The following is a 72,089-nucleotide window of genomic DNA, read 5'->3' as shown; positions in this document are numbered from 1 at the left end:
TTTGCATTGGTTTGTATGCAAAACTAACGCAAAGTAGTGCGAAAGGCTGCTTTGCATTACTTTGAATCAAGGGGGCTTTAAATGGGTGGTACATGGGCGTACCCGTGCTCCCACCCATGATTTTTGATGCTAAACTGTATCCTCAAACACCCGTAGAAAAGGTTTAGCACCAACAATTAACGCCACTGAAAAGTAGGCATTAAACTGAGAAATGTTTTAATTTCTCAATGCTTTTCTGACTTTGCAGGTGTGCTGCACTGTGCAGCACACATACAAAGTAGGAAACACTTTTTCCATGTCTAAGCATAGTATTTTGTACAGCAAGGTTACCCTTTTTGTACAAAACCTATGTTAGACTCAAGCACATACCATAGCGCTATGGCACTGAGATGTGTGCATGGTGCTCAGCAGCTCAAATCAGCACCGGGTCTATGGAGTGGGGAGGAGAGAGCCATTTCTATGAAAATATGGCACCCTCCTGCTCCCTGTCTGTCACGCAATGCATCACAGCATCTTTAGGTGCAGTGCTGCGATGCCTGTCATCTTATCGAATCTGGGCCTGAGAGTCAGAAACTAAGTAGGTGCACCTAGACTTCTCGACATTCATATCAGTTCTCTATGATGGCGATACCAATACTCATTGTCGCCACATTGGCAAGCCATCAAATTAATCAAGAAGTTCTCCAACTTTGTGTCCTTCTCAGGAACTCTGTCAATGAATTCCCTCGCAGACAGATTTTTAAGATTAACTCCTTTCTAAGTATATGGTTAACAGGATATGCTACTCCAGATAAGTCGCTCTCAAAGAGAAGATGAAAAATGTCTGGAAGTTATTGGTGAGATCTTGGATCGTCTGAATATAATCTTGTTGACCTGTATTCAGCTGCTGGTATTTGTACAGTGGCTACCTGCTCCGGTGGGAAACAGCTGGGGAAAACAGCGAGCCTATAAGGTTTTTCCCACACACGCTTTTCCTGTTTCATGTGAAAGAGAACAGACGATTTCTTTAGAATGCAGGGGATAGATGCTATAGTGTTCATAAACTTCTGAACTCAATTGATCCACCTTTTCAATCTGACCACTTGATGGCAATATTTCTTTGTCCATGTGTGTTATATCTTGAACTTCAGCATTTGTATAATAAATATTATTTTCTAACTGATCTAATTTTGCTTTTTTTACTTTTCTAACAGCCACAAACTCTTGCCATATTTTTTTGCTCCTTAGTAGGGACACCATTTACCAGAATAATAAGTGGTTCATCAAAATTTCTCTGCACCCCTATAGTTTCAATATTTTTTTTGAATTCTAATGGCAAGTACACTACTCTAATTTTAAGACTTTTCAGAAGCTCTGTTAGAGCTAATCTCCCAGTTTTAGGTTTCATACCCAGTATAGTGTGGAAATGCATTATAGAAGAATTGCATTGTAGAAGAATTAATTTGTAAACATTCAAATCTCAAAGTTCTTATGGAAATGAAATCAATTCTAACTTTTTCATTTATTTTTTAAGTCATCATACTATCTCCAATCACAAGCAGCCGGCACCTTAGGTAGTGTGCTGTGGCTGTCGCTCATCAATCGAATTGGAATTTCTTCTTCTAGCAGATAAGTTCTTGGGCTATTTCGTATTCCTTTATCTTCCATGCCCACTGCTATAAGAAGATGTAATCATTGGACAGATCGGTACCGAAAAGAAACAAAGACTGGAGGGTTTGACCTTCTGAGAGTAAACCTGTGTATCTTATCGTTCAATCCCCCCTTATTTTTTGTCCTCTCGCCTGTCCATCTTCTCAAAATAGGCCACTGAGTTCTTCAAAAGCGTTCCATATGGGGGAAATACTTTGGGTCCACAATTTACATCTCTCCTTTCTTGCAATCAATATAAAATAGAACATCACAGTTCCGTGTTTATTGTTCAGATTTGAGCCCCACACATCTTGTTGCTTGATCCCAAACATAATCAGGATAGTGCTTACCTCCACCTCTATACCAAGTTCATCCGATATGGTCTTACCCACAGCTGACCAAAAGCCTTCCAAAATCGGGCAAGCGACGAACATGTGCACGTCGTTCGCATCGTTACTCCCACACCTTTTGCACTTAGAACTACCATCTCTCCTTATTTTCGCCAATCTTTTTGGGGTCCAGTGGACTCTGTACAGGGTGTAAAAGTGGCTCTTCTTTAGTGCAGCAGATTAAACTACAGAATATAATGTAGATAGAGATACTTGCCACAGCTCTTCCATTTCGCCGTCCGGCAAGTATCCATCCCATATGGCGAAGGGTACTCTCAGCTTCTCATTGGCCACTGTGAGGAGATGTTGATACCATATCGCTACCTCCTTGTTCCTGTGTTGTGGATCTTGGAGGTCAATCTACATTTGCTTGGATTTGATTTTTACCCTAGCCTGAGTTCTCAACCAAAAATGTACTTGGATTATTTTAAATCTGGGGATTTCCCCTCCAGTCCTCTGATTAAGAACATTCATGTCAAACATTGCCCACCATCCAGCAACTGCACCCATCTACTTATGTCTGTCTACCTTAGTGGGAGGGTAAGGGAATCAAGCATACATTCTGGAGTACCAGGTGCATACCATACAGGAGATAGCAAGCTGTGATATTTGATCCCCAGGAGTAATCTAACCTCAAACCACGTTCTAGCTGTGGCCTGTAAACACTTTAACCTGACCTTCTTAAAATATTTGGGGCCCCCAAATTTATACAAAAAACCCTCCTTAGAAACCCCCACAAACATTGCTCTATACATACTTCCCACTATGGACTCATTGGGGTTTAAAATTAACATTCTATGTTTTTTTAGCTGAAAAGACCAACAACAGCGCTGCAAGTTGGGAAGACCCAAACCCCCTGCTCTTCATTTCCTCCTCAGTTTCTTCCATGCTAAGCGCACACCTTTATTAGACCAAATAAAAGCTATGATTTTTCCTTGCAGCGCTAGAATGCTTTTTTTATCAAAACTCAAAGGTATGTTGTCGAACAAGAAAGTAACTTTTGGCAGAATGAACATTCTCACCAGATTCACCCGCCCATAGATAGTCAATGGCAGATTCTGCCAACTCTTCACCAATTTACCTACTTCACCACTGATTCAGGGCATCTACTATTCCTAGATATTTCGTTATTTTTATCCCTAGGTATTTAATTTCTGTTATGCTTTTTATTTCCCCCTCATCCTGATTCCAAATCATTATTTTGTTTTTTTCCTCAATAATCTTGTATCCTGACAAAAACCCAAATGTTCTTGCCTCTGCTACAAGCTGAGGAAAAGTGGAATGGACATCAGAGGTAAAAAGCATTAAGTTGTCTCTATACAACGCGACTTTCCTAGTGAATGTTCCTACTTTAAAATATTTTATCCTCTCGTTCAACCTGATACTTTGGACAAATGGCTCAATATATAGGTAAAATAAATGGGTGATAGGAGGCAGTCTTGCCTCGTCCCTCTACTAATCATATCTGGTTTTGATAAACTCTGATTTACCCGGATACATGCCCGGGGCTTTCTGTAGCTCTTCTCCAATATATCGATTAGGGGCCTACCCCTACCAAAATTATCTAAGACTGCCATAAGGTATCTCCAGTTGACACAGTCAAAGGCCTGGCCGCGTCTATCATTATTATTGCTAGGGGGACACCATTAGATGTGGCTAGATCAATAGTACCAATCAGGGCGTGATTTAACTCTCTTAGCTGCCTACCGGGAATGAAACCTCTTCAATCTTTATTAATCAAACTCCCTGCAATCTTTTTAATATGTGCCGCCAGGATACCAGTAAAGATCTTATAGTCACTATTGAGTAGGGAGATGGGACGGAAAGATTGACATTAGAAGGGATTTTTACCAGCCTTTGGAATTAATGATTTCACCGCCTCATTCCATGATTCTAGAATTGGATTACTATCCAACAAGATTTAATTAAAGAGCTTAGTCCAGACTGAGATTTTCTCCTGCGCGATGTTGTAATAAAACTCTCCGGGAATTGTATCTGGGTCGGCTGCTTTGCCCTTCTTTATTCTCTTTATTACAGTCAATATTTCCCCCGTTAGTTCCTCGCCGAGGAAATCCTGTGGCACCTGAGACAGCTTGGGAAGATGCTTATCAATGAGCCATGCTTATATACCAATTCTATTTACCACGCTTTCCTCCGTATACAGTTCTTGAAAAATATCTTTAAAAACCTCACTTATCTTACAGCAATCTTCTGTGATCTGGCCGGCGTTCCCCAGTGTGATCTTCCTTATATAATTCTGACTCCTTTCCAGCCTTGCTTTCCATGCAAGAAGTTTCCACAACATTCGCCCTGAACTATATCTCTTGCTTTACTGACTTCCCATGATTGCTGTATTTTTTCTTTAATTTTTGCTTTAAATTCTATGTGTAGATCTTCCAAGATTGCCGCTATTCTTTGCGTCTCTTCTTTGTCTAAGGATGTGCTTTTCAGCTCTATCTCAACCTTCTCAATCCCTTCGTCTAGCCTGGTAAATTCCAATTTCTCTCTCCTTGCCCAACTAAGCGTTATACTTTTTAGTGTCCCTCCTTAACCATGCCTTATAAGCATCCCATATCACATGTATGGATTTGATGTTAGATTCTAGATTAAGAAATCCTTTGAGTCATTCGCTAATTTGGCAACTATCTCCTCCGAGAGTAGAACCCTTCTATTTACAGTCCATCTACCCGGCTCCCGTGAGATCCTCAAATCAATTGTTAGAGACAGCGCTGCATGATCTGAGAGGTGCATAGGGAGATGTTTCATACCCACTACTCTCTCCACCTCTTTTCTATCCCTTAAAAAAAATTGTTCAACCTTGAAAAGTGGCTATTCTTTTTACTATGGAAGGTATAGTCCCTATTGAATCCATGTTATTCATATCCACCAGGTATGTGCTCATTTTAGGGGAGTTAATCTATATTCTTACAGAGGATATATCTAGATTATTATCTAGAAGAATATTAAAATCACTTCCGAAGATGACAGGGTCCTTGAAATCTGTTAAGGCAGAGAACAGATCCCCTAGATGTGAAACATCATCGATGTGTGGGCCGTAGTAGCTCACCAATGTACAGAAATTCAGATAAATAATTACTTCAGCTTTAATCCATCGCCCACCAACATCAGCCTTACATCAAACCAATTCAACCCCAACCCTTACTTTAAATATCATGGCTACACCCTTGGTGCAGTGTATTTGGTCTGTAGCTCCTACTCCCTCTACCCATCTTTGTTTTAGGAACAAGTCTCTGCATTCCTGTCTCCTCAAATGAGTTTCCTGTAACATGAACATTTGCACACTATGCTGCTTTAAATACTGCAGGATAGTTTGCCTTCTCTATTTGACCTTCAGCCCATTTACATTCCAGCATATTACCTCTAATAGCATTAGCCCGTCAGCCCCATACCCTTTTTTCTACATTTTCCATTTTTTTCCTACTTTTTCTTCCCCTTTTTTACTTTCCTTTTGTCCAAAACAACATTTCATTAGTGGTGCTCCTTCTACACCCTTTAGAGGATGTAACTTTTTTAGGGTTTATCCCCGCTGCGCCCCACCCTTAGTGCACCCCTCCCTTCCACTTCACTAGGCCTTTCCATAGCCTATTTGAGTTATCCCCTCGAGGGAGAAACTAACACCATATTTCCTTATTCTACTTCCAGGTTGCAGAACCCCCCCCCCCTTTGTTCATTTCCTCCATAAAATTGTCCACTAACCCAGGGTCTTGAAATGTATACATTATATTCTGCCACATCACTTTTAAAGTGGCGCAGAATCTGAGTTGGACTGTTGCCCGAGATCTTTCATACCTCAAATTCTATTTCCCAATTCCCACTGCATATCTGCAGTTTTCTTGGAGACATCAGATCTAATCTTGAAAGTGACACCTAAAGCTTGGAGCGATTTCTCTTTCAAACCCAGGCACAAAATCCGTTCTTTAATGGTATATGACAGAAAATTAACCAACATCTTACGGGGTTCTTTCTTCCGGGACGAGGCTTAAAAGAGTGCCTGTGTACCTGCTGCATCTCTACTTTCAGACTAGCAAGGCTTTCTTGCTGTGGGAAGACACTCCTCAGTACTTTGATAACAAAAGCTTTGACGTCTGTTCCTTCTGCCTCTTCCTCAATGCCCAAAATGTTTATGTTATTTCGCCTGGCATTGTTTTCCAGCCTCTCCAGCTTTTCTGACAGAGCCTTCTATTTTTGCTTCAAGCGTGACACTTCTTGACTGTTCTCTTGGACTACGGCTTGTAGTTCTTTAAATCTGGATTCCAAAACCAGTGTCCGTTGGGCCACGTTTTCTAGCTTTGATTCTAAGCTGGTACATGCAGTTTCGATCTCCTTTTGATTGGCCTCGGAAATTGCAAAGCGCTCCCTCACTTCTTGGACCAATTTGCCCAACAGGCCGGCACCGAGTCCACTTCCCCTGACACCCCTTTTTTGGGCCCTGGTACATCTGTATTGGGGCAGGGAGTGTCCCCTGCTGCCACCAGGTTGCACTCCCTTTCCACAGTTGACTCTCCTACCTCCGAACAGGCATATGCGTTTGTTGTGGGGACATCTGGATGCACTGATACAGGACTTCACCTCCCAGCGCCCCCCGTCAGCTTCCATGTGTTTTCGGTTTCTCTTATGTAGCTCTTAAAAGCTTTGCTATTTCTCCCCCTCTTTCCTTGCACAATTCTGCCTTGACTTTAAAATGAGATTTTAATGAGGGGGTGATTTTTGGGGGGTTAGGCCCTGTCTGGTCCTGTTGTTTCTTATTTTCCACAACAATATCTGCTCTGACAGAGTCCTTAATCGATCGCTTACTGGCCCCAGATTTTATGAACCTTACAGTCCCCTTTGCAGATGTGTGCGTGCCATTCTCTCCTAGCCCTGCTTTTTCCCAATTGTGCATCCACTTAGAGTTCCTCGACCTCAGAGCATACCTTTTCACATCTTCTTTCTGACTCCCCACCTGTACCCCACCAATTCCCTTCTCACTTTTTCTGACCACTTTCTCCTACCACAAAGTGGGGACTGATAGCGGATTACCTTCAATCCTTGGTACGATGTGCATTAAAGCATTCTCCACCATACAGTCTCTTTTGCTCCACGCCCTACTCCTTCCTAAATCTGTGCCCGAGATACACAAATGTCAGTGCTGACTCTGCCACTCGTACCCCCTACGCAGCGGCCGCCTCCTGGACATCCGCCCTAAGCAGCACGAACGCCCCTGAGTAGCCCGGCAGCCATAAAGCAGCGCGGGCTCCCGCTTTCCACAATCCAGCCCTCAACCATATGGGAGTTCAAAGCCCCGCAGAAAAATATCGGTAAGTGTTCGGGGGGTTGTCTAATACCTCAAAATAGCAGTCTTCAACAAAACATTGCAGCTCTCCCTCGAGGGAAGCTCCTGACCAGCCGTTTAGCCGGCCGCCATGTTCCCAGCATCGAACTTGTTATGTACTGCTCTAGCTGGCACTTTATTATTCTCTAACTTATCATAAAAGTACTTACATATAATATGCTGTATACTCAAATTAAACCGTTTTTCTAGAAATAGATATGCAGCAAACTCTTGCCACTTATCTCTGTTCTCCTGTTTAGTTTTTGAGTACACAACTACATTGCAAGTTTGGCTTTTGTAATGAGTGCACCGACAACACATACAAACACCGTTTGATTTTTCAGAACAAACTTTGTTAAACTTTGCGATCTCTTGTTCATAGTCTCCAGTACTAATGCCTGTATCCTGTTCCTTTACATCTCTAGGAATGAACACTTCGTTTTGCCTAGACTCCTCCTCAGAACTAAATATATTCACAAACGTTTTATCACTCTGCTACTGTACCATACAGTAGACTTCTATTCATTTTGTCTAAACATAAAGCAGGAGTTTTAACATAGCAAAGTCTCCTAACTAAATTTCGTATTGTGGAATGGTGAACAGCTTAAATCCTGAAATGAGGAAAGGTGCTTTGGCACATGGTAAACGACTATTAGTATGCATCCAATAATACGCACTGCCTTTACCAAGCAACTTTTACTTCGCTGGAGTTATTTCTGTACAAGCTTTTACAACGTATGCTTCTAGTACGCAAATACAGTTACAACGCAAGTACTGTAACAGTGAAAATAGTGTTTCATTGTAGGTTATTTGTAAATAAAAGTATTTATTGAGTATTAAATTGATTATCTAGAGTATTAATTGACTATTAACCTGCGTATTAAAAGTAGTAGAATGGGAGTGACGGCGCATTAACGGCGCATTAATGGTAGAAATGATTAATGGTTCCGTTCCACATGGCTCTCTTTGAGATTCACGCTGTGGTGATTAGTAACGGCCGTGTCACTTTAGATCCTCTTTCACTTGTTATGCTCCAAGCCGCTATCTACTTTTCCAGCTCGCTGGGCATTTAACTATCAATTTGGCGCCAGTGTTGGGGCGATGACAAGGGGGACATCCTCTGAAAGTGGGGAAAGAGATCTGGGGCCCGTCATAACGAGTTGGGATTATGACAGGACAGGTTCAAATTATAAATGACAGCTGTCTTAATGACACGACTGGATCGCTCCTTTATCAAAACAAGAGGAAAGTCTGAAGGCTTGATATTCAAATTCAAACTCAACATCCCATAATATATGTGGGGTTTTAATCGTGAAAGGGAAAAATGTGACGTAACACTACAACCCAAGGATAAGTACACTACAGATTGTGATAAAAAGCGAGGAAGAGATGGGGCAGTACCAATTTGTGCAACATAATACGGGACGGGGAAAAAAAAAAGAATACAAGAAATAATAATTATTAAAAAGTGTTGCAGATGCAATTTTTTTTTAGTTATAAACGGTTAAATATTAGTCTAAAGAAAAGATTTGTCCGTTCTTGATTTTTATGTAAAATGTAGTATGTAGACGTGTATGCGTAATTATGTCATATAGAAGATCGAGGTGGAAAGGAGGAAAAGCATGGAAGAATGGTGAACAGGTAAGACAAATTTAAAAGTAGAAAATAAATGTTTGCAGACGTATAGATAAATGGAAGTATGGTTGCGGGAGGATAGATGTACTCCCCCAACCTAAACCCCGATTTACCATGCAGCCCGTTACAGGGGTTAAGTTACATTTTTCAAAAAATATATAGTTATTTCGTTTAAAAATGCATTGTAAAAGTATGCATAGTATTTGATTTTGTAGTAAAAGTAATTTAAATGATTTTAAATGCATTTGCAAAGTAACAGTATGCTAAGTATAAATATGCGTTGTAATGATATTTGCGTAATCAAATCTTCGTTGTAAAAGCATACGAAGTATTGGTTTCCGTTGTATCGACATATGTATGGATCTAATCCTTGCAAAGTTTAAATTTTATGTTTCAGACTTCTACTTGGAATATCACGAAATCAATTGATTCCTGACAAACAATGCAAATACTACTACAGTTTATTTGTATACTGGGGCCTGTCTATACCTTTCTTGCACGTCTTCAGCTACCTCTTCCTCTACATTCCTAGGGAACCATCTCTTTGGCAGAAGGAGTAACACCCTCTAATTCATACCACAACCAGTTAAATCAACTGCACGCACTACTGTGTTCTTTTGGAAATAACTTTCCTCATTAAAATAAGGTTTTGTTCTCGAGATATGGTTCCATTCACCTTTATAAATCTTGCAAAAAGTACTTTTGTTAATTTTCTTCATACATAGGACTGTTTTGTCTAGTGTCCTCATTCTATTAAATATTATAAATAGTTTCCTTTTCAAAGCAAACCTTTCCTGAACAATGCACTCAATATGTTGCTTTTGCTTGAATTCAGCACTGTAGTCTGTAACCTTTTAGCTCGTAACTTCTAAAACTATTCCTGTCTCCTTGACAAACTCCTTGTTTTCTTACAACATTTCCTACTGTCAGAATCATGTACTCCCTGCATTTTTCCAGTTGAAGAAAACATTCCATTTCTATATAATAGTTCACACTCCTCCTATATTTTCCAGCATATTTTTTAGAACCTGCTTAGTACTGGCTTCTATATGAATGCCTGTATTAGGGTATGCATAAGAGTCTGCTTGGGTGTGTCAGTGTATATTTTAGTATATTTGGCTGTGTTAGTATATGCATCAATGTGTGTTTGGCTATGTGAGTGCATGCGTCAGTGTGTGCCTTGGTGTGTCAGTGTATACATCACTGTCTGCTTGGCTGTACCAGGTACCTAGTCTATGAGACAGGTACCTAGTCTATGTATGAGTATGCTAGTGAGTGTGTTAGTGTATGTATTAGTGTCTGTCTGGATGTGCCAGTGCATGTATAAGTGTATGCCTCGCGGTGTCACTGTATGCATGAGTATGTCATTAGCTGTGTAACTGTATAAATGAGTGTGTGACTGAGTGTGTCAGTGTACCCATTAGTGTCTCCTTGGGTTTATATTTGAGTGAATGCCTTGGTTTCCTACTGTATGCATCAGAGTGTATCTAGGTGTGTTAGTGTATGCATCACTGTCTTCCTGAGTATGCAAGTGTATGGATCACAGTGCACCTGTGTATTTTAGTATATGTGAATGTGTGCCTGTGTGGTGTAGTGTATGCATGAGTGTGTGACTGGGCGCATTAGTGTATGATTCAGTATGTGCCTTGTTGCCTCAGTGTATGTATTACTAAATCTGTGACTGTGTCACTATATACACCATTGTGTGCATGTTTGTGTTAGTGCATGTATGTATGTGCCTGGGTGTATCAATATTTTCATCAGTGTGTGCCTGACTGTGTTGGTGTATGTATAAGTGTGTACCTGAGTGTGTTAGTGTATGCATGAGTGCATGCGTGGGCGTGTCAGTGTATGTTTCAATCTGTGTCTAGCTGTGTTACTGTATGCATGGGTGTGCTCTTGACTATCTTACTGTATGCATCAGTGTGCTACTGCATACTTTCCAATGTGTCTGGGTGTTTGAGTGTATGCATCAGTGCATATCTCCCTATTGCTTACCCTAGGGTCACCTATATCTAGAAAAAGGAAATGTAATGTTTGACAAGGGATATTAAATGCCTCCTGAAACTTGCAGTAAAGCTGTACACACAGCCCCTGCAGTGGCAGACCTGAGACATGTTTAAAAAGCAACTTGTCTGGATAGCTACTTTTCTTGTCTCAGTATTTGAGTACATATCCAAGAGACTGCACACTCCCTTTTTGCATGTGTCAATTGATATATAATTTACTATTTTGATATGTTATTGCTCACTAGCTGCATTAGTGACTCTTGGAATGTGCACCTGTGTGTGTAAGTGGCTTTCCTATAGCTGGATATGTTAGTGATGTATCGATGAGTGAGTGAATGCATGTGTAATTGCATCTGTCTATTTCTGACTAGGTTTGTGAAAGCCTCTATGGTTTTGTAAAAAGGTCTATGAGTTTCAGGCAGGTGTAGACTGGATGTAACTGGGCATACAGGTTTGTAAGTGTGCATGTAACTCAGTGAAACTTTAAACTATATATCTAACCTTTTATGCATATAGATCCCTCCCTTGTGGCCTATCTACAGCCTACCATAGGAGTGCCCTATATGTAGATAAGGTAGATTGTAAGCGTTGACAAGGAGTTTTATATGCCAACTCGCCAGCGGATAAATATGCACATTCAGGTTTTGCAGTGGCAAGTCTAAAAGATGGTTAAAGGGCAACTTTTCTGGATGGTTAACTTTGTTGTGTCAAAATTAGAGTGCAAATCTGAGTGACTTTACCATTTCCTCCGTACATGTGCCCCCGGATATGCAAGTAACTATGCCATTATATGACTGGCTGTCCTAGAAACGGTATGAGTCACTGAATGTACATGTTGGCACATGTATGGATTGCTTACTAGATGCTTTAGTGACTCTTGGGGTGTGCAACTGTCTGTGCAAGTCACTCTGTTAGTGGTGGATACATGACTGCGGTATGGATGAGTGAGTGGGTGTGTAGGTGCCTCTGTCTCTGGATGAGTGGGTGTATGAGTAGATCTATGATTCTGTAAATAGGTATCTAACTTACAGTATGGGTGCTAGACTAGATTAATACCTGAGCATATAGGTGTGTAAGTGTGTGTCTAACTCACCAGAAGTTTAAAGTGCATATCTTCTCTCTTAAGCACATACATGTTAGCTTATGCATCAGTGTACATCTGTGTGTTCACTGTAAAAATAAGTGAGTACCTGGGTATCTCAGTGTATGCATCAGTGTATACTTGGGTGTGTCAGTGTAAACATGACAGAGTGCATGAGTGTATTATTGGATATATTGGTGTTTCAGTGGATGTGGCAGTATCTGCACTGGTGTATGCCTGGGTGTTGCTGCTCTTTAGAAAATTCTAATTCTCCTTAGCTGACCACTGTACCTTTACTTTGGTCCATCACATGACCTACACTAATATTCCCTTCCACATTCTTGTAAAATGCTTGAGTATCTCACTCCTTTCTTTAGTGTGTCACTGCTTGTGTCAGTGGGTACATAGGTGTATAACTGCGCTTTCTTACTCTTAACACATTTTTACTCTACTTTCCTAATAACTGCACTATTCTTTATTTGCAAAATAATCTTTCTTTTTATGTATCCTGTTAGTTTTTCAAAGCATTCTTCTCAGTTTTATCCACCTTACATGCTCTCATTCGTTCTCTAGCAATTATTTTTTTTGCTACACCTTAATTCACATATCTCTTATGTGTGATTGTTGATCTCTATTTTTCTTTCTCAGTATGACTTTGATTATTGCCTTTCATAAAGTACACAAAACCAAGCACAAGAATGGTGCACCACTCTCATACAAGGGACCTTTTCAACTTTGCTTTCAAGGTTACACATGCTGTGAAAAAATCACAACAGGGCTTTCATATTTTTCTAATTATACACCTCTTCTGAATGGTCTGAATTCTTAACCCTTTCTTATCCTCCTTTAAAGAAAGTCAAATTCGTTAGGTGTTTTGGGCAGCTTTGCGGATCCACTGCAGCGCACAGCATGGCTTCTTATGTAACTCCGCAGCGGATCCTCACAGGAACAAAAAACATTTTATTAAACTACTCCTAAAGACTATAACTTACAAAACACTCGGTATTAATGTCTGAATGTGGACCCAAGCACACCTCATTCACTATTTCTACCACTGCCTCTCTCTCTTTACCTATATATTGTAGGCTTTTATGACACTTCACCCATGGTCCAGTAGCCCTGCTGCTATGGTGACCAATATTGTAACATTCTCTGCTAACAGTAGGTCACACAAGTTGAAAACACTAACCAGATGAGCATGCTAACTCCTAAACCAACTGTGCGTGTGTGGTGTAAGAGCCATATATGATACTCCATTACATTTTCTTAATATCAGAAAAGTCAATCACACATATCTTACATTTTTCTCTATATTGCAACTTAGTTTTAACAACTGTCTTGTTTATACCAGCCAATCAAATGTCTTTTGTTACATTTTAGTGGCTAGGCATATTTTTAACAGATTTGTCTTTCAAATCTATCGCACTCTGTTGCAGCCTTCTCCTGTGTGCTACTTGTCCTACCTTTGGATATGGTTACAGAGTAGATTGTGGGCCATAGTTATGTTTATTGGGCCAGGAAGTCAGCTAGAAAGAGTAATATTGACAGGGTAGTGGGTTTGTCTAGTTTGGATATTACATGGGTTAGCCAGAGAGGTTTAAAGTGTTACCAGTTTTGTCCATTGGTTGAGAGCATTATAGATTACCAATATCCAGACCTCATGATTGTACACTGTGGTGTTTTCCAACAAATGCCAGCTGCAAAAATCAAAGTGTCATATGAATTCTGTCCACAGACAAAGCTATGAAACGTGAATGAAACTGTTTCTGCATTCCTCAGAGACCATAACAATGGCTCTATCTACAATAACAACCTACGCTTTGACGGGGATTTACAGACCCATAGGAGTTCACTTCACAGAGAAAGGCTACAGGGTGTTCCTAAATAACTTGAAAGACTGAATCTTGTTTTATGTGTACTGATTACATACACACAAAAAACATAATGGCTCTTATCATAGCCACTCTATTTCCCAAATACTTGTTCTTTTTAAATCCTTTTTTAATTACATTTTCTCGAATCCACAGGTCTGTCTTGGATCCGCAAACCAAAAGCACATTTTCAATAGAAAACAACCCCTTTTTGCATTCACTTGTAAAGACTTCTGACGGCATCTATTTGAATCAGTGTAAGAAGGTCTGTATGAGTGTGTGACTGTGTGTGAGAGTATCTATATAGGTACATGAGCGGGAATCACAGACACTGTATGGATGTGTGAGTGTATACCAGAATGTCTAGGTGAAAGTGTTGGTGTCAGAGTGTCTCTATGGGTATGTCATATGGTGTGAGACTGTATGTATAGGTGTTAGGTACATGCAAGAGTGTCTGTAAGGCTATGTAAATAGGTATGCAACTGCCTGAACAGTAATGTGAGCATGAGAGAACCTGTATGAGTAAGTGGGTAACAGTGTCTGTATGGGTATAGGTATGTGTGTAACAGTATCTGTATAGGTATGTGAGTGTGTTTGAGACTGCCTATATGGGTGTAACTATGGGTGAGAGAGTGTTTATATGGGTATGTGAATGGGTGTGATATTGTCTGTATAGGTGTAACTGTGGGTGTGACAGTGTCTGTATGTGCATGTGGTGTGAGAGTGGGTATGAGAGTATGTGGGTGTGAGAGTATGTGTGGGCCCGTGACTGGGTATATCTTTGTCTAAGTGAGTCTGTGACTGGGTTTGAGAGTGCCTGATTGGGTCTGTAAGTGGGTGCATGAGTATCTGGGTAGGTTTGTGAGTGGGTCTGTGATTGACTGTGTGGATCTGTCAGTGGGTGTGAGAGTGCCTGAGTGGGTCCTTGAGTGAGTGCATCATTGTCTGAGGAGGTACCTGACTGGGTCTGTGTGTGTCTGAATATGTCTGTGACTGGGTGCATCTGTGTCTCAGTAGGTCTGTGTGTGGGTATGCAAGTGAGTGGGTATGTGAGTTATGTTATGTTATCCGGATTTGTAGAGCGCACAGATGCCCCAGCAAAGGGGCGTCCTGGCGCTAACAGGACAGAAAACCGGACAAAAGCAATACCAGGGACATAAACACAACAGCACTAGGAATCCGAAGGAAAGAGGAAAGTTTTAACAGCCTTCCTGAAGGCTAAGAGTTTGTCAATCGCACGGATATGAACAAGAAAAGAGTTCCATAACCTAGCAGCAAGCACTCTAAAGGAGCGGCCGCCGGTTCTAGACCTCTTGAAACGCGGAACTGTAGCCAGGTGTAATCCTGAGGACCTCAGAGACCGCGTGGGCGCATATGGAGAGATGAGATGCTCCAGAATCTGAAGAGAAGAGTGTTTCAGGATTTTAAACGAGAGGCAGAGAGACTTAAACTTAATTCTCTGAGCAACAGGGAGCCAATGGAGCTTATGAATAGATTTTTTGGCCAAACAGAATCTTGGAAAGCCTACCAGGGCCCTGGCGGCAGCGTTCTGAATGCGTTGAAGTCTAGAAAGTTCAGCCTGATTAGCTCCAAGCAAAAGAGAGCTCGCGTAGTCCAACCTGGACAAAATCGTAGCTTGTACTATAAGCTGTCTAGTTGGAGCATGAAAGTGAGTAGATTCATGAGTATCTGGGTAGGTCTGTGAGTGGATGCTTACGGGTATGAGTGGGCATCTGAGTACATGAGTAAGTCTGTCAGTGAGTGTGAGAGTGTCTGAGTAGGTTTGTGAAAGGGTACATTGGTATCGGAGTGAGTCTGTGAGTGTATTTCTTTACATTTCGTGTGAGTAGATATGAGAGTAACTGTACAGGTGTAAGTGTGGGCATGATAGTGTCTGTATGAGTATCTCTGTGGGTGTGAGACTGTATATATGGGAGACAGTGTGGGTGTGAGAGTGAGAGTGACTGCATGTGTATTCGTGTGGGTGTGAGGGTGCCCGCTTAGGTGTGAGAGAGTTTGTATGGGTATAAGTGTGGAATGAGAGTGTCTGCATAGATGTATCAGAGGTTTTGAGAGTATCTCTATGAGTGTAAGAGAGGGGGTAAAAGTATATATATGTATTTTTTCTTGAGTTGAACTAGATCTGTGGATCCATTGTAGAGTTACAGGGTGGGCGCATGGAGCCCCACAGCGGGTCCGTGGATCGTGTGAGTGGGAAAACATTTTGTTTATGTCTTTCTGCCCCTTTAACACATGCTTGTCCCTCATTTGTAACATACACAAGGGGTCACGGAAGCTCTCAGCTGACCCCTTCAATTAGTATCTAAGTAATTTTTCACCTTGAGGATCAGTTTTCCAGATGTAAATGGTGGCACCAACCTTTCAATGAAGGTGCAGTCAGAAACCTGCTTTGACATTTGGACATGTGGATTCACCATAGTTGGATCCATGGAGGGTCCACCTCCCTAAATATATAAATGTGGATTTGGTTAATATCTCTAAAACTACTGAACAGATTTGCACCAAATCATGAAAAGGCCTCTTTCTGGACCAAGTCCTAGCTTTCTGACACATTTGGTGTAGTCGTGTTTCTAAAGACCCTATGAGAATTCAAATTGAGAAAATGCGTTTTGGAACCTTGGCTTTTTCTCTGCCCCCACTTGGCAGATAACCCCAGAAACTTTCAAGACAACAGCTGAAGTGACGGCTGGCAAATTGGTTGGGAAAATTTAGTGGAGATTCATCAAATGGTGTCAAAGTTATTAGAAAAACAAAAAGTACTTTTCCTATAAAAACTAGGTTCTAATAACTGCCTACTCGTGCCTGTCAGTGGATATATATATATATATATATATATATATATATTCACTAAAAAAACTATAGGTTTTATGGGTGTTATAGTTAGCTGGACTTTCACTCATACAAAACCATTAAAATTCCTCCGTTATAGTTAGTTGTACTAACTGTAACTCGCATGCACGCAATCCACTGCTGATGATGTCACATAATACATCATCCATGACATGGTCAGTGACATCACTGATGTCATTAGAGATGTCATTACTGATGTCAACAGTGATGTCACTGACCGTGTCATGAAGGATGTAATATGTGACATCATCAGCAGTGGATTGTCGGTGCACGAGTTATGGTTAGTACCACTAACTATAATGGAGGAATTTCAATGGTTTTATATGAGTGAAATGTCCATCTAACTATAACAACACTGAAACCTATGTTTTTTCAGTGAATTTCAAAGGTTTTTAAATGCTAATTACTAACTATAACGTCCCTGAAACCTATGTTTTTTTCTGTGAATTACAAAGGTTTTTTAAATGTTAATTTATAACTATAACATAGTAGTCACATTTGCAGAATGGTGCAGAAAAGGAGCTGGGCCTCCGACCAGCGCACAGGTATTCCGTTGCATAGAACTTACAGGAGGTACCATGAAGGCTACTTGGACCCCAAAGTCCCACATGAGTAAAGAGGACTTCATCCCCCAACCCTTAGTGTGCCAGGAGGTCGTTTCAGGCTGATGGAGAAAGGCAGGCATGGCCTCAGAAGACCTCTTAGCAATACCACTGTGTGGGACTTACTGGAGGTAACAGGAGAGGTAGTTGGCCCCCAAGGTGGTCCTTGGGGCTAACTACCCCTCCTATTACCTCCAGTAAGTCCCAAGCATCAGCATTGGTAAGTTCTCATAGCAGGCCACGCCCCCTTTGCCCACCATTCTGCAAATGTGCTCCCTGGCATGTTCTTGGATAGGGATTAAAGTCTTTTTCAATGCTGGGGGTCCATAGGGGCCAACTAGCCTACCTGACACCTCCAGTAAGCCCTAGATAGTGGTATTGCTGAGAGGTGGACACATGCCATGCCCCCTTTCTGCACCACTCTGCAAAATGCGCCTCCTGGCGTGCTCTTGTTTGGGAAGCCGGCATTGATTTTGGGCAAAGGGAGCACGCAGCCCCCACCCAAAATAACTGAATGCCCTAGGGAGGTGGTGGTCCCTGGGACAGCATGGTCAGAAGCCAGCCCACACAATTTATTGAAAAGCCCCGGGGATGTGGCAGTCCCCGTGGTTGGCTCCCTGGCCAAAGAGGGCTCCAGGAGGGGGGCTGCATGACCTCTCCCATCATGATTAAAGCCCCGGGACGTATTTGCATAAAGTATGCCCCACACTTAATATAAATTACTGTAGCCCTGGGGAGGTGGCGGTACCCAGGGCTTGGAGGGCCTGCCACCTTGCTGGGGCAATCTGGGAAGTATCCTTGAGACAGAGAAGCATTCATTATTGTTGTCCAAATGGGGTTAAGTCAGTTGATTGTTGTCACAAATTTTGAGGGTGTGTGATCATTGTAGTGTTTATTTGGTTTTATAGTCGATGTGGGTTTTGGGGATATATTTGTAGTCATATAACTTTAAGGTTGACCATTGAGCTTCGTCTTTGGGTAATGCCTGATAGTAGTGTAATGATTCATCGATTTGTGAGATCCCCTGGCTAGAGAGGTTAGCAGAGACTGTTCTGAGCTCCTTTTTCAAGGAAATAGCTTTTGCTGTAATGAGAATTTTTCACAGTTTATTTGCGATTTTGTTGCTTTTTTAGAGGATTTGGCCGTTTTGGGCAATTTTTGTTTTACCATTTTTAAAGCGTTTACGCAGTCTGTTTTTAGCGTTTTCCAGTGCCATTCTAGGAAATTTTTTTTTGCTTTGAGAATATTTTTGTTGTATGTATTTCTGGTCTTTCTTAGAAGTTTTAGTTGGGGGTATGACGGTGTTGTCTCCATTTCTGTTCTTTTAGACTCAAATTTCACCTTCCTTTGTTTAGTGATCCATTAAACTAAGGATTTTGATCTTTATCTGGGATTCTTTTCAGCTTTAACAGACCTATCAAATCGTTTATATCTGACATCATACAGTTGTAGTGATCCATAAGTTTGCTGACAATTGTCATATTCATAGGAGGAGAAGATCCTTCTCACAACATGCTGCTGGTTTCTCATTGTCTAAGCCATTTGTATCCTGTACCCCTTGTTTGGGTTTGACTGATTGCGCAGCTCTTATCTTTTTTACACCAGGAATTTGGAAGGTAATAATATGGTGATCTGGCCAATCACAAGGGACAATTGAGATTATATTCAAAGCCTTTTCTTTGGAGATGATCTGGTCTACAGTAGAGCCTTTTGTGTGAGTTGGGAGAGGGGACGTTTGGGCAAACATTTGATCTGCTAGGAAATCTATAAAGGTTTATTAAGATCATTCCAATGAAGATTGAAGATTGAAGTCCACTAGGAATCATTGGAGTGAGGAGAAGAGTTTGCTGTAATGATTTCCATTAGGTGGTCAAATAAGAGGGATGGTAGAATGAATGCACCTTGCATTGTTGATTCTCTGTATTACTTTTGGAAAGTGCAAGATATTTCCAGGAGTCTAATGGTTCTGAATGTAGTTGAGTAACAGAGAGATCTGAATGATGAATGCACAAAATATCTCCCCCTTTTGTTTTTAGTCTGTCTAGCCTTGCAATGTTGTAGTTTAGAGGAACTAATAACTACATACCTAACGAAGATGATTCGGTAAGCCATGATTCAGTTAGGATTGTCACATTTATTTCTTGGCTCAAGATGAGGTCAGCTATGTCTGAAGCATGCTTTACTGCTGAGCGGCAGTTGAGTAGTAATCCTAAGAGTGGTTTACTCGCATTACCCAGGTATCTATCTTGATTAATGGTGGTTAAAGCTACTCTCTTTAAATTATTCAGGTTTAGCTTTCTATTGTTGGAAATAGTTGCTCTATATGCATTGATTATAACTGGTCTTATTATGTTTTCATCTCCCTTCATGGGGAGACTGGATACGTTGGATGCAAATTATAGGATTCATAGCATTGTAGTAGGGTTTGCATTTCCTCCTGAGATTTTATTAAGACATGAGTGTAGTTTTTACCTTGCTTTGGAGAGTGAGTCCTGCCTCTTGAATATGCTTGATTTTTGCGAAGAGCTTTTTGTGATGAGTAAAATATTCTTCAAGTCGCGGATAGCATTTTTAATGTTCTGAGATACGCTGTCGGTTTGCAGTTTAACTGTTTCTAGTTACACTGGTGATGAAGGATACAGCTGAAAGGTTCCCGTGAGTCTTGAGCTGGGTTTGCTTGATATCTCAACATCCATGTAATTGGAGTTAATTTTAATTCCACCTATAGTTTTTTTTCTATTCAGTTGGGTGACAGAGGGATGTTTGATTGGAATTATGCGATCGGCTCCTGCTGTCCTGGGAACTAGATGCTGAAGATGAAGTATGTGAAATTTGTACAGTTGATGATGTAGTAGACGATAATTTCCGATGAGGTTAAAAGAGCGAGGTAATCATTTCTCGGCTTGCATCTTGGTGATTGTTACTATAGGCTCAGCACATAGAGGCAATCGTGTTTGGGAATACAAGGACATACATTTCATTGTGTGTTAGTAATAAGAGGCTTGATGACTGGTGATGATTTGTTTTCTGAATATGGGGAGCCGCTGTGCTGTATACTAAGTATGTTGAGTTAGGTTTAGTCTGCTGTGGTACTTGTGGTATCAATAGTTCTTCCCTAGGTGAAAGTCTGTGAAGTTGTGCTTTATTTTGCATGCTAGGACGTTGATGATGTCTTGTTGTAAACATGATCTTTAAGGGTGGCAAAATAGTCATCAAAGTTGTTTAGATCCTTGTTGGCAGCTTAAATATGTACAATGCCATTTTTATAGATTGTTATATTTAGAACAGCTCTTAGTCTTTGTGTGGAAGCGATCAATAACTTGGTGCCATACGGAATGATTCTTATTTCCTGTATGTTCAATTAGCTTGTGTCTCAGTGTCTCTGTGTATTTGAATGGCTTTGGTTGCATTCCTTGAGAGGTTAGGGGGGTAAACTATAGTGTAGGAGTTATTTCCTGCAGATTTCAAATTTCCAGCCATATTTGAAAATGGGCTTTTGTTGATATATAGACCGACTCTCATTACTTCCCCTCCCCTATGCAAAATGTGATGGCGGTGAACTCAATACGTGGGATCATTGGTGGGTCACCTAAATAGTTGTATTGGATATATAAAAAAAATTACTTAGGACAATGCAACAGTTCTCCAATATATAGGCTAAACTCATTGTATTGGAGAGCTTTCCAACATGGCCGCTATTTTGCAAGTTGTAATAATCTTAACCTGGTAGTCCTATATTTATTTCCAGGTTCAGGAGGTGTTGGTCCTCTTTCTCTTTTAATTGTCTGGGGAGCTTACTCGGGCATAGGCCATTTTGAGCACAGCCTAGTCAGTAGTGGAGGAGGTTTTTAGGTTTTTTAGGTTTACTTTATTGTACAGTTAATTAAAACTCACAATATAAAACGTACATCATTAAAATCGTTATAAGCTTAAAAACGCGTGTATTATTAAAGGAAAAAAAGGTATATAAAACCATATCGAGTTATCGTTCTCGATTACAGTGTCTCTAACCCACTTGTGAAAATTAAAAGTGTAAGTCAATGTTCTCAGCTTGCTTTGGCTTGGCAGGACCTTGGCAGACTATTTCTTGATTGGCGAGTTATTAGATGCTGTTGATCACTGTGCCGTGTAGTTGAGCAAGTCTTGTAGATACAATGTCAAAAAACTTCGTCAGTCTGCAATTTAATTGGACCTCTTCTGGGTTGAAGCATATCATCACGGCTTGCCTGCAGCTTTTTACACCTTTTTGATTCCAAAGTGGTCGAAATAAAGCGCGCCTTATGTCTATCAGGTTAGGGCAAATACAGATTATGTGGATTAAATCCTCGTTCCCTGATTTGCAAAGACGGCAAAGATGTTCATCTGGCCTCCTTTTCCATGGTGCCAAGTGAAGTAGGATTGGTAGAATTCCAAAGCGCAGGTTTAGAAATTTATCTTTTGTCTTCCGCGTGAGGCCCATTTTCAGATATTTATGCGGTTTCAGGGCATTATAATCTTTCAGCACGACCCACCTGTGTGCCCTCTTGGCCAGGGTTTCTTTATTTTCGATTGATGATATTAATTTAGTGACTTTTTGAAACTGTTGTTGTCAGCTGATGACTCCCAAAGGCTGGTTAGGTCCAGATATTCCAAAGAGTTTAAAAGGTATTTCTTAGCGGGTGAGTTTGATCGTATTGACAGTTCTGTCCATAGGTGAGCGTTTAGGGTTCCCCGTTCCGAGCCTTTGATTTTGCGCCAGCATTTTATATAGGCGCCTCTTCTCTCTACTGTTTGTTTTTGGATGCCAAATTCGAGACGGATTTGGGCAGGAGAGACATAGTTTGGCAGACGGAAGATTGCCCTGTATGCTCTGAAGATTGTTTTGTCTAGGGCATTAGCGTCCTTCCCTTGCATGGGTTCGCTACCGTATGTGAGCATAGGCTGGAGGCGTGCATTAATCACCTGTAGGAGGGGGCCAAATGATCGTTCAGGGAGAACTTTTTGTAGCGGCTTCATTGTAAAATGAAAGGTAGTTCCCTTCCGTGCTATAGCCTCTAGCTGGGGTTTGAACAAGCCTCTACTGTCTAAAAGTACGCCAAGGTATTTATAGCTGGTGACTTGGTCCAGCCTTTGACCATCCAAGGACCATGCCAATTTCTTTAATTTGTTGTAGTTCACTGACATGACTTTAGTCTTGTTTAAGTTAATCTTCAAAGCGTTTTTTATTGAAAATTGATTGGTAGTGTCCAAGAGATGTTGCAGTCCAATTGGGGAACGGCTTACCAAAACAAGGTCATCGGCATAAAGAAGGTTTGATAGCAAGATATCTCCCAGCCTTGGCGCGTGTGAATTGGTTTTGTCCAACTCTCCAGGCAAGTCAGCAGTGGAGGAGGTGGAAATAGGAAGGTGGATAATGGCTTGGGCAATAAAGTCAATTAAAAATGACTGTCCTTAGAAACCTCAGATAATTCCTATGGTCAGAGGCAGAAGTGTTCTGGATTCTTAGTTTGTATCCCTATGGTGGTCAACTATTGATTCTCGTGGCCTTGGCTGCATTGTTAGCTGCTCAGTAATTGTATAAGCTGACATTGGATGGGGGCGGGGGAGTCGTCTTTCACCCCGTGTCACCGTCCACCGGAGTGCCGCCTCACAATTCTCTGCTTGATCCCTGTGCTATCTCCTTGTGAATAGATCAAGAAGGAGCACTGCCCACCTTTCTTCAATAGCCAAGGCTCTCCTGATCAGCCCCGGAGTCTGGGCTGCCCGTCTGTGCCCCATGCCTCACCTCGCCAACTGTTGCTGCCGACTTGGAATGACGAGGTCCAACGTGCCAAGAAATGAAGATGAAGCCTATAGGTCGTTTCAGGCTCTCCTGATAAAGTTGGGATAGTGCAGCCCCTATGCCATGCTATGAGGCATCTGTCTGCATGATAAACACCTGGGAGAAATCAGAGGCATTGAGCACATGAGCTGTGCACATGGCTTGCTTCAGGGAGTCAAATGCAGTTTAGCATGCCTCAGTCCAAATCACATTTCTGGGCTGCTTCTTGAAAGTTAGCTCAGTCAAGTGGGCAACAATGGTGTTATATTCCTTGTCCCTTGACAAAACTCCTACAGTACCCAGTGAGTCCCAAGAATACTCTGACCTCAGTCTGGGTTTTTGGGGGCAGCCTGGTCATGATGGTTTCTATCTTCGACTAAAGGGATTGCACCTTCCCCCTGCCCACCAGGTACCCCAAGTATACCACAGACTCCTGCCCTATCCAGCACTTACTTGACTTGATAGTCAGACATGCCTGTTGCAGAGCCTGAAGCACTACCTGGATGTGAATAAGGTGGCCTTTCCAGCTGCTACTGAAAACATCTATGCCATCCACATAAGCAGCAGAGAAGACCTCTATAACAGCAATGGGCTGGTTCACCTGCCTCTGGTAAGTGGCAGGGGCATTCTTTAATCTAAAGGGCATCACTCTAATCTTGTAGTGGCCCTCTAAGTGGGAATGGGTGACCTCTCCTTTGTTCTATCTGATTAGGGTGATATGCTAGTACCCTGATGTAAGATCAAAGGTACTGAGATACTGGGCAGCCCCTAACTGATCAATCAGCTCATCAGCCTGGCAGATAGGGTGAGGTGAGCATCAGTCTTGGTTACAAAATGTAGCCCTTTGTAATTCGCACAGAACATCAGTTTAGGTGTGGTCCCTGGTTGGACAGTTTTTGGTACCAGAACCACAGGATTGGACCATGGGCTACTGGAGTGTTCTATCACCCACAACTCCACCATTTAGGACACTTTGGCCTTAATTCTGGATGCCGCCTTATCTGACAGTCTGTGGTATTTATTCTTATGAGGGAGGTTGTCCCCTGTATCACATCATTGGTATGCAGGTGGGTAGTCCCAGGGATAAAGGAGACCAGAGAAGAGTATTGCTCCAGCACTTGGTGGCAGTCTCTGTTGTTCAGGAGTTAGAGTGGGAGAAAGAATTACTCCTTTCACAGACCCACCTTTCTCCTTGGAGTCTAAGAGGTCAGGGAGAGGTTCACTTTCCTCTTCCTGTTCTTCATCAATCCCCAGCAGCACGGTGAGTTCAGACATCTCAAAGTGTGGTTTGAGGTGATTTATATGCAGCACCTGGTGGGTCCTCACCCTTTCTTTCAATCACCTCATATGGCCCATTCAAGCAGTCTGGGAGGGCCCTGGGCTCTACTGGCTCTATCACCCACACTTTTTAATTAGGTTGAAATTCCACAATGGTAGAAATTCTGTCATACCACTCCTTCAGGACTTCCTGGCCTGCTTTAAGATCACTGGAAGATTGCTTCCATAACTTAGCTATCTGGCTTCTGCAGACCTGCATGTAGCTTACTTCATCCTGGGGTCCCTTCCTGGAATCTTGCTCCCACCCTTCTTTCACCAGATTCTGAGGTCTTCTGACTTGGTGCCCATACAACAGTTCAAAGGGACTGAATCCCACTCCTCTCTGTGGCACATCTCTGTAAGCGAACAGCAGGCATGGTAAGAGGATATCCCACATTGTGCTCAAGGACCTCACGCAGTCCTCTGATCATGCCTTTCAGGGTCTAGTTGAAACTCTCAACAAGCCCATTGGTTTGTGGATGGCAAGGGATGGAGAGCCTGCATGTTACCACATTTCCTTCTACATATACTACATATAAGCAGACATGAAGTTTGTGTGCCTGTCAGATACAACTTATTTGGGGAAAAGCACTAGGGTAAAAATTTGCATCATGGCCTTTGCCACTGTGGGTGCAGTAGTACTCCTCAGAGGGATTGACCCTGGGTACCTAGTTGCATGATCCACTAGAACCAGGATAAACCTGTTGCTGAATGTTTTCTGGGGATCCATAGGCTTTACAATGTAGAAGCCCTCCTTCTCATAGGGGATATCAACGACAGGCAGGAGATTAAGAGGTGCCCCTCCTAGTCTTCCCACTGTCCTGGCAGTTCAAAAAGTCCTCCAAAACACATCTGAGGAATTCTAGATCCATGGCTAATAGAAGTGGGGGACAATCCTTGCAAAGGTATTTTTGTTGCCTAGGTGTAGGTGTCCTGCCAGGGGAATCAAGTGAGCCAGCTCCAGTAGGAAGGCCCTGTATCATTGGGGGACTACCAGGGCCTTGCTGTCCTATACCCAGGAGGATGTCCTCCCAGCAAATGCGGTGACTACCAGGGGCATCACCTGCTGCTTGGTCTTCAGCCCGTTGCCTCAAGCCCACAAAAGTTATCTTCATCGGGCCCTCATTAGTAGCAGGAAAAGTGAAAAGTGCGTTAAAAAGAGTATGGACTACTCCTCCAGACTATTTTATTAAGAGGGTAGCTCTAACTCTGTTAAAACCATTATGACACTTTTAGGGGTGGCGACCATCGAGTAGTATTAGTTTCCCTTGGTCCTTACGAATGCTGAGCTAAATTTGCTCGATAAGCAGAAACATGTTGACCATTTTTTTCACTATTTTCTTTCTTCACATTAATGAGTAGGACTCCTTGGTTCAAATTCACATAACCGTCTAGCAGTCCTGAAAAATTAATACATTTTTCACACACTGGTTTTAACAGAGTTAGAGCTACCCTCTTATTAAAATAGTCTGGAGGAGTAGTCCATACTCTTTTTAACGCACTTTTCACTTTTCCTGCTACTAATGAGGGCCCGATGAAGATAACTAGTTACCAGCCTTGCTCTGGGGCCTGAGGGTTCCTTTTAGTTAGCTCTCTGATCACGTGCTCTCTTATCTTTCCTAGTTTTTCCTACTGGATTTACAGCTTTTCTCTGATGCTTTATTACACTTGGAATAACTTTTCCTTCTGTTTATAGTATTGGATATTTATAGTGACACTCTTCTGTTGATTGGTAATTGTATTTGTATTTACAAGGGGTACGAGAGTGTTATTTTGACCCTTTCTCTCCTGTTGTTTGAGTTGCTATTATACATTTAACCAAAACTTCAGTCTCTGTGGAAATGCTATCCGAGGACCTTTTTTTAAGAATACTAATATAAGATTAATCTCCGAAGCAGTTAAATACTGCTTTAATTTAAAAAATGTGATTGCATTATTAAACTAATACATTTTTTAGATTTAACTTATAAAATGTTAAGTAATCATAGTTTACTTTGTTTAATTAATACCGTTTTTTAATCTCATTTTGAAAGTTCACTCTGATGCATGTAAAACAACTACTTTTATTTATTGTAATCATTGTGATTAATACAGCAACATTTTGTTCTACTACTTATTAGTGATTGTGATATGATAGTAATAATAGTCTGAATAAATGGTAGAATGCACACCAAAATATACATCCAACATTGTCATTTAATTTAACGGGTGCTCAAAGGCAAAAACTCAGTGTGCGACTCTGGTGTGTGTTCTGTCCAGATAACCCGCACTAAATATGTAACATGCTGGTGCACACGAGGCCTACCACCAGTTTTTGACTGGTGTCCTTTAGATTGCTCTTCACCCTGTCATGATGAAGACCCCCCACCCCATTAATTGGTCTACCTTCCGCTTGGGATAGAAACACATACCTATTACCTATACTGGAAATAGGATTCTTATCTTACCTCTGTTGCAAGACATAGGTTGCAAAGGGAGATGTTGTAAATCAGTATTATGAGGAAATTTTGGATAGGCCTCCTCCATATGAATTTGCATATATTGATTGTATATATAATCTTTGTCTTTTACTTGCTCTCTATCACGGGCACTCTCTTCAATCACTTTCCTACTGACTTTCGAGTAACTTATTATAACGTCTGCAAAAGTAAAAATATATTATGATGAAACTAATGATACAATTCAACAGTTTTGCTCGTTTTTGAGTGTCTGTTTTCAATATTTTGGATACTATCAATGTTGAAATACTCATGTTGAGACCAATTGTTTTTGTACTGGCGCACAGAGGTGAGCCAGACCCAGGATGAACAAGTACCAGGCATGAGCCAATATGATCAACAGTCATGAGTCCTATTTAGTCCATGTTTTCCTTTTTAATCAAATTACCCTTTCTTCAATGCTTTCAGTAGTCGTATTCGTCATATGTAACATGATGGTATAAACCCACTGCATTTCGGGCTGAGCCCTTTGTCAGGGATAACTATAATGTAGAAAAAGTCACATAAGCAGCCATCAATAACCACATATCTGAAAAATACAATAGTTAAACACACTAGTGTGCTGATACCATGTGTATGATGTGCTGCCTAATAAATCCTGACACAAGAAACCACCAATAAAAATACTGTGCAAAAACATGCCCAAAAAACTCCATCTTATTGTGATGTCTCTGTGGCTATAAAGAGGAAACCTTAAATACTGTTTTTTTTTTTAAATGATCGCATTATTAATCTAATAACATTTTTATATTTCACTTAGAAAATATTAAGTAACCACATTCAAGTATGTTTAACTAATGCAGGTTTTTAATCTCGATTTAAAAGCTCATTTTGATGAATGTGGAACAACTACTTTTATTTATTGTATTTATTTTAATTAATGCAATAACATTTTATACAACTACTTACTAGTGATTGTGGTATTATGTTAATAATACCACAATCATTAATTAACAGTACCTACTGGCACCTACTAATAACCCAACTTCCTACATTGATGATTCTTGACCAATGTGGCTGTGTCTTCCTCGGGAAAATACTTTGGAGGTAAACTGTCAGTGAAAACTCTTGTAATAATGATGAAGGATAGTTAAGTGCTCAATCGTCATTGGTCACATTCCTTGTTACCTGAATGTGGAGGACGGGTGTCTTTCATGATGATAACTTTGGATTGCATTGTGACAGATACACTAATGTAGATCGGGTGGATAAATTGTTGGTTAGGCCTGAATGAAAACATTGAAATGTCTCCCCTGATAGTACTCCGACACTGAACAGTTCTATACATGGTCCAGCTAAGTTGCTATTTTGGGTGCTTTCTCCATTACCAATCTCATCTAAATCAGCCCCTAAATGAAAAACTGGAGCAAGCGGTATTTATGGCCTATCTTCTAATTGAAATAAACATGTGGAATAGGGTCTTTGAAGTAGGAGTAGTACAAGCTGTCTTCTAAGAGGAAGTGAGTGCAAGATTGTGGAGGAGTGTGGCTCAATGGTTAGAGCGGCAGACCCTGATGCAGAGTTCTGGCTCAGGACCAGGGTTCAATTCCCGCCTCGGTGGGTCTTGGGCTCAATTTCCTCGGACCTGACAATTCTTGCCTTGTTGCCTATTCTAATCATGGGCCCCATGCTGCAACTCTGGGCAATAGCTTGCTTAACCTCCACACCGGCCCTCAGAGCGCTAGGATGCCTGGCTTCACCCTGGGGGTGCCCAGGAGTGGACACTTCACAGGGAAAGCCAGGAAGGGTTCCACAGCGGTATGAGTAATAGCGCCAGGAAACCGCTTGGTGACAGTGCGCTCTACAAATACCTTGACATTTACATTTACATTGTATGCAAAGCTGGAAAAATATTGTGCCACTAATATAAATCAAGATAGAGCCTATGCCCAGACTATTCATGGCAGATGATTGGGTACAAGTCAAACTAGGTCTTATTTTCAGAAAGGATCTATAAACATTTCAACACAAAGAATAACATAGACGCTTTTGATAACATGGTGTAGTGGAGGGTGGTTGTTAGAGGGTAATTGTTAGAAATGGGATTTCTGGTTGGCTGAGGTATGCACCCAGGCTAGGTAAGAACCAGTACTCTAGTCAGGGTAAGCTAGATACACACCAAAGATAATCTGTGCTTGTGTAGACAGTTGGTGACTGGCCCTGAAACGTTGTTGGTATTTCTCAGGGATCAGACCATACTATCTAACTGGAAAACATGGTCTTAATGGCAGAGTAGCTAGGCTGGTCCCCCTCCCTCTAGTGTAAGGAAAGTGTTTCTCCCCGCTGTTGGCATGTACCCTCCAGAACTCCTCTGGGACACTGTGCCATGTATTAGGCCACCAACAATTTGTCAATATCATCCTCCACTCCACAACTAGGCACCATATCTTTTGGGATATGGAATCTGAGCTCACTGTGAGACTCTGCAGATATGTCTCCACCTTTATTGTTGTTGCTTGACCCCACTTGGAGGGCTGAAATATCCAGCGCTCTGAGGCTCACGTAATGGGTCATCTCCCTTTCGTTCATGGCCAGTCCCTTCTTTTCTAACATGTGATCTTTATCTAACCCAGATTGGACTTGCTCCTTCTCTTACTTGGCAAGGGCTGGGGCTTGTTCCCTATCACTCTTGGCAAGAAGCCGGCCTGCTCCTTATCTAATTTAGCCAAAACTAGCTTTAGTTTTCTCCCCACACTCCTGCCCTCTAACTCATCTATGCACATGCTCCTTGATATACACTGCTGCCTGTGTGAGAGTGGACTCCTCTTACTAGAAGAAGATTGCTCCCTCCTCTACAGGTGGCATGACAAGACCCAACTGGTCCTGCCCTAATCTTTCCTCATCTCTTCCCTCCTCATCTGTTTCTCCATCTGGGTTTGCATCTGCCCATGATTGCAAGGTTTTCTGATACTCTTCCTTCTTGGTACTTCCCTCGTGAAACATTCTTTTCTCTGTGCAGAACCAACTTGAGCTGGGACACTCTTTAGGGTTCAAGAGTGGCCAGCTCGAATTCTATCAAACTAGGCAGGACCACAGACTTGGTAGAAAAAAATTAAAGTTGGCAAAAATAAGCCCTTGGAGGGAAGACAGATTCCAGATCTCCTTCCTGCAGAGTTTAGGGCTGGCAGGCAGCAGGGCAGCAAGTATAAAAGGAGTACTTACAGAAAAGCAGTGCAGTGAAGTAATTTAAGCCTTTCAGCAGTCCTTCTGACAGAGAGTCCGTTCAAGATCCAGGAGTGTCTAATTTGGTGGAGCCAGAGACCCTGTACTTAGACCCAAAGGTCCCTTTGATGTAGGTGGTGACTTCAAAAGAACTATCTGAAGTGCACAAAGATCCCTTTCAGCCCTGTCCTGTCAGCCACGCTAACTCTGGGGGGGAACTCAGTGCTTTGTGTGAAGACAGGACATAACCTATTCAGAAATGTGAGCCAACTCTCCCCCTTATTGCCCAGGAAGGCAATCAGAATGCAAATGAGAGCTCAGAATGCAGACAAGCCTCACCTTTTTGTGTTCGTGGCTGTCTAAAGGGAATGTACAAAGTGTAACTATCACCCAGGCGTGCATTGGAGACAGGCAGTCAGGCCCTAAGAGCAGTAAGTACAGAGAAATATCCACTTTCTAAAAGTGATATTTCTAAATCAGTAATGTTAAATCCTACTTCGCCAATGAGGAGGGTTTATCATATTTATAACAAATATCTCAAATATGAAAATGCTACTCCTCTCTCATCAAGAATTTCAGCTTAAAGGTATTGTAAGGAATTCCTAATGCTGGCCTATGAGAGTGATAGGCCTCAATGTAGTGAAAAATGAAATATGGTGTTTGTTACTACCAGGACATGCAAAAGATAAAGGTCCTACCTTTTCCTTACATATCACTCTGCACTCACACTTACTTAGGGCCTACCTTGGGGTCACGTATAGGTAATAAAAGGGGAGTTTAAGGCTTGGCAAGTAGTTTTAAATGCCAAGTCGAAGTGGAAGTAAACTGCCCACAAAGGCGCTGCATTAGCAGACCTTAGACAGGTTTCAAAGCTACTTATGTGGGTAGTGCAATGAATGCTAAAGTCCCACTAGTAGCATTTGAAGTACAGTCCCTCAGTATATGGTATACCACTTTACAAGGGATTTATCAATACAACAAATATGCCAATCAGGTATACACCAATTATATACATGTTTATGAAAGAGTTTCATGCTCTTTAGCACTGGTCAGAAGTGGTAAAGTGCTCAGAGTGCTAGAGCCAACAAAAATGATGTCAGAAAATGAGGATTAGGGAGGCAGAAAGTCTGGGGTAACCCTTCAAAAAGCATCATTTCCGACAGTGGTGAAGACATTTAAAATGTTAGAAAGATAGAAAAGTATTATGTTGTCATATTTTGGAAATTGGAAATTGGACTGAACTTGTTGTTGATAGACAGAACGAGGAGCAGTGAATTGGGGGGAGAAAATGTATTCCAAAGACCAAAAAGGCGGTGCCCACTCTTTTCCCGTCACAAATGTCACAGACCCTTGAGAAATACAGGGTATGAAACTGCACTTAGCACATGATTTATGAATGGTTTATTAAATTAATGTAAGTGTTGCACTTGACCTTTATTAAAGAGTGCCTTCACTGTAAGATTAGCGAACTTACTTACATAAGCGTCTTGCCTTAACCAAGAGTGAAAAAAAGAATCCTCTTCATTTAGTAGAAAATGTACTCACCACATAGATGAAATGTGAATTTCTAAATGTGTGTGCTACTTCATGTGAATAATATTTTACGAATTAAAAATGTGATTAAATACTTACCCAAAAACATAGAATTCAATCTTTCTAGGTACGATAATTGATTTATGTAATGTGTACATTAATATTCCATCTATTTGATTGAAATGTAGTTCTCAGTAATAGTTATCAAGTATTATGATGATTTTTTTGACATATAGTATGAACCTTAATGCATTAGAAACGTATATTAATTTGTGTTTAAATATGCACATGCATTTTAAATGTGCACCATTGAAGTTAATGCTAAAGTTAACAAGAGTAGGTCTGTTTTTCACAATGCCGCAAATAGATGATTTAATCTATCTGCTAACTCGAAATTTCTTGCAGGTATTCCCATGCATTGTTACTTTAGAATAGATACATTACAGTACTAGAGATAGGTGCAACAGGAGCCTGAGAACATGACCTTGCCAACCAAGATGCTGCTCCCATGTGCAGTGTGGGATAAACTGGAAATGTTGCAGTTTACAACATGATGATTCATGGATTTCAATGGATCCCTGATGGGGTGATCGATGGGGTGGGACCCAATGGACTTTTCTTAATATACTATACCGTTACCCTTTTACTTCAGATTAGACTCTTTTCCGATTTTGCGCAGATTCCTTGCAGATGTCTCTCCTGATGCTGATCAGACCCCTTTACAGATTCTTGCAGACAGCTTTTCTTGTTCCTTCCTTCGTTGAGACATTGCTAGCTGAATGGCTTTTGAGAGGTTTTTTGCCCCCATGCTTTTTCCGATGTTTGCTTAAGTGTGGCTTAGCCCGGCACTCAGGGCCGGACTTGCTACCGGGCGTTTTTTACTGGGGTGGCAGGGTGGGGTCCAGGTGCACAGCTGAGGGGCTGATTTTGTTGGTAGTGAGCACCCGGTACTTCTAAATGAACAATGCAAAACAAATAGCTTTAAAGCATACTTTTAACAACCTTTGTTTTGCATTGTTTATTAAGGAAAGCTCGGTAGCCAGTCCTGCCCTGCTGACACTTATCCTTTCCTAGAAGACTCTTAACCAAGCTTCTGAGAAGCTAACGCTTTCCTACTTATTTCTTTTTGTCCTGAACTGTCTTCCTTTATGAAAGTTCCCTAATTTTCTAATATTTCTTCACCTAAACCATCCTCAGTATAGGAGAGAGAGTCTTAGATTGTACTCTGAGCACCAGATCTTAATGGTATTTTTTTGGATCACAGACACATAACTGTTTGTTTGTTTTATACTAATTCGGCTTGATTTCCTCTGGCGTCTGGAAATCCCTGTTGTCATTCTGTATCTTTATAGCATAGTAGTAAGGGTTGTTTATTTGAATCGGATTATCTTGTAATAAACCTTTTTAACTTGACTACCAATTCCTAGTCCTCATTGTGTAGCCAAATGGGTTGCACTGTTAATTGGAATTTGAAGGACTGTTGATGCTAACTCCCCTCACCTCTCACACAGTGAAAAAGGTCCATGGGAAGATCAATGGTAAGCAAGCGGGCCCTGTAAAAGCTGAACCAAAGGGTGCAAATCATTTGTTTTATTCTGATTCCATGTTATTTTTTCCTATATCTGGTAGACATATGTGTCTATTGTTTTTTTTAGGAATAGGGTGGAGGTTTGAGGTATTTATGGTATGTGTTTTAATTAAATCAGAATGTGGAAGGTGGTTATAGAAGGGTCTTCTATATTCTAGTGCCAGTAGTTGATGCATGACTGGGGAAGCTAGTGATCTGTTTGTCAAAAAGCTGTGATTAAAGTGCAGTTCTACATCTTACCTGCTTCAGTGCACTTTTCAGTATGCACCTTAACAGTAAATTGTGACAAATGGAAAAATTCCATACATAAATTTTCCTCACCAGTTTTATCTTTTTATGCTTATTTAACTTTTTAGCCTGCAGTGTGGTAATGACAGCATCATAGAGTAGGGTTGGTACATTGATTTATTTTTTGAGAACTTAACACAAAGAAAAATCAGTCCAGAATAGTAGTGCACAATAAGGGGACATGTTTGGTCAAGCAGCTAAATTCTGTGAAGTAGTATGTTTGAAACGTTGTTAGGAGAGACAGTTCCTGGATGTACAGTACGATCCAGGGCACCAGTCAGTAGGTAGAGGAGACGACTTAGTTCTGTATTGAATTGGTTCTCCCCTGGTTCTCTTTTCTCTTTTTAAACCCTTGGCCGCCGCGGTAATTTCACTGCGGCGATAGGGGGCTGGGGGGGCCGCGCGGCACCACCAGGCTCGTGAGGGAACCACTCCGTCATGAGCCGCAGTGGCGCTGTGCCTGTGATGGAATGGTTCCATCCCGGCCCGCCTGCTCAATGGAACTCTCAGCGCAGGCGCTGAATCAGCGCCGCGCAGGCGCGGCGGCCGGGCCGTGACGGAACCATTCCGTCACAAGCACAGCCCCACCGTGGCTCGTGACGGAAAGGTTCCTTCACGAGCGCTCGAGGGGCTAAGTAAAACATATGCTGTAACAAAATATTACCTTAATAGAGATTCTGGAAAGAACCCTATCATAGGCATTTTGTTAAATCACTTGTTGAGTTCATCCCTTGGTGCAAATCAGAACATCGTTCATTTGAATTAAAAACATGTACAAAACCTTTAACCTAATTGTTTGTAATTATCTTTCGAACTAATATTAAAACACGACATTCAAAGAATTAATAAATAGCTGTACTAAAAGTGAACCAACATGGTGTTCTGGTGTTTCTCATAACAGGTCATTGTAAATAAATCCTCTTAACAGAATGTATAAGCTTCCAAGTACATTAAACAATCCAATTTGTAGTCTTGGCAGCCAGAGTGCATTGTTAATTTGCCATAAATCCGTCCTCAAGTTTGTCGGTCCAGTTATGCTTTTGCCTATTTCTCGATATAGCTATCTATCTGTATACATCTACATATATCTGGTGGCCTATAATCAATCAATCTATCTATCTATCTATCTATCTATCTATCTATCTATCTATCTATCTATCTATCTATCTATCTATCTATCTATCTATCTATCTATCTATCTATCTATCTATCTATCTATCTATCTATCTATCTATCTATCTATCTCTCTATTTCTATATATATCTATCTCTCTATCTATCTACCTATCTATCTAGTGTAACAACCCTCTTTACACGATAAGCTCATCATGGAACTTTGACCGCTGTGATAGTTGGTGAGCTCACTTTATTTGTTTGGTGTTCAAAATGTGGGTCTCAAGTTGGCAGAGGTAGGTACCTTTGTCCAAGTAGGGATCCTTGCTTCTAGTCAGGGTAAGGGGATACACACTTTAGATAACTCCTGCTCACCTCCTTGGTGGCTTGGCATGAGCAGACAGGCTTATTCCAATGGCAATGTGTGACCTATTTGTACTCAAAACACACAGTAATACAGTGCTAACACCACAAATAGACACCACACCAGTTTAGAAAAATAAAGTATCTTAATCTAATCTCAACAAGACCAAAACAGCAAAAATCCACCATACAATGCAATAATAATATGACTTTAGAACAGTTAATGCAAAAATTAGGATGGCAGAAAACAAATAGTTCCACCTGGAACTATTGCAACATCATGACAGCAATAAATCCAAAGTACGGCACCTACCGTGCGGTGTGCAACGTCGGGCATGAAGTCACATGGAACCCCACACAACAGTACCTCAGAAACGAAGTCTATGTCGATGCACAGCGTAGTGGAGGTAAGGCGTCGATGCCAAGGTCGAGGCCGGCTCCTTTGCTACCACAAGGGAGGTGAGGTGTCGTGTGAGCAAGGAGGCGTCTTGTCGAGTCCAGGACATGGGAAGACATTTGCGTTGTCGGTGAGGTGTAAGTTCTGGTGACAATGCAAAGTTGGCGAGTTCATGGAGTCACCCTCGGCGGTTATCAGCGCATGATAACAGGATGCAGGCACTGGCGGTGACGGAGTTGGTGCAAGCGCTGGCGATGGCAATGCCGATAACTACAGGTGCAGGCAGGTTTCAAAGGGTGTCAGAGCTGCGATGCAGGTCGAGCGAAGCATCATACACTTCACGAGTGGTGCCCTTGGCCTTGAAGCAGGTCACAGCGTCACAGTGGCAATGCTAATGGCGTCGGAGACAGGTTTTCTTTTGTCTTTTTGGTTTCTTTCAGCTCCCAACAGCAGGAACAACCTCCAGAGGCCCAAATCTGGAACAGACACCTCCTTCCTGGTCATAACTCTCAGCAATAGAGTTCAGGGGAGCTGGGGGTGAGGTCTTTGTGTCCCTGAGACTTCAGAACAGGAGGCTAGCACATACAGACCTTTGGAGATTCTTGTTCAAGCAGGCTCATAGCAAAATTCAAGTCTTTTTCTTCTCCTTGGCAGAAACAGCAACGGCAGGCCAACCCCCAAAGCACAGCAAAGGGACAGTACTCCTCCTTACAGTTCTTCACCTCTTCTCTTTGGCAAAGGTTCCTCTTGAGTCCAGAAGTGATCTAAAGTTTTGGGGTTTAAGGTCTACTACTTACACCACATTTTGTATTTGTTCTTCTTTGTGCAAGGGTCTCTGAGCCCAGTCTAAACACTGCGCAGTATGACCACAGGGGGTGGAGACATGTGGGTGGCACAATCAGTGCTGCTGGCCCACTAGTAGCATTCATTTAATTTACAGGGCCTGCACACTCAGTGCACTTTACTAGGGGCTTACCATTAAATCAAATATGCCAATCTGGGAGAACCAATTGCAATAACTATTTCCCTGGGAGCACTTGCGCTTTAACACTGATCAACAGTGGCAAAGTGCCCAAAGCATCTAGCCAGCAAAAACGAATTCAAGCACAGCATAACAAATATAGGAGGTAGAGGCAAAAAGTCAGGGGGAACTACAATTCTAACGTCTGGTCAATAAAAACCCTCACCAAATATTAAAGTAACAAATAGCAGTATATTGGCTCACATGCAGGCCCTGGATAAAGAAACGAAAATGATTTCAAAATGATGCTGGCATGGAGCTAACAATCAAACTGAAAAAGCATTCTATTGTAAAACAAAAATGAACAGAAGCAACACAAACAAGTTTTAAAGCTAAGACAATGGTTCGTCAATGTAAAACTGGACCTAATGAGACCCTAATTTAAAATGTTAACCATTAGTAAACATTTTGAGCAGAGGCCAATAATCGTACTGATGTACAGTAAAGATTTAAAAGAGGTTTTACCCTGAAATTAATTTTAAGACTTTCTTCATAATCCTTACATTTCAGCCAATCACTCCTTTCATGTATGCTGTGATGCTATAATTGTTGTCTTACAGCTAATGACGGACGACCTAACGGATTAGGAAAGTGTTGGGTAGTGGTATCTCCAAGGGGCCAAAGCTGGACAGAGAAAAGTATTGTATGCATGTGAATTCAACATTTATCCACATCATTTGCCGCCTAGTTTACCGCCGTTATTTTTTAAAATTGCCCCAATACAAGAATAACAAGCGAAACACCAAAAGTGGTGGAAAGCTGCGTTTCAGGTGCCGGGGAAGGGTAAAAAGGTAGACTTGACGTAAGAGGCTGCAATCATACAAACTAGTCCGTTGGTTTGAATTTATCTAAGTCTGATTCATGAGAGATGCTTTTAAGCTAAGTAGTCACCATCTTATTAACTGGGAAATAGTGCATATCTCATTCCCATTAATGTTCTATATTCAAATCAGATAGGGCATGATTTAGGTGGTTGGGCCAATGGTTGCATGGCCGGTAGATGGAATTCACAGAACAGATGTAGTTCAAACTAAATCAGCCAATAGCTGGCTCTTTGGTTTTAATTGTAACTAGGAGCCTATGATCTGAAGTAAGGGAGACCACAAATCAATCTGAAACTGTGGCATTGTGCTTGGTCTGCCCAGCTTGTTAGGTTCCTCTAAAAGGCTAAACCAACTTTTGGGGAGGGCACCAACTTGGCAGATATAACATGGATTGATGTCTATGTAGATGACCTTGATACGTTCTTTGCCATATTCAAAAATGCTACATTTATTGCCAACATGTTTGGCCTTTCGAAAGCAAGATGTGATTGATACCCACCTATTTAATTTAGATAGTGCTAAATTGAAACAATTTGTAATGGGTGACGGGTCATGGACCTCTTGCTGAATTTCTAACTCTACTGATTTGCATACATTTGCCTTCACTCTAGGTGCTACCTGTGCTACTGTAGGTCTAACTTCAAGTAAAGCCAAGTTAATAATGTGGTACAAGGTGGGAACAGTCAGGTACTGGCATAATAATAGAAGTGTAAGAGCCAATACTATCACCAAATTCAGTTATGTTTGTCTTTTAGCCTAGAGCTTCATATAGGATTAATGCTGCTCAGTCCTCTACTTGTATCTTTTCATTTTATATGTTTCTGTTTACATCAATGTTTTTATTATTATTTGAGCTTCTATTTTATTTCCAGTGGGTGCAGTGCTTTACGATATAGGGGTTAACAGCAGGACGTGCTGGGCTCCATTTGGCTCTTTCATTACCCCTTTGTTTTCATTCAGGCTAACAGGAACAACTTGCCACACCATCTGAAGCATGTTATGTTGGGCTGCTATTTAAAGCTACATGGTGCTTGGATACCAGCAGAAAGTATCACTGGTGCGCTGTCTGGGTGCCAGTGACAAGCACATCTGGGCTTGTCTATGGCCCAACCACGATCAGCATCAACCACGCTGCCGGTTGGCCTTTCCACAACTTCGCCAACTCTGGGGGTAAACGGCATTCACTGTGCTATGCACTGAGGTACTTCTAGCTCTAGGGGCCATATGAACTAACCCATTTTCCCATAGACACAGGATGGGGAAAACCCTTTCATACATAAGGCCCTTAATCATTTGCTTAACGATCCAATCATGGTCGCTCAATCCTCATTGTTAGCCTATGGCTGTTGAGTCACCATCCTCGGATTTTATGTTTTTTAATACTATTTATCCTTAGTTTGCTAAGCTGATTAGGCCCCACTGCTCCTTTCTCTCTCAACAGTGTATTGGTGAATGTTTGGTCTCGTGCACTCACTTGAAAGTACACAATACATTCTGAACGCTGACCTGGATATTTTAAAACATTTGTACATAGGTTACAGAGTCGCTATTTGGAAGGGAATGCCCCTTCCAAGTAGCAAGCCTCTAAACACTTTTTTGCGAGTTGAGATTCATTTGCGGCCAGGGCCGGACTGGGAACCGAAACCGGCCCTGGCAAACTGCTCAGCTGCCCCCCCCTGGGTTGAGGGGCAGTGCAGCCGAGCAGTTTGCGAGGGCCGGTTTCGGCTGATTTTGTTACCGGGGGCCGATATTGCCGACCCCCGGTAACAAAAACGGCCCACACCCTAGCAGCCTACCGGGGAAACGCCCGGTGCCCACTGTGGCCAGTCCGGCCCTGTTTGCGACTCACAAAATTGTGTTAGTACATGACCATTCCAATTATAGCATGTGCAAACGGGTTGCTAACCCGTTTGCACATGCTAAAATGGGTCGTATATCTGCCCTCTGGTGCCCACCTTTGAGGTGGGAGAAATAATTAATAGATGGTTTGCAGCCTATGAGATAGCCCTTAGAATACATTGGCCCCAGAGGAGTTTTTTGTGGGCCAGTCTCTGGAGGCACATGCTAGCTGTAGGGAGGGAAACTGAGTTGGCTTTAGAGGTGACAGAACAGATGTCCACCGCCTCACCTCATCAAAGCAGACCTTATCATTCTCACATCAGAGGGCTACCACTTTCGGTTAAGAGAAAAACACAGACTGACTGGTCAGTCTTGGTCAGATTTTCGGAACGTCTCCCGACGGGCAGCTAAGTGATTAGTTATGAAGGGCTGTATGAGCTCATTTTGAGAGAGCACATGCTCAGTAACAGCATCACAGACGAGTGCCTAAACCTAATTGCATATTAATGGATACAAAACATTTCATACTCAAGCGATATTATCTGTACTCAGGAGAAACAAGGGTGGACTGTGCACTTATGTGTCCAACCCAGTTAATGTTAAAAAGATTGAATTAAATATATTGGACACTTACTCAGATTGTGATGCTTATCATTGATACAATGCACTGTATAGCCTTGTTGAACTTTTACAATAACATTCCAAAGAGGTCAGTCTGTTGAGGTCTTGAGAAAATTAACCTCATAGATGCTATTAAACATTCCTCCCCAGTGCTGCGCTGTCCATTGGAACTAGTGCTGAATGGACGTCCAATGGTCGTGCGCAGCACTGGGGAGGTAGTGCTGCCGTCGGCCAATGCACCGAGGCAGCACTTAAGGGGTTAAGGAGGGATTTGAGTAATATCCAGAATAACACTGCCAAAGATGTGTGTGTTATTTGGGGTGCAGATTTTAATTCAGCACTGTGTCTGCAAACTGTGGGAGGCATATCTGGAAAAACGAATGCCAATGGAAATGATTATGTCCATTTCCCGTCAGACAAGATTTGGGGATCATTTAAACGAAATGATGTTCTCATTTGATCTCGGGTTTGCTAATGATTTATGTTCCCCTACACTCCCCTTTAACTCCACAGTTAATGGTAGAGGGATGAGCTCGATCATTGATTACATCTTGACCTTAAACAGACACTCTAGCTGTTTGAATAACTTTGTGACCCACCCATATGCTATGATTGACTAATTCCCTCTAAGCATTACGTTTGAATTTCCATGAAATGCGCTAAATCTAAAGGGTAAATCAGAACATATTGTGCAGAATATTATTTTGAATAAAATCAATGGATATACATTGGTTTGGCCTAAAATGGAACCAATTGAATTCACAAAGTCCATCTTAATTAACTGTGAACACAATTTCTTAGCCTGTCTTTATGAGACTACACCCCATGTTGAAGTTTTGAAAATGTTCATGTTGATTCTTTCAGAGGATAAAAGGACCCTAATTGTGGAAAGTAAAAAATCCAATAATAAGAAGCAAGGATGGTTCAATGCCAGTACTAAAGCTCATTCTGACTTGAGAAATGTTCTATATAAACCTGTTAGAAATTCATCAGAACAAAAAATGGCCAGAAGGGCATACAGGCATGCCCTTAAAGAATGCAAGGGCGCTCTGAGGGATGAATTATGGTTGCCATTGCACTAGGCCTCTTAACTCAGAGATAATGCACGTTTTGGAAGGCCGTAAATGCACCTTTTCTCGCTCCCTGTGATACACCATCTATGGAGATAACTATTGCTGAGGATCCATGGGTGGATCACTATTCATCCATGTATAATGATAATGCACAGGCAATACCACTGGCTATGCCCAAATAATCTCCGAAGTTAGCCCCACCCAATTCCCATCCAATATGCCCACTTTACCTTGGACCAAGTTATTTGTGCTATAAATGCAAGTTTGGGCGGCAAAGCACCTGGTCCGGACGGAGTGCCTCTGGACCTTTACAAGTCATATTTGCCCATTTGGGGTCCTATGGTTTTATTCCAACTTGCTCAAAATCAATTCTGGTCCCAATTTTCAAGAAGTGTGACCACCATAATCCTACCTGCTATCGACCAATATCACTACTGGACTCTTTTGTTAAAGTGGCAGGTCATATTTTATTGAATAGACTACAGGTCTGGGCTGATGATGCTGGCATTATCACAGAACTACAATATGTCTTTCAACAGGACTTAGGTACGATTGAGCAGGGACTCAATTTAAGCAATATTCTGGGCAAATCTACGAGGGCAATGCAGGGAAGCTATACCTGGCCTTCGTAGACCTTAGCTCCATGTTTGATTGCATCAGACATGTTAAATTATGGAGGATTTTATAGGATATGGGTGTGGAAATGTAACTTATTAATTTCATGAGGCAGCTATACCACAATGCTAATGCAAGGGTCTGTTATGGAATTAGGGGAGAGTGTACTGCCAAGTTTGCAATCAGGAAAGGGGTAAAACATGAATGTGTTCTGGCACTTTTTTTATTTACTCTGTATATTAATGGTTTAGGCCACGTTTCAGTGAGTCCGTGTCAGGATTTGCCATATTTAGATAAGCATCCGATTCCAGCCTTACTGTATGCAGATGACGCTGGGTTTCACGGTTTTGTCCTGATGAATTCCCCGGTGTAAGGTGCCAACTACGCTTACAGTTGTCATTTTTGGGGTCGAAACGTCGACGGCTACTTTCTCCAACATCTGTTGACGCCACCCCTATTTCGGATATTGAGTACCAGCGTCATATACATGATTACTGATGAACCTTTGGAAATTAGTTATCCCAATTTTTGGCTAAGGGATCCGAAGCCAATTAATTTTTGTATGTCAAGTTTGAAATAATTTGTGGTCACATTAATTAATTATTTATTCTTGCACATTCCTTTTCCCTTTTCACTACATCACGCTACCCTTTCTTTCCTCTCCCTGGGGCACTATGATAAGTATGTTGCTATTATTATCTCCGAATGTACTGTGGATTCAGCTCATTGTGATTAATTAGCAATGTGCTTTGATGAATTTATGTACTTAATGGTATTGTGAATAAATGTGACATAAATATATAACGGTTCACTGGGACCCCTTTTTTTGTATACCACTTAGCATCCAGGTCCCCAGTGACTTATTTGGGTAACCCCCCCCCCCCCCCCCCCCCTATACTTACTGTCTTAATGTCACAAACGCAACTTGGGCTCCAAAGAGTAGTGTCAAGTTTTTCAACATTTATATATCATCTGGGCCTTCGAGTAAACACTGCTAAAAGGTGTATTATGAAATGTGGGAAAAATAGTGCAAAAAGCAGAAACACATTTATTGATAATAATAAGGTCCAATTTATTAATAGATTTTCTTATCTGAGCATCCTCTTTGATCACAGGAGGACATGGTCCCAGGATGTTTCAGTAAGAAAATTGCTATCTTCAAAAGCTACGCCCACACTAGCTAATTTTGAAAGAAAATTGGGAGGATAACAGGTTGTAGAATTGTTATAGATTTACAAAGCGAAATGTGTTTCAACTGCTATGTATGGCACTGGCATCTGGAGCTTTGCTGATCCTCAGCCCCTGCAGCTAATCGAGAATGGCATTTTTAGATTTTTATTGGCATTCCCAAGTAGCCCAGGTACCTAGATTTGTCACTCTGAATTAGCGATGCCACACATATCAGACTTAATAAAGATACAACCAATCTTACTATTACACAAGATCTGGTCAACAACAAATACCAGTTTTAACTGTGATGTTTTAAGTGATTGTCTAAAATTACAACCAGTGTCTTGTATCCCTTGGCTAAATTATGTGAAAAAATGTATGTCAGACCTCGGGCATCCTGAATATTTTGACCATCCAGGTAGCATAATTACAACCCAAAGAAATGTTTTGAAAACCTGCTGTTTAATCCTCCTAGAGACAAACAGATTTTAAAATGAAATTTTAAAGCCTGCGGTCAAAGAAAATCAGAATTTATTAAATACTTATAGTATTCAACCATATCTTGAAACTGTCATTGACCCGCTTTCAACTGGGGAACTTTCATAGGTTAATTAGCTCCCCAGTCATGAACGATTGCCCAGAACTATGTCCCTGTGCCCATGTGATATGTCTTTGCAATCAACAATGCACATCCTTTTATTTTGTACATTTTACTTCATCTTAAGAAAGAGATGGATTTGACCTATTTTAAGGGAACTAGGCTTGAGACAATGTCGCCCAGCATTTTTAATATTACAACTTTTAGAGCAGGAAGTGTTTACTAGTCCTTTAGTCTTGTATTTGAAAAATGTAATTAGATGTAGGAAAAGAATGTGAAATATGACCTTGGCATTTAAACTTATGTTATTCTTATTATTTTAATAACTCTTTTTATTATGCTGATTTGTTTTGTAATGATATGTGATATACTGTGCTGTTATGATTTATTCTCTTTAAATCAAATACAGCTTGACTTGACCTGGTTGACCCCAGGGAGCTTGCAAAGGAGGCAGATCTTTGGTTTAGTACCAGAGGGCCTGGGAAGGTTTCTGGAAGTGATCTTGAGAAGGTTCGCTCAGGTTCTTCCTTACAGAGTGGGGTGAGGTACACAGTGATCTAGACAGTTCCCAGTATAGTGTAAGGAAAAGGGCTCCCATGCACCTTCTCAAAATAGGAGGGGTTATTCTGCTGGCGGAGGCCCAAGGCACCCCATTTCCAACCTCAGTGCTTTGATTGCTCCCAGTTGGGGTGCAAACCAGGGGACCTGATCTGTACCAAGACACTACCACTGGAAGGAACTCCACAGAGTAAGGAGCGCTGGGAGGGGTGGCTACCCAGGGGACCCGGACAGCTCATTTTTTCTGGGGGTGCCATTCCAAAGCAGGGGGTGTGAGTGCTGAGAAAGAAGGAGAACTGTCAAGTACCATGCACCTGTGAGCCTGATCTTCCACAGGAGCAGATGACTAAGCTCCAAAATCCCAAACTCCACTGGAGGCGGATGTATCTTTCCACCACCAGTAGAGAGGGGAAAAGGAGGATGGGATAAGAAAGAGAGACTCCACTGCCAATTCCAGGGGTAGTTTAGAACCTTTTTCTTGTACTGGGTACTAAACAAAGTGTGGAATTTGCAGTGATATCGTCCAAACCTGACATAGACTCTGGGTTGAAGAACCAGTCTCAGACTACCACTTCTGGACTGGTGGAGGCAGAGTGGAAGTAGGGTGCCTAACACCCAGATCCGTTAGTCCCCACTCTCAGAAACCTCAGAGGTCAGAGAACCCTCAGGATCCCATTGGAAACTCTTTGCCAGACCCAAGGCTGGAAGAGAGACCGACCCAAAGTCCCTGCTTGGAGCTTTCACCTTCCAGTAGATGGATTGGGGCCTGGCTGTTAACATTGACAGCTGTATGGGGCCTCTGTTACCTTGTTTTCCTTATGGGAAAATGTTCCTTGGCTATGGGACAGACATCTGATCCAAGGGGTGTGATGGTCCACATCACTTTGTTGGTCATGGTGGTACAGTCTGCCTACTAGAATGCATTTGTGAGCAAGTTTAGTGCTGGACAGACGGGGTCCACACGTGAGGAGAAGTGTTCCAATTGGGGCAGTCCAATGACTCAGAAGAGTGTAGATAGAGGGATCCTACTGAGTTCAGAGATGTAGAGCACTGACAATTTCCCCCGCAATATGGGGCCTTCGTCCATGTTCTATCGCCTGAGCAGGGAAGCCCATTAAGGTATTGATTAGCCTGTCCTGGAGTATGGCTGAAGGGGGTATTTTTTGTCTTAGAACTTTCTGCAGTATCATCTCCAATTTGTTTTTCTTTTACCCTCCTGTTTTTTGAACTCATGTTGTTGTAATTTAGGACTCTGTCCACTTTACAACTGCTAAGCAGTGCTAAAGTGTATGCTCTATCCTTGAAACATGGTAACATTGGCTTAAACTCATTTTGGCATGTTTAATTTACTTGTAAATTCCTAGTAATGTGGTACTACATACACACAGGACTTGTAAATTAACTTCTATGGTTGGGCCAGCATCACTGATCGTGCCACCCACTTAAGAAGCCTTTTAAATGTGTCTAAGGCCTGCCACTGTAGCCTATATGTGCAGTTTAAAATGCCATTTCGACCTGGCAATATAAAGCTTTTACCAGGCCTAAACCTTTCTTTTTAATAAATATAAGTCACCCCTATTGTAGGTCCTAAACAGACCATGGGGCAGGGCACAGTGTTTTTAAATGGTTAGACATATACTTTCAACTTTTACATGTCCTGGCAGTGAACAACCATTATATTTGTTTTCACTGCTTAACGGTCTAACTCTCCCATGTGATAACATCAGGTTGCCTTATCACATTTAATAATAACTAACTTTTGATTGGGAACAGGTCAACATTTCATGTTTGGTGTCTGAGGCATTGTAATTAAAATTCCTCCTTAATGGCAACGTCAAATGTTAAGTTGCAATTTAGAAAATTACACTTCTAGAAAGTTGACATTTTCTTGCCTAACTTGATGCCTGCAGCCTGTTCCTGTTTCACATGACAAGGTGTATTTGGCAGATGGACGTTGTTTATTACTCCCAGACAGGCACACAATAGAGGAATTAAGTGTGCTTGGATGGACCATCAACTGGCAAGATGGGGGGGGTGGAGCTGGGCATAGTCCCACTTCCAAGTGAATAGGCTGTGCCCTGACTTCACACAAAGGACTTGTCACCTCCGCATTGTTCATGCAGTCAGCTTTGAGTCAGGACCAGGGGAAACAGGAAACTTCAAGAACCTCAAATGGAATCCTCTATAACCTTCTCCCACTTAAAAGCTGGCACGAAGTATAAATAATGGACCCGTAAACCCAATTCTTCAGTACACTCTGGACCTGTGGTTACTACAGAAGAGGGACTGCTGTCCTGCTTTGATAACAGAAGGACTGCAACTCTCCTGCCCTACGACTCTACTGCTCTGCTGCCCTATTTGCTGAAAAGAAAGACTGGACCTGTACCCTTCCTCCCACGCTGAAGTGACTTTAAGGGTCAGCTAGCTCACCTCCTGTTTTGAGCTAAAGGGACATAACAAGATCCAGAGGTTCCCTGAAAACTGTGAGCTTATCTGCTTCCTGGAACTGCAACAGGACCTGCCTGAGACCTGCTGGCCTCTGCTGAATTTAGTTCCTGACCCCCAAGTGTTGCCCCTCATGTCCCGTACCCTTGTTGTAGCCTCTTTTGAGCTCACCTAAAAATTTGGTCTCTTCTTGAATGCGACTGGGCCAGTTCGCACTAAGATCTTGCTGCCTGCCAATGCAAAGCCCTGGCCCAATTCTTCGTGCCACAGCGACCACCAACGATACTCAGCATCTCATGATCTGCACTTTGTGCTACAGCTCTCAGAGACCATTAAGGCAAATCTCCAGCATGATCGCCCATGACCTGACAGTATCTTCCCAGTACAGAAACAACCATCCACAGTACCTGGCCTTCTCTTTGGGCTTGTTCGGCAAACCTCTGCATAGCTTGCTCTGCTCCTCGCTGCCCCTCATACCACAAAAGGAATTCTTCATGCTGGACTTAGAAGGTAACTCTTTCAGCAGGACCAACATGGTCCCTGTATCCTGCTCGCACTCCATTGCGGTTGGCCTAGATTTGTGACTTTCACGAGGTCTTACATAACCAGATAACCGTTTATTACAGTTTAGGTGCTTCATAAATACTTTACACATTTCATCTAAGCCTGACTGCTTTTGTGCAAAGCTACCAGAAGGTTAAATACAGGTTAATTTGAGGCTGCTCGTGTTTAATCCTGACAGAGATTTTGGTTCCTGTTTGATTAGGGTTTGACCCCCCCCCCCCAACCAACAACAAAATTTCCAAAAGCCTCATTCTGCATTAAGCATGGGCGGAAAATCCGTTTCGCTTGCGGATTTTGCGGATTTTCGGTAAATTCGCAATCCGCGAGATTCGCGAATCTCCCGCAAAATCCGCAAATCCGCGAGCAGCGGATTTTGCTCGCACTGCTCGCACTGTTCGCGTGAGTTCGCGGCTTCCCAGTACAACTTCGCGCCCCGCGAATAAGTGCAAAATTGCAGAAATACGATCTTAGCAAAACTGAAACTACTTACCAGGTTCAAAAGTTCAGGCTCATCATTAGTAGCCATTTCCTGTAGTGCTTCCTGAGGGGCCCCTCCAGAGTTCAGTTGCAACTATTATGTGACCCTGCTCTGAACCTCAGAATAGTTACACATATGCCACAAAGGTCCTGAATTACAGCTAAGGGAGACAAGCAGGAGCCAGGCTGGAGGTTCAAATCCATTAATCAGCCCCTAATTCATTATTGTCAGTTGGGGCAGGGCAGGTGTTGTAACTAATTTTGCAACAATGAAAGCACTTAGCAAGTGCAAAAGATCACTAATCAGGAAGCACTAAGGAAGCAGGTGCCAGCTAAAAAAATATTCTGTGACACATTAATCAGCCCCAAATTAATTCAGGTCACTTGAGGCAGGGAAGGTGTGCTTGCGTTGCCACAATAATGTACACTGACTGGACAACCAGAGGGTGCTGTGATGAAACAGAGGGTGGCATGGGTGGGCCAGAGGGTGGCATGAGTAGTCAGAGAGTGGCAGTGGTGACAGAGAGTGGCAGTGATGAAGAAGAGTGTCCCAAACAGGCTGGACACGTAGAAACAACAAGTTCGCGAAACTTGCGACCCGACAGGTAAGTTCGCAATTTGCGACATTGTACAAAACCCTCGCGAACTGGCAGAAACCCGCGCAAACACAAAAAAAAAAAATCCGCAAATTCGCGAGAATTCGCGGATTTTGCGGATTGCGAGTTCGCAAATCCGCAAAATTCGCGAACGCGAGATTCGCAAAATTCGCCCATGCTTATTCTGCATCAATTTGTCAAAGGCCTCAACCAAAATCAGGCACACTGTTTAGACCTTTATTTTTCTCCCTCAGGTCTTATCGACTGTGATCAAACCTTCCTACAGGTAAATACTGGCCATGCCTTGGTGTATTTCTCACTCTCCAACTTCAGTTCAAGGTGTCCCAATTGCTTTAACAGAGAAACCTACCTGATCCAAGCGCTTGCTGGAATTCTTCGAATATGCTGTCGCTTTCCCTACTTTGCTGTTTTTCAGTTCATTTTTAGATATAGACATTTTGACATGGAACCGCTTAATTACAAAAAACTCTTTATGTTGCACTCTCTATTTCCTCTCCCTCCTCTAATTGGATTCCCCCTACCACTCCTTGGTTTAATACAGTTCTAAGTGTAGGGAAACACAACTACAAAACACTGGCACATAGCTGGATGAAAGATTATGCCCCTGAACATTAGAGCATATTAATGAGTGCTCTCAGAGAATACACAAATGTGGTCAATTCTGCTAACGTACTTTTATGCAGAAACATTTTTATCACCTAGGAATTCTGCTACAAAGCTTTTTCCCAAATCATAAACACATTATCAGCCCCAGCACAGCTGCTCTGGCATTGCCTAAACAGGCGCTCTACAGACTACCTTTTCAATGAAATCCATTTGATGATTTATGAATGCTTGTGGACCAGGGTAGAGCTTCTCCTCCGGTTCCAGTGGACTTATCTGCCGCATTCGACACAGTCTCCAATGACAATTTGCTACTATGACTTTCTGAAGCTAGAATTCAGGGATCTTCCCTGGAATAGGTTAAGGCCTATTTAACAAATAGATCTCTGGTAGTCACTTTAGCCCCATTTGGCTTCATATTTAACGCACTATCATTAGGCATTCCTCTTTTAAAATGTTATGTCCACCCTCTTTATCGGCAGCTCTGATGTTACTTTTTGAAGTTCTTGTACTGTATGATTACACCTTAATTTAGCTTTTCCTTGGTGGAGCTAACTATCAAAACTTTCAAAGTTGCATGATCTCAGTTGCAGATTTGATGACTCACAAATTAACTCAAACTCAACATTGATAAGGCAGAGATCCTATTAATCGTCTTTAACAACTCTTAATATTTTCTAAATTCTGGTCCATGGCTCCAGAGCTAAACTGCATCACTACCCATGCATTCTCAGGGTTTTAATCTGGACCCAAAGCTATCCCTTTTGGGTTAAATCATTGAAGTATAGTCCATCTGCTTTCTATTGCAGAAACGTCTTCATAACAGTGTACCATTCTTGCTGGCTCACACTTTTAAGCTGTCTATACTATTGCAGCTACCTTTTCTTGGGGTGCCCTTCCTTTATAGTTCACCAACTCATTTAAAACTCTGATGCTTGCCTTGCAGCTTCCTAAGCGGCCTTCCACATCTTCTGCACTTTCCAGATTGCATTAGTTACCTAGTCACCAAACAAATCATCTTTTAGTCCACCTATATGATCGTTCATGCCTACCATTAGTTTGGCCCAACTTAGTTGCAAGAATATTATCCTCACTACTGCCATACATGTTTGCTGTGCTTTTCGGATGGACGCTCACTCTCCATTCCTGGGTTTCCCTAAATTCCCTGTTCCAAATCTGTCAGTCGTACATTCTCAGCAATGGCAGCTTGGGAATGGAGTTCTCTTCTTCTGGACCGTAGAACTTCGGACCCTCTTCTTCTGTTCCAGAAAATATTTAAAACCTGGTTATTCACCAACTAATCGTTTGCGCTTGTCTATACCTTTATGACCTCTCAAAATCTCAAAGCACTAGGACACCTTTTAGGTAACTGTTGCACTCTATAAATAGAATTACATTTCTTTACTTGTATGAATCAACCTTAAACAGTTTACCCTATATAAACAGAATCATTAACAATAACAATTAATTACCTTAGGAAAGAAAGAGGGACAATATTACATTGTAAATATAGAGGTCTCAAAAAACAAGTACAAAAACAATACAAGTCTATGGTGATGATCTGTGGCCTTGATCCAGCATCAGACTGGATTGGCACTCGAGAGAAATCATTCAAAAAGGCTTTCCCCAGGACACTTTTCAAATGAAGCTCCGAAAATTACATTGTGTTTTCATCTGCACAGAAAATGATTTAAAACAACCCAGCAACATATGCACTGAAAAGAGCAACATTCACTAGGAGGGACTGGTGGATCGAGCATGATATGAACACCTAAAGCAAGACAAATCATCAAAGATTAACAACTTCAGAAAAGAGCTGATCCAGACTACGTATGGCTGTCAGCATGCTGGACATCATCTCAAACACTGAAAAGTGAAATGAAGTGAATACAAATTTGGACAAGTTCTTTAAAATGCAAAAGCTCACAAAAACCTAGTTGACAGGATATCCATTCAAACTATACCAAAACCATAGGAAGAGCTGGGTGAAAAATGAAGAAGCAGCAGAGAGAAAAAGGAGAGGAGAATGGTGAGAAAATAATTACCTCATGGACTACAATGCAACTTCCTGACCTCAGAAGTGGAAGGTTAAAACGTATTCAATCAAAACGTAGTGATACCAATATGTTCAGTTGGCAGAGCGAACAGGAGACTACAGAGGCAGGCTACTGAATCAGGAGTAGGGAACTTTATGGTCAATCAAGCTATTGAATCATGAACAAGGTGCCGACCCAAAGTTTGAAATGTGTACAATTGGTCTGCTGACAAAAAAATCATTCTAAGTAAATGATATGTCCACCTTGTACTTCAATCTTATAAACAAACAGTCATACCATACATATTGAAATCAAACACCTGAAAACCCACAAATACACTGATGCAGAAAAGCACACAACAAAGATCACCATAAATTGTTGCCAATACACGCATACTCTTAAAAAGGCCTCACTTTTAAAAATTGGGTTATTGGTTGTGGTAGACAAAAGCCCCACTCAGGAAACAGCCACAATCCCTGTTAAGTGAACCACAAAAGTCACTAAATTAACCGGTGTTTAACCCTCTGGTAACTTGGCACACATCAGTCAGGCTTAACTTAGAGGCAATGTGTAAAGTATGTATGCAGCACACAAAGAGCAATAAAGTGAAAACACAACACAAGAAAAGTCCAAAACCAAAATAGACAAGGCTTTTAGTGAAAATAACAACTAAAAGCAGAAGCCGCTACTTTTGGTCATCCAGTCATGATAGACTGAGGGAAAGTCACAAGTTCAGGCTGACCGCAATGAAGTGTAGTTCGGATACAGGTAGCAGGTTCCCCAGGCTGAAAAGTTACGTTCTCAAGTCTGGCGCAAAGACTTCTTTTCACGGTGGAGGAGGCTGTGGAGAGGAGGCTGAGCATAGTAAACAGCCACCACTGTAGTGTGAAGTGCAATTCAGGAGTCACGGATGGCCATTGCTGTAGGGCGAACAGCTCTATTGTGCAGGCATCACAAGCTGTTTTTGCAATAGCACAAAGTGCAGGTATCGCTTTGCCAGTCACTGCAGACAGTCCTTGACGGAGCTTTAAGTTGGCATTTGTCATGGCCAGCAGAGTCTCAGTGTGAAAGGCTCCAATCTGAGTTGCAAGCAGCTTCTAGGAGGAGCTTCCACTGATTTCAGCTAAGGGTCCAGTTCAGGGGACACCTCTTGGAGATTAGGAATCACTCCAGCAGAGATAAGCAGCATGGCTCAGGGAGATCTAGTTAGGCCCCTTTGCAGCAAGTCTGCTGGGCAGTGGCATGGAGGCCTCTGAAGCTTGTTGTGCCCCGGTAACTCTCACAGGAGGTCATTCAACTGACCCTTGGAGTCACTCTGGTAGCCTAGGGTGAGAAAAAGGAGGTTTAAACTTTCTACACAGTCAGTAGGCAATCCCTCAAGCAGAAAGGCTGTCCACTGGCTGTAAGGAAGTCCTTCTTCTGAATCTTCAACAGGTACAGGAGTGCTATGGAGGTCCAAAGATTATACCTGCTGCCAGCATTTATGTGGGGGAATTCCCTGACCTACCCACAACATTGGAAGGTTCTTTTTTTTCATCAAGGCACCAAACTCTATGGGCTGACAATTTGCTTTGTGTGTGTAGGAGACAAAGTCTTTTGAAGTGTAAGTGGGGCTTTGTACAGCCCCTCCCAAGTCATTCTTTCAGGATCACCCTTCCTGTGCACATGTAAGCCCCCTTTGTACCTTACTGTCTAGAGGCAGTATACAAACCCCAACAGCAGAACCATTTCCAGTCATGTGACACAGGACACTGGCAAAAGGCACAAATTGTTGAGACAAGAAAATGCAAACTTTCTAGAAGTGGCATTTTCGGAATTGTAACTTAAAATATGACTTTACTATTAAAGAGGATTTTAAATTGAAGTTCACTTGAGTGTAAATGATAATCTGCAGCTAATTAAAAGTTGCTGTGCAAACAAATGAGTGATGGAATGCTGAACATGTCAAAAATTCACCCCCTAGGCAAGAGATCTGGGTTAAATTAATCATTCTTTTGCTCACCATGCCACCCCAGATTAGACCCGGCCATCTGCAAATCATTCTTGACCCTGCTCTTCAAGGGAACAATCCAGTCCGAACTGCCAAGCCACGTCCTCCCCGGACTCTCAGCAAGCATCATGGGACAGATTTCAGAGTATCACTCCTTATCAGCTAGTACCTTGCTTGCTGTGCCACTAGATTCAAGCTAGCATGTTGATGAGCGATGATACACCGAAACCAGTACCCGGATCCCATGCTTGTCTTCGTTATATCTTCATGAATTTGTCATCTGGGACATGCGGAAGAGATTTTTGTATCGGAAGTTTTTCAATTTCCCTGGTCTTGACTGGTTTTCACTGGTTAACTACAGAAGCTGGGTCTTTACCTTGCATAATATTCGAAAGTTCATAGACAAGCACAAAAAATACCAGTTACTGCTTTATTTACTTTCAAGAAAGTGTCACTCGTTTGGCAGCAGAGTGTCACTTATACGCACACTCAGACCACCAAAATGTCACACATAAGGAGTCCGAAATCTGGGCAGCTTTGCTGGTCAGGGTGATAGCAGTGTTTGATTGGTTTATTGTCTGTCCAGTCATGTGCTGCTCGCTACAGACTAGTAAGTGTCATTAGTACCTTCTCCAATACTTATTTAATTTACTTTTAGTGCACCATGATCATGAGCCTAAGTAAACTCGGAACTAGGTTAGTGCCCTTTCATTTCTGGTGCTTTGCAGAAGTTTTAAGATATTCCCAAAGTTTTCTCGTTGGTCAAATGGGTGCCATTTCTGATATTTATGTGTTTCCCACCAGTGGCGTCACTAGGGGGGTGCGGGGGGTGCAGACCGCACCGGGTGTCACCCCTTCATGGGGTGACACCAATTCCCACATCTTCATTGCTTGATTTTGCCCGCTATAAACTGTCACTCGTCGTTGAATGTCACTCATAATTACATTGAAATTATGAAAATGGAACACATAAACAATCTGAAACCTTGGCAGTTATGTAATGCCAGATTCAAAGCGCACTTCTCTGGTAAATCTTTATGAGATATCTTAAATATAACATATATCTAAAGCCCTCAATACATAATAGATTCCATGGAAATGTGTATTTGTATAGTACACGAGGAGCTCCAACAGTGAAGACAGGCAAAGGCCTCCCCCTGACATGTATGAAGCTTGGAAACAAGAGAAGATAAATCAGATTTTCACATTTCTCTCCACAGAAAGCAATAAAGCTTTATTTTATGACATGCAAGGGACTATTTTCTGCTTATCTTGGCAGGAGCACACTGAACATTGCCACATAATCCGAGGATGGCATGTGTGTGGAGGAGGACAAGCATCAGCTGTGACTGTGAATGGAGTGGAATAACAACTAGCAGCTAAAATTAGACAGATAATGCATTTGGTGCTGCAGAGCAGTTTAGTAGGACACTCCCATCGCAGCCCTGCTGCAGACGTGTTTTGCATGAAGGCAATGGTTTGAACAGATACAATTTACGTTAATTAATTACATTCACTAAATATGTGCTACTCTTGCAGTTAAGAAAATAAGTGCAGCGTTCTAAATGAAACATTGAGCTTAGAGGATGCAATCCTGTAATGCATTTCTCCTTTTCCCATCCGTTGCGTGTTTTGAGGAAGGAAACTGAAAATAATGAATCTTTCTAAGGAATCTGACCGGTTTCGTTGTTGTCTTTACCTATAGTCAATGCACCTGGCTTAAGAAATGTGTTTCTGCACCTGGAAAATGAGAGGAACTGATCGGTTGAAAATAAATTAAAAGGAATTAGCACTCTGGGCTGAAAAAACTGAGAATATCAGAACATTCTTATCTGTTACAGCTCAACATGTAACTGTGAGAACCTACATTTCTGAATCCACTGCCATTATAATGCAAGGTAATGCGTCGACTCGTCATGGTGTATGGTCATTGTGGCTAAAACAACACATTATTTCATTTTATTGATTTATAGTGCAGATTGACTCTTCGGTGCAATGTAGAGTCATTATTAAAATAATATACTGGTGTGTGTTTATCTCACAGCCCTGAGTTGCCTTCTTTTACAATCAGTTGAATGGCTTAATTCATAGTATAACCAAGGCCTCAACTGTTACTGCATCTAATTAGGTAGGGTGCAGGTTAGCCACTGCCTTATACAAGCTAGTCACTTTTCTATGGGCATCTCATTTCTTTGCGGCATCTCAGCATTAACATAACAGAGCAGTGCCATGGAGGAAGAGACAACCCATTTAGAAATTTGAAAATAGTAAAAAAAATGTTAGCAAAAGGCTTGGGCTGCTGAAGAGCAAGTGATCTACACAGATTTAGAAACAGCCTGAGGTACCCATACTGTTTTTTCTTTATCAGTCCATATTTACCTCTATGATTATGGAAAGTACTTTTTTTCCATAGCCCATTTGCGGCTTACTGTTCTCTGCGAATCTTTTGTGCGTAATTAGGATTTGCCCGATGGGAACTGCAAAGAAATTGACACATACCCAATAGGTACAGGATACCAGATACAGCCTTACAACTATGTGTGGCATCTCTGCAATTAGCCAATTTGAAGTCAATGGCACATCATATTCGCATGCTCATAATTCATATCTGTGAATAGTGCTTTTAGAAATGTAGTTTACAGCCACAAAGCTTGAAAAGAAGTGCCCCTTCAAGTGTGTGGCTGGCAACGTCCTATTTAATGTACCATGTGCCTTGACCATAAATACACGATAACTGCTCTAAATACAATTTTGCACCAATGGCTAACATAAACAATGATCTCTTCTTTCTGCATCTAGCAAGATAAAGCAAAGAGGCTATCAATAACTTTCAAGCATGCCTAAACGATCTAGCAACTGGAAAGCATACACACCTTACATGATGAAACAATATCACATGCAGATCATTCAATAACTGTATTTCACAATATTAAGATGCCTCATCTTTAGGGAGAATGCAATGTAACAGCCCAGCATCCTCACAGTAGGCCACCAGCTCAAGTTGGCAAGCTCTAGGACCTCTCATAGTGAGTGCCCATCATATAACAGAACAGAGTCACCAAATTAATGATACCTGATTAACCAAACTTTTCACCAAGAGATGTAAATGCCGTCACTGTGGATACATCTAGTTTCACTCAGATGGGAGACATCAACATCAATCAATCAATTAATCAATCATTTCATTTTTAAAGCGCACTACATACCCGTGAGGGTCTCAATGCCCTGGGATGGGATTAAGTGCTCAGCATGTGGGAAGATGAACCATTATGAAAAAGAGTGTACCGTATTTATTATGCAAGCAATTGATTAATGCAGAAACAGCTTATGAAATAAGCCAAATTGCCAAGTTCTCATAGGTAACCAATATCACTGTTCCTATTGACATAGAAGCATCCATCAGTGCAATGTCACAGTCAATTTAAATTGTTTTCGTATGGCAATGCAAAACCCCTACCACTCTGTGGGGTATTTGTAGCTAAGGTAGCACACACAGATTTATTGTACACATTAAGGTATCTGTCAGTAAATTAAGGTCTGGGGCTCTTTTCTATTGTCACACTGTAAGGAAAGTACAGTTCCTACAGTTTGTCAAACAACAAGGAGTAATCGAGATCAAGGCATTGTTAAGCAGTAGAATGTAGCGTTGCCAACTGAATGATCACAATGATCAGAGTACCTGATGTATTAAGTAGGCCTGGGAGGTAAATTCCATTCTGCTCGCGGAATTCGGGTAATTTCGCGTTCCGCGGAGAACGTAAAATTGCCTAAGATTCTGCCTTCTCCGACTTTGCAAAATGTTTTGCTTTTTTGCGTTCCCAAAATGCGTGTTAGTGATTTATTTCCCCTTGAACACGCAAATAGCAAACGGAATTTCTGCGTGTTCGCAGATATTTTTTACCGTTTAGCGACGATTTGCGTAATGCGATTACGCAAATACCGCCCACCCCTAGTATTAAGCTGCTGGTCAACCTGTTCCTCCATTGCCCACCATCACCATAAATATTCCACCTCACCAGCGGGTCCCTGCCAGTGCTGACATTGGTTGCATCAGCAATGAAAGACACTTTTTAGATGTGACCAACAGCTATTCCAAGAACCCAGAGGAGGAAATAGTCTCTATCACATCCTCGGAACAAGTCAGCCCAAAATTAGAAAATATTGTGGCCACTCATGGACTTTTGAAGGAACCGAGGATGGACAAGTGGTCTCATCTTCCAAAATAATAGCCCACTGAATATCTGAAGTCACTGAATATCAAACACAATTGAGTCATACCTACATACTCTCAGCCTCAAGTGACAGCACACAACAGAGACTGAGCTTTATATTTGTAAATGTGTACCCCCACACTTCTCATATGACCCCATGAAGCTCAAATGTGCAACTCTCCATCAGCAGGCTATTTTGTGATACTGTTTCAAATCCCTCTACCAGATCTCTGATCCAATGACAAAGCTACTTTGTGAAGATAGCAGAACAACAATAGCCATGTTAGTGTGAGTCATGACCTTGAGTGTCATACTTCAATATGGCAGACCAGATGAAATTGAAGAATAGAACTCCTAGAACCAATTCAGACTTCCTGCAGAACCCCTGGATCTGGATAGTATCTAATATCAAAGGTACCCCAATCATAGTCTGCTAAGATGAAAACACCCTGGCAAAAAATGTATTCTATTTCAAGAAATTCCTAGGGTATTGGCAATTTCAATTGAAAGAAGCCCACGATGAAGTTAATCAAGAAGGACCTAACTCTCCTGATCAGTGTAAGGATGTAAAGTTTTTAGAAGGGTAGCAGTTCAATTACATTGCTATCAGGCAAATCGCATGTACAGTTTGGCCCTAGGAGAGGTCAGGAAAGGCATTTAAGCTTTCCAGACACCACACTAGTTGCTTATGGAGGGCCGGAACATGGCACATTAGATATTAGCTAACATCAGTCTAGTGTTTTGGTAAATGCTTTGATGTATCACTTTTTGGTTAAGCTACTTCACTGCTGGGGTATTATTAATGGTGGTCATCTTTAATCAATAGTCAGATGCTGAGACTTTGCTTGGCAACTGTTGCAATTGTCAAGGGTTTATGCCTTTGCTAACTAGTTCACACCTTGCGTGCTCCTTATTTTGGCTTCATTAGTGTTAGGATGTTCTTCTATAGTTTATTCTGCAAATCCTGTTCAGCTGCCTTCCCTGCATAAATAACAGTTTGTTGTAGGACTAATGTCTTCGGCTTATCTGGGTTCCAGAAGGGTGGTTACTGTTCATCTTTAGGGATAGGTAATGCTCTAGCAGGGTAATGGTGGGGTAAGCCCGACTTGATTGTAATTTAATTATATATTCACATGAAATACATATTTTTTCATTCTAACTGTATACTCTCTGATTAACGCAAAGGTGTCATTCAGTCTCCAGGAATTGATAAAGTATCTTGATGCAACCAAACTTCCACTCTGTGAGAACCAATCCACACCAGGATTTCTCACTCTCTACTTTCCCATTTTCTCCCTTGAGGTCTTTGGTGGTAACTATGTTTCTCCAGCATCACTGAGACTAACTAAGAAAGTTTGGGGTTGACATTGGTGTATGTCTTTTATTGAAATCCTGACACTCAGTGGCCCCTGAGAATTTCACAGACACAATGTGTGAATCTGGCTCAGCTCATAATGTAACCACTGCTGAGAGGCCATAATCCACTGATCTAGATGACTCTTGAATGGTTTGTGCAACGCCACTCCACTCCCCTCTATGTCTGTGTGTTGCAAAGTCATCCTGTGCCCTGGGTACCCCCCAACTTTTTGCTGACTGGAACTGGTGGTAACTGACTCTGACTGACCCTGGGCTCTGTTTAACCAGGCCCAGGGCCATTGCCAAGCTAAAAGGAACACATTAGAATGCAGTTAAGACACCCAACATACACTAGGGTACACTATGGTATGGTGATGTACCGCTGTAATTGGCATGATCTACCCCATAAGCCCCTAGTATGTAATTGGGCAGGGGATTGAAACTACATAGAAGTCTCCAGTGTCCTGGGGCATGGCAGTTTAGAGGCCAGCAGATTTTCTGCACTAGCATGTGTGCAGTGCTGACGCCTGAGGTCACATTAAAAGCAGCACTGGTGGCCAGGACAGCTTTTAAACATTAAATTGTGCCCAAACTCGACTTTAAGGGTAGGGGCCCATAAAAATTAAACACCTTCCATGTGTTTGCATATTAGGGACCCCCAGGGTCACCCCTAGGTATTCCAGGGGAGAGGGGTCAATTATCTATAAGGAGTGCCCTTTTAAAATGAGTTTTTATATGCCTGGGTAAAGTGAAATTTTACATTTCACTCCCCACATTGTATTAAAGAGCTGCTCAAATTCGACTTTGATGCTAAAAGAATTGGGTATGGATGATCTGCAATATTTCTGCAGATTCAGAACCCCTGAAGCCTCCCCTAGTTGCACAGGGGGTGGGGGTCCTGTAGAATTTAGGGAAATACTTATAAAATATGTTTTTATAAGCCCTGGTGCTAGAAAACTGGCTCAAGTAATTTTCCCCATTGCAAACCCCATGGCCCATAGGTTAACATGGTAGGAAGTTATTGATTAATACATTTTGATAGGAGAGGACTAGCCGGACCATTCAAAGATTTCCCAGAATGGTCGTGGTAAACCCAACATTATTATATTGTTGAATTTCTCCTAAAGTATACATAAAAGAAGTTATAAGACTTTCTTGTTTGTAAGTCCAAATTCAGCCTTCCAGTATTGTGCCCTGATTGGTCAGATTGAAGTGGATTAGCCAGGCTGCTTTGAAGAGTTGATAAGGAACCCCTCGGGTTAATCACTCTGCTGGGAGGGCAGTGTGCTGGTCTATAGGAATGTCAGGCCAGGGGGTGGAGTTGTAAACCATCCTCTTCAAAGGTAGAGGGGAGGCCTGGGTTCCAGTTTCACTCTGACAATCTTGACCCAGAGTCTGGGCTAGGCTTAAGGAAGGTATGTGCAGATGGTAGGGGGAGAGTCCATGGAAATAAGCCATCCCAAGGGGTGTGTTTAGCCAGCTCTTACCTCCTATCTGGAAAATCGGCCATTATGGATTTGGAAGAATGATGCACTCTGGGAGAAACGAATGCCACACTCTACAGGTTGTGGTCATAACGATGAGGATTTGCCCTGCTCTCATTGGTCAGCAGTGACCTGGTACTTGACCCATAGAATTTTGAATAAGTATCTGAGAGGGGCAGAGCCCTCCAGATCTGCTGCTTGAAACTTACTGAAGCAAGAAGTGCCCTGCTGAAAAGATTTTGCTGTGCAAGGAACTCTAAGGCCTGACCTCTGAAGACTGCACCAAGTGAAACTGCAGCCCTGTGGATTACCTTGCTGCCAAAGGACTCAAGAGTTGAACTCCCTGCAAGCTACAGGTTAACAGAGCTCACCTGGACAGCCCCACAAAGAATTCAAAGCCTGGAGTACCAGTGGATTTGTAAGGGTTTTGTTCAAGTGGATTGCGGAATTGAAGTTTCACACTTTCGAGGACCCTCTTGGAGATTCCAGAACCTTGGATTGTGTGTTGGATACTTTGGGACCCGCAAGCAGAACTCCAGGAAGGTGTTCTAACTGGACCCCGCTTGCTGAAGAAGGCGGCCCATCACAGTGGTGAGAAAATTCTTCAGACAATTTATAAAGGTGTGTCCCTGTAAGGCTCCGCATAATTATGCGAAGCGCTTTGCTCGTAGGCGCTCTGTGTATTTTTTAATCTCCTGTTTGTTTATTTTTGTTTGGTTTGGTAATTTTATTCCCTATTTTAAACTCACCGCCGCATTCCTGTCACCGCCGCATTCCTGCATTTAAAGTGTGCCCAGCACCGCTGTTTTGGCGGATTGACCAGTGAGGCTTCCTCCACTTTGAGCGCCATCTTGGGGGGACTCAGGGACGCTGACGCTTCTCTTGGTGCGCTCTAGCAGTCAGGTTTGACTGGTTAGAGCCCTATAATTCTTCAGCAAGATGGCGCGCAGCGTGTGCGCCGGACTACCGCCGGAGTCACGCCAGAGTCCAGCCCGTCTGCGCCCGTCCGGGCTGAGGACGGGCAGGACGGCTGGCCGGCCGTTATTGCCGATTCGGCCTCCATAGGTGTCAGGTATGCCAAACAAGACCTGTTAATGCTTAAGCCATCTGGCCGTCCCTGTCATCATAGCCTTGCCCCCGAGGTTCTTCTAACCCATCCTCGCTGTGGCTGTTTTATGGAGAGCCATGGGGTCCCTAGTTCTATTCTGACCTCTGATCAGGTGGGATCGACCTGTAAAGGGGTAGGGCATACCGTGAGGGAGAGTGGCTTCCTCATGAATGCTCGCTCCTTAATTAAGCATAATGTTGCTTTTAAGGACTTTGTCCTGGATAGGAAACCCACCTGGGTGTTTGTTACAGAAACATGGGCGAAAGATTCCTCGGGTCCTGACCTGGTTGAAGCAGTTCCGGAAGGTTACTTCTTTGCCAGGCTGGATAGGACAGGTCGCTTAGGAGGAGGTCTAGGTATCCTATATAGGGATAGCATCCTATGCCACACTACTCCGCTTTCTGACCCTAAGGATGATGTGCAAGTTCTACACTTCTCCTTGAAAGGCTCTTTTGAGCTTCCGTTTACTGGTGTCCTTATTTACCGCCCCCCTGGGTCCAGAATGGAGTTTGCACAAAATATGCTTAACATTCTTGAACCCTATTTCGGCTGTGAGCATTTTACCGTTCTGGGAGATCTAAATTACCATCTGGAGAATATGGAGTCCAGTGACACCTTCTCCCTGATCGATGCTATGTCCGCATGTGGGTTGAACCAACTTGTTAGGGGTGCCACCCATCAGGCGGGACATACGCTTGACGGTATCTTTTCTAATGATGAAAGGCTGACAGTTAGTTCCCCTTTCACCCTTTCATGGTCCGACCACTATGCGGTGCCATTTGAACTATCATGCACTACTCTGAACAGTCTGGAAAGGATCCCTAGCAAGAGGGTAGCTAGGCGAAATCTTAAGAACATCTCAAACAACCTGCTTGCCCCTATGATCCCCAGTATTACAATCTGCCAGGAGGTAGACGTCGGTCTTTCGGTCTCGCAGTTTGAGAAGGCCGTCACTGTGGCTCTTGATGAACTTGCTCCGGTCCGTTAACGATACTCGGCCAGGAAAAAGCCGTCGGCCCCCTGGTTCTCAGAGTCTTTAAGACTTCTCAGGCAGGGAGTCAGGAGGCAGGAGTGTCTCTGGTTGGCTACCTGGGACATGAGGGAAAAAGAAGTCCACAAAACCTTATTGAGGGGCTATAAGGCGGAGATAATAAGAGCTAAGCAACAATATTTCACTGCTTGTACCATCTCACTCTCCTCCCCTAAAGAGCTCTTTAAGATTGTGGATTCTCTGACTACCCTGCAGGTTCCTGATCCGGTTATCTGCTCTCAGCTGTTGTGTAACAACATTGCCTCTTTCTTTCAGGCGAAGATTGCTGATCTGTATTCGGCATTAGAGCTTCAGAAGGCCGAAACTGCGGACTCCTCTGGTTCTGTTGAGCTTGCTCTATCCACGATGGAAGCTGCTCCTTTGGGACGCTTGGCATACTTTCCTCCCCTTGTATCTCAGGAACTAGAGGACCTGCTTTCTAAGACTAGATCAGGCTCCCCCTTAGATCCCTGTCCTCTCTCGCTTCTCAGGCAGTGTAAGGAGACTCTTTTACCTCCCCTTCTGGAGATCATGAATGGGGCAATGAGGTTTGGTACCTTCCCTCAGCAATGGAAAAGGGCTGTGGTGAAACCATTACTTAAAAAGGCAACACTTGACCCTGGGGTATTTAAAAACGTTCGCCCCATATCGCTGCTATCTGCTGCCGCAAAGATGCTTGAAACACATCCTAATAAGCATCTTGCGGCCTTTCTGGAGAACTCTGGCTTGTTAGATCACTCGCAGCACGGATTTAGGAGGGAGCATAGCACCGAGTCGGCCCTTACCATCGTGCTGGATAATATCCGCACTCGAGCTGATAGGGACCAGACCACCCTCTTCATCCTGCTAGACCTCACTGCTGCGTTTGATACCCTCTCTCCCTCGGTATTAACATCTCGCCTGAGGGAGATTGGAGTGGAGGGGTCCGCTCTTGATTTGCTGACCTCCTTCCTAAACCAGAGAGAACAGAGAGTGATGCTGGGGGAGTTTCTATCTCCATCCCTGTCTGTGCAATGTGGGGTCCCCCAAGGGTCGGCATTAAGCCCAACCCTTTTTAACATCTATGTGACCCCACTTGCCAGGTTGATAAGATCTTTTGGGATGGAGGTAGTTTCCTACGCCGATGACACCCAGATCCTGGTCTCCCTCTCCCAGCCCGTCAACGAGGCTGCCTCCAATTTTAGATCCTGTTTAGAGGCAGTCGCAAAATGGATGACCTACAATTCATTAAAATTGAACGGGGAGAAGACGGAGATTCTGGTGTTTGGGGGAAAAGAGGACATCTGGTCGGCTAATTCGTGGCCTGCCTCTTTGGGAGCATGTCCGGTACCTACTGCTCTGGCAAAAAACCTAGGAGTCCTGATTGAGCCCACCCTCAATATGCGCCAGCAGGTGAACAGAACAGTCTCTACCTGTTGGGGCATAATTCACATCTTGAGGAGAATTAAACACTACTTATCCCAGCAGGCCAGAAAGCAAGTCGTGGTTGCCCTTATTGGCTCCCGACTTGACTACTGTAATGCGCTGTATGCAGGACTCAGTAGGGGGCTGCTGCAGCGCCTTCAACTGGTCCTAAATGCGGCAGCTAAGTTTGTGTTGGATCTACCCAAACGTGCATCGGCCACCTCCGCTGGCATTGCATTGGCTACCTGTTGAGGACAGGATTTCTTTTAAAATCCTGTGCCTTACCTTTGGCGCCCTAGCAAGAAATAGGTCAGTGGGGATTGGGGCTCTTTTGGCCCCCTATTGCCCCTCGAGGAATTTGCGCTCCGCTAACAAATCTTTGTTATCTGTACCACGCATTCGCAGAGCCAAATGGGGTGGCAGAGCTTTTTCCACAGTGGCACCTAAAATGTGGAATGATCTTCCCGTTGAAATTAAGGCCCTTCCCACTCTTCAGTCCTTTAGGAAAGCTTTGAAGTCACGATTTTTTGCCAAAGCATACCCGTAGTTTTGCCTCTGCCTTTTAAGATCTATTTTATAGGCGCCTTGATGCCTTCGGGTTTTAGTTGCGCGGTATAAATTTTCTTTCATTCATTCATTCGTTCATTCATTCATTCATTCATTCCTGACAGAGAAAACGAAATGACTAAAAGGGGCACTGATGGTTTCTAAGCACTAGAAAGTGACTAATCTTTAAAAATTCATATCTGTGGTTCCCTATAGAGGATTTTTTTCGTTTTGGTGTCATTTAAAAGATAACAACATTACCTATTGTTATAAATTGGTGTGGGATTTTTATTTTGTGTTGTGTCTTAATTATTTACTGAAATGGTGTTTTTAAATGCTTTACATACCTCTCTTTGAAGTTAAGCCTGTCTGCTCGCAACCACGTTACCAAGGGTTGAGCATAGGAATAATTTTCTAAGACCTATGCTAGGTCCTATCATGTGTTAGTGGCCTTATTGCCAGTGGCAGACCTACATTTCCCCCTACCAATAACCCACTTTCCAACACTGTGTCTCCTAACTTTTCTAGCCAGGCTATGTATAATCGAGGAGCCAACCCAGTGCACTCCCAGAAAAAAATAGGAATTTGTTTATCAAGTTTTGTGTGGCCGGCCCCAGAGGGCCATTTCGTCAATGTATGTTTATGGTAAATGATACTGTGTGTTATACTATGTTGTTCTCATATTTAGAGGAGGGATGCTATGTCACCTAGGTGCACCTACTTGAATGGCACGTCTGTGGTGCCTCCAAATGTGGTTTTGCCCATGGCCTAAAAGGGCTGTTATATAAAGGGGCTCCTCCAACGTGTTGGGCACTTGACACATCAAGACCGAATTAATCACACATCTATTGGAGAGTTAATTTATGAACTGCAACACTAGCACGTGATCAGAAACACATTAGTAAACAGTGGGTAGATAAAAGAATGTCTTTACAGCAGTGAATTAAGTTAGAACCTTTAGCTTGCATTTTACTGCTTACTAATGTTCAAGAACAAAGCCTTAGACAGGAACTCTTTAGATAAATCTAATTCCAGCAAGCAAATGACATCTTGGAGTAATCATTTACTCAAACGTTTTAGTTAGCTAACATTAGTAAATTATGGAAAGCTCCGTGCTTCCTTGTTCGTGAAACATATTTGAAACAACTGTGCAGTGTAGCAGAAACAGTGGAAGAGGCGACTTTTTCCAAAGAATTTTCCCAAGCACTGGCAGAAGCATAAACACCAAAAGCATCCACAAAGCAGCGCTACGCCAGATGTGAGACTGGGTGTGCACGCTGGAAAATTAAAAAAATGCTTTTTATGGGAGCCAGGGTTGCAGATCAACAATTCTTCCTAAGCCACAGAGGTGGCGGCTTTATTTTTCTAAATATATTTAGCAACCCTTCAGAGGGAAAGTGTCTTCTTTTACCGCTAACATTCTCCTACTGGAAAACATGCAGTTTGAAGCATAAGTGGTGCAGTCATTAGAGAGCACAGCTATTCAGCCAAGAGGACAAATTCAGTCCTATTTGCTGCTGGTTAGGATAATGGAGCATGTTCACTAAGCTGCCGCGGCTGTGCAGCGCTGAAGTAATGCATACGTGAAATGCAAGTGACTTTCGCTTTGGAATATACTCACTTCACTGGCCCTGCAGAGTAAACCAGAAACAAAACAATTACTACGAGCGACTGAACCAAGCAGAATGCAAAGGAGAATTCATCGCATTTGAAATGTTTTGTTTTTCATTTCGTTTCATTTCCACAAGGGGTTGTACTCAGAGAAAATGAAAATGGACTCCAATGGCCTATTTCCAGGCTGTTCTCCTTTCAACTAAAAGAAAAGGCAAGATGAAGTATCATTTTGATTACCTCTGCTTCAGGACAAATCTAAAGGATGAGTGATGCGTTGAAATAGGCTTGAGAGGCGCTCCCTGAGTAATTTAGGGAAAAAACATTATTTCTCCAGCAAATATTGTTTTAAGTTAGACCCAGCTATTTATTAGGTTTGAATCCATCTTGGTATTTTCCATTTGATTCAATGGTTCTGTAGTATCTTCTAGACCATACTACTAAATTATGATGGGCCCAATTGAAGGCGTGGCCAGCAGCAAATACTGTTTCTATACTGCCATGGATTTTGATCCTCTGAAAGGGACTTTATCGACTTTAATCAATTATCATATGTTTATATGCGTTACTCTATTGTTAATTTTAGCACTGGGACAGTGAGGTTAACAAAGGTAATTCCCGCCTTCTCTTTTTTTTTTAGATCTCACTGTTTACCTTCAGACCATTAACCATAGCGATCTCTGTGTCGCTCCAGAAATGAGAATGGGGTTAAGGAGAAATACCACCAAAATGGTCCACATCAAATTTTTCTGGTGCTACTTCTATCCACATTGCAGACAGCCAATAGACATAATCCCATAATCCTACGGCGTCCTCCAAGGGTCTATCATAGCCTGACACGTTTAAACCTCTACATGGCATCTTGAGGCAAACTATGGGTATCTCCTTTCACCTATATGAGGATATTACCTATTGATAATTATTTCTCCAAATCAACTATCCTCATTCAGTCATCCACTTGAACACGCACATTCAAGAAGAAATAATCAACATCAGTCTCCCAAGATTACAATGAACAGAGGTGTGAATATGGCTGTGTTTACCCTTACAAGGAAGAAAATATCACTGAAATGACCTGTCATTGTGTCCCCATAATTTTTGACATATAAGGAACTCATTTTCTAATAGTGCAACATGCCATCATATTACATCACAGGATCAGACTAAGTCATGCATAAATCTTTAAAAAACATTGTAACCCACATTGTATGGCAAGTGAATCCCATTAATATCGAATAGTGCTTCTCATGCACAGTAACACTTATACAATCAATACAACAACATTAGGGATTTTTAATAGTTCATATACCATTGCTTGCTCCAGACCCAGTTGCCAAGTATTGCTTGTGGCGATTTTGCACATTTTCAGGCTGCATTGTTAACCCCTTAAGTGCTGCCTCGGTGCATTGGCCGACGGCAGCACTACCTCCCCGGTGCTGCGCACGACCATTGGACGTCCATTCAGCACTAGTTCCAATGGACAGCGCAGCACTGGGGAGGAATGTTTAATAGCATCTATGAGGTTAATGGTAGGGTGTTTGTATATATTTGTGCATTGCCATTACATAATATTAAATCTCTCAGCCTGTCTTTAGCTGTAGGTGTGGGCCCTTTTCTCACTGAATGGCCAATATTTTCTTATCTAATAAGCAGGCCATTACCAACACCTTAAAATGCATCATGATCTCAGGCATTTCTTTGGCATATGTGTAACCAAAAGACCCAGAAGAGATCTCGGATAAGGGAACCAGAGGCACGGGGTGCTGGGAGCCGGATGCCTCCAGCATAAAATATTAATCAAAAATGGGGCTGCTCCCAGTTGGGTGTCCTAGATTCTACAGTTTTTTACATTGTGAGTGCAGGCATCTCACAAAAAGTGAAGGACTGGTATCACACACCACCTGGTGTCATGCTTCATCATTGACCAGTCCGCGCCCTCTAGAAACCTGGTTTGGTAGAGGGCGGGCATACACCTGACGACAGGGATGCACTTCTAATCTATGTGGGGCCCTAACATACGAAACGTGATTTAAAAGGCCATTATAGATGTCAAATTATTTTAATATGGCTGGCATTTATATGGTATTTAATATAAGTGATCAGTGTGTTGGGGACTCTATTGTATCTCCACCGAGGTCAGTGTGGTCGACATGTTTCTATATTAGAATTGGATAAATGCACAGCGATTTGTTAAATCTCAAAGTTCAACAGTTAGTCGTTTTTATGGTGCACCGTAAGGTGGCGTCGAGGGTCCTGCGACGTCAAGATACATAACACAGACGTGGCACTAGAGGATCTCTAGTGTCATCCCTTAACGGGCACACAAGTATTTGTCTTCCCACACAAAGAAGACTTTCAATCCAGTGTTTCAATTGTTCATGAAGTTTATTTTATATTTGTAGAAGAATTTATCATCATCATTTCATATAGTTCATTCGATATCATTCATATGTTTGTAGGTCAGACATTGTCATAATGAGGCATCCAATGCATTTCGGTGTGTTGGGGACTCTATTGTATCTCCACCGAGGTCAGTGTGGTCGACATGTTTCTGCCTTGTGGCCCAGTAGGGTCCGCGGTATTCATCAGCACCTAGAGAAATATTGGCGGTTCCACTCTTACCAGACTTTGGTGAGAGGGTTTCCACTATGTGGGTTGATAAAGATCACGCTCTCATCGAGGAGGGGAGGAGAGCACGTGGAGGACGTATCACGAAACAAGTTCAACCAAAGGGGTCCACTGCACTTACCCTCCCAACTTTAGGGCTTAGATACAAGCTGGATTTCAGTGGAGCGTGATCTTTATCCCCCCATACAGTGGAAACCCTCTCACCAAAGTCTGGTAAGAGTGGAGCCCACCAATATTCCTCTAGGTTCTGAAGGACCCCCAAGTTTCTAGAGGGCGAGGACTGGTCAATGAGGAAGAATGACACCAGGTGGTGTGTGAGACCAGTCCTTCACTTTTTGTGAGATGCCTGCACTCACAAAGTAAGAAACTGTAGCATCTAGGACACCCAACTGGGAGCGGCCCCATTTGTGATTAACATTTCTTTAGCACATCCCATCAAGGCTATCAATGGTTAAAGCTCCAGACCATCCAAAACACCACAGCCCGACTAACCCTAGACATCCCCAGACACACCACACATCACCCCTATCTCACAGAACTACACTGGCTACCCATCCAGAAATTATGCCAATTCAAGCTGCTTGTCCATGCCTACAAACTCCTACACAACACTGGATCTGAGTACCTCAACAATTGACTACAACTCTAACCTCCAACCAGACGGCTACTCTCAGTCACGCTTGCATGTGTCTCCTGCATCAGCAGAAGCAAGTCAGGAGGTCGCTCCTTCTCCTACATTGCGTCCGAGACTTGGAATGAATTCCCTCAATACATCAGGACCGCCCCTGCGCTACTCAACATCCATAAAACACTGAAGACTTGGTTCTTCAGCCAGGGACTCCGCCTGACCTACATTCATGCTCCACGACCTGGATATCCTTGTCACAGTTGATAAGTTGTTGCATTCAATTCGACTTAACATAACATTGGCCAGTTTGATAATCAGTCAGGGGGCACGTCCATGCCAGGTGAATATAGTCTGCATGGAGATGTCAGCATCTTGGACGCATTCTGGGCATATCAAGGCCCATTATATGTAGCCCTCGTGGTGATTAATATATCCTGAGTAAGAACTTATAATGAATCAGGCTGTGCCCACTGTTAAGTGAAATCTCACTCGTCTGTGCCCAACAATAGTTCCATACTACACCTGTTATTGCATCTATTTCCTCACCCCTCCACTGACGGGTGCTCCACACAAGCACAGGCCTTATCTCTACCAGTGATTTATATTGTTGAGGTAAGCACACTTTGGGGTGTAGTGGTGTATAGCTAACTTTAGGATGGATCATTTTGAGGAAGCGTTATTGGAATAACAAGTGTTAAAAGTTTGAATAGAATGTCTTCATCAGAATTACAGAAAGGTATGCAATGGGGAAGTTCCACCTTTCTCCTTGGATTGGTCTAATAACATATATAGTACATCAACATTTTGGTTGCTTAGTATACGAGTTCCCAGTAGTGTCAATTTATGTACCGTTATGGACTCCGAGGTGAAAGTTAATAATAGTCTATCAAATACCAGTATACTTGGGGCTTATACCGTATCCTTTCAAATCATGCTAACTAGTCTATGCCATGCATAAGTCCTACACACTAATGAATTATATTGCGTACTGTGTCTCACAAGATTTTGTACTACAATTACTCTCTGTTAAGGAGGGCGTCACAATGGCCGTCCCCATATTAAAGGCCCAAGGCTGCTACTCTGTGTGGTAGCAGCCACAGACATGCATGGCCTGAACTACCCAATAATAAAGTTTTCAGTTTGGGACAGGAACTACACCTCTGAGATATGGGACTGTTACTACATTTCAGTTTAACCTTTGCTGCTTAATGACAAGGATAAATTTGTGTGTTCAAAATATTTTATTGAAATTTTATATCAGCAAATACATAATAAACAATAAGCAAGACATACAGAAAAATTGAACATTGCAAGGATACATTTCAACAGCAAACTTTTAACTGATGTTAAAAATGCTTTCGGCAATGGATTTTTTTATGTTGAGAAATAGATACAGTAGTGAAACACCGTCTTAATTATTGCAATTCACCCAGACATCGAAAGTGGGAAGTATTGTCATTTACTTACATTATCCTACATCTGAATCATTACCGGGCATTACATTTTTCTTATGACTTTCTCAGCATCCCTATGGATTTTTTATTATCTAACCGGTTCCTTACACCATAGAACAATGTAATCAAATTGGCTTTGGGAATGTTCACAAAGCCTGGTATTACCAAAATGTATTTCAATTAGTTTGTGGGTCAGAGGATAGGCTGAATCAAAATGATTCTCGGATTGCCGGTGAAACATTCTGGGCCGGATACTTAAATTATAACATAACGTGTTCCCAACCATCCATAGGCTTCTTTGTACATTCTTTCCAATCTAACACCCCTTTGCCCAATCCGATTCTCTTTAGCACTATAAACAAGAATATCCATACAAGAAAATCAAATTGTTTGTGTGCATCAAGTAGTATAGAGACCATAGATAGTTCCGGGTCTATCTGATTAGTGAGAGAAATGTACACGAGTTATCAAGTAGGCATGGGCGTAACTTGCGTTATTGGCTGTAAATTACTAAGAGAAATTACAGCAAAATTACACAATATTACGTGTAATTATGAAAGAAGTGCAACCATGCATTTGGTGCTATAAATCGTCTACCATTATTTTCATGAAACTAATTCATTACGTTCCTAAAGGATATATTATAACCAGATTCATTACATCCAACCGCTTTTGACAACAAAGTAAGTCTTCAGCCTCGGACAATGTAAATATAGTGAATCGGAAAATCTTACTCATGAAATTAGTAAATTTTTCCTTTCTTCCTTTCGTGTGCCCTATACCTTGATCATGAAATGATTGGCCAAGTGCTAGACCACTCGTTTTTGATCCATTCATTGTAAAACGGATTTACTTGGGTAGTAAATCACACACAGGTAGATATGCATACTACATTAACTCATAAGTAAGCAGTTTTGAAATTCCCATAGCAACCTATACACATAGTTGTCCCCATTTAACAATGGATATATCTTACTCTACATGAGGAGGGATTTCAATTTATCAATTTGTTTGACATTAATTTGGAACACTCAGTGTTTTTAAAAACAAATGGACAATTGTCCTTTGATAGATTAAAACGTGAAGTAATTGTGTGTATTTCTCAGTATTTTTAGAATATTTTTATGATGTAAATCTTTGTCCTGAAGAAGTTGGTGAAAAAGTGTTCCATTATCCACTGAAACACCGCTTCTACATGTTTTTGTGTTTTATTAACATGCAGAAATGACTGCTTATACCATGGATGTTTAAAAATCGGCGTAATTATGTAATGGCTATTTTCAGGAATTAACTATGTATGAGATGAACAGAGATATCTATACGTTTGTTTTTTAACTTGTGATTTTAATGAATATGAGAATTATTGCTAAAGGGTTTTAAACAAATGAAAGAAATACACACTGTTTTTGTGCTTTACACTATATCTATAAGGACTAATATATGTTTATAAGTTTGTGTTTGTAAGTTCCTTGATGCTAGTAGATATCCATTTAGTTTTCAAACAAAGTGCCAAATTTTATTGTTTCACAAAAGAGAAACTAAAATATTTTCTAGTCTGGAACTACCCTGTCCCTTTTGTCAAGTAAGGGTGACTCTCCTTTTTGCTGGGAGTTCCATTTTTGCTTACATCAAAGCTTTACATGCATCTTGTGCAGCTATTGTAGAATCAGGGTACAATGAATTTGAGACACCTACATAGTCTCTCTTGTCTCTGACCAGTTTTAAAGCTGTATCACGATAAAAAAAAGTGAAGAATCCTGAGGGAAACTCCAGGCAGAGGCCTCAGCACTAGAGCATGGTGAGCAAATTCTACAATGAACAACAGTGAGAAGCTGTTGGACCCAAAATACTGTGTCACTGTATCAAACATTAAGAATCCTGGCTATATTAGGACTGTGGAAAGCTCCAGGCGGAGGCCTAGCCACTAGATCATGGTGAGCGCACTTTACTATGAACAATGGTGAAAAGCTGTTGGACCTTAAATGCTCTTTCAAAATAGTCTCAACAAATGGCACCATTTGACACTGTTAATAGACTCAGATACCTGCACAACATGCATGTTATTGTGAGCAGGTCTTGCCTCCAGGGATCTTGGCTCGAA

Source organism: Lissotriton vulgaris, unplaced genomic scaffold (genome assembly GCF_964263255.1).
Source record: "Lissotriton vulgaris unplaced genomic scaffold, aLisVul1.2 SCAFFOLD_327, whole genome shotgun sequence".
NCBI classification, from domain to species: domain Eukaryota; kingdom Metazoa; phylum Chordata; class Amphibia; order Caudata; family Salamandridae; genus Lissotriton; species Lissotriton vulgaris.
This window is presented reverse-complemented; position numbering follows the sequence as displayed.